Source organism: Enoplosus armatus, chromosome 6 (genome assembly GCF_043641665.1).
Source record: "Enoplosus armatus isolate fEnoArm2 chromosome 6, fEnoArm2.hap1, whole genome shotgun sequence".
In the NCBI taxonomy this organism is placed as follows: domain Eukaryota; kingdom Metazoa; phylum Chordata; class Actinopteri; order Centrarchiformes; family Enoplosidae; genus Enoplosus; species Enoplosus armatus.
The window spans coordinates 19783403-19855028 of NC_092185.1; the positions used below are offsets into that span (position 1 = coordinate 19783403).

General features: G+C 41.0%; 2 protein-coding genes across 5 annotated transcripts; one reads left to right on the forward strand and one right to left on the reverse strand.

Annotated features, from left to right (window-relative positions):
* Positions 1 to 17674: 17674 nt before the first annotated feature.
* LOC139286699 (protein arginine N-methyltransferase 8-B) lies at positions 17675 to 38855 on the forward strand. Of its 4 annotated transcripts, XM_070907593.1 has the most exons (11): positions 17675 to 17743; positions 18843 to 18845; positions 21208 to 21438; positions 22075 to 22230; positions 28631 to 28694; positions 29724 to 29866; positions 30519 to 30606; positions 31907 to 32022; positions 35540 to 35690; positions 38069 to 38190; positions 38772 to 38855. In XM_070907593.1, exons 1-11 carry the CDS (start codon positions 17675 to 17677, stop codon positions 38853 to 38855), a joined length of 1227 nt encoding a protein of 408 aa, XP_070763694.1. The 4 variants fall into 4 exon arrangements, with proteins under 4 accessions (XP_070763694.1, XP_070763692.1, XP_070763693.1 ...); XM_070907591.1 differs by lacking the exon at positions 18843 to 18845 and having other exon boundaries at positions 17675 to 17749; positions 21193 to 21438; XM_070907592.1 differs by lacking the exon at positions 18843 to 18845 and having other exon boundaries at positions 21193 to 21438.
* Positions 38856 to 41830: 2975 nt separating this feature from the next.
* On the reverse strand, positions 41831 to 56475 carry cracr2aa (calcium release activated channel regulator 2Aa). The gene is made up of 18 exons (XM_070907657.1): positions 56411 to 56475; positions 52635 to 53030; positions 50927 to 51038; positions 50645 to 50834; positions 49284 to 49430; positions 48913 to 49003; positions 48696 to 48791; positions 47242 to 47429; positions 46565 to 46636; positions 45910 to 45955; positions 45613 to 45701; positions 45109 to 45460; positions 44760 to 44892; positions 43851 to 43932; positions 43337 to 43451; positions 42895 to 42996; positions 42403 to 42479; positions 41831 to 42014 (listed from the first exon to the last, which is right to left on the reverse strand). Exons 2-18 carry the CDS (start codon positions 52842 to 52844, stop codon positions 41927 to 41929), a joined length of 2190 nt encoding a protein of 729 aa, XP_070763758.1. The 5' UTR covers positions 52845 to 53030; positions 56411 to 56475; the 3' UTR covers positions 41831 to 41926.
* Between the last annotated feature and the right edge of the window lie 15151 nt (positions 56476 to 71626).

Here is a 71626-nt window from a genome sequence, read left to right on the forward strand (position 1 = left end):
AGATGCTTTTTGAATAGAGGGTATTAAAAAGTTAGATGAGAAGATTGATGCCACTCTTATGTTTCTATGCTAAATATGAAGCTACAGCCAGTAGGCAGCTTAGCTTAGCATAAAGACTGGAAACAGGGGGAAACAGCTAGCTTGGCTCTGTCCAAAGATAATAAAATCTGATTACCTGCACCTCTAAAGCTCACTGATGAGCAAATTATATCTGGTTTGTTCAATCGGTACAAAAACCAAAGTATAAAACCGACAAGTTGTATTTTTACAGGGGGTCTAAGCCAAGCTAGCTGTTCTTCCAGTCTTCAGGGAATCTGCAGGTCTTGAAAAATATATATAAAAAAACATGAAATTCAAGTCTTAAAAAGCATGAAATTCAGTTTCCTCAGAAATATTTAATTGGTTTAACCATCTATCCATTGTCTGCTGTTTATCCAAATCACATTTTAATTAATTATATCATTAAGAATGATTGTTGTGTCCTGGGAAATACAAACAAATGTGATATGATAATAAATATTATTACTACTGATTTTCCTTCATACTTTCATACTTTGGCCGGTATGTGACCCCACAAACAGGTATTAATTGCGTTCTATGTGGAATTAAAAAGTCTTGAATTTAAGTCAGAAACCCTGTTCATATTTAACAGACAGACGTGAGACTGTTGTCAAACTTAAAAAGAATACACATATTTTACTAAACGTTAAACAAGATCTTTAAACATGTGTGAAGAGTGTGACATTTAAGTGTGTCTTGCGGATGCCTTACGTCTTCAGGAGTGTACAGTATTAGCTTAACTTTGAGCGATCAGCTCAAACAATGTTACCAGTTTTTTAGGTATTATACCCATTTTCCCAAACACGAAGGTCTACTCCACACCTGGAGTGAGTTAGGATCTATTTCCTCAAACCACAGAATGAATCCGGATGCAGCTTCAAAGCTTTTCCCTGAGCTTTGATCACATTACAAACAAAGTGCATTATCCTCAGCAGGTAGCAGGGGAAGTGGTAGCACTCAGTCTGAACGCTTTGACTGAGAAATCACAAGCTCACTGTGCATCACCCCCCACCCCCACCCCACCCCACCCCCTTACAGTCAGATAGAGTTAACCTTGATTAGAGAAGATTGGTAAGATTGGTTAGGAGCCACTGATGGAGAAAGACCCTCGAAGCTCTTCTCTTCCCCGTCAGCACCGCTTTCTAATTGACTCACGAGAACCTGTGTGTGTGTGTGTGTGTGTGTGTGTGTGTGTGTGTGTAAGACCAGCAGGGTGGGCTTTGAGGCTGTTTTGAGCCTGATTATTCAGTCTAGGCTTTACTGAACCATCCTTAGTGGGAGGGTAAACTCACAAAGTGGGGTTTTGTCTGTTTGTGTTGTCATGCAGATGCAAATCCAGACCCATGCTTGTGTGTCCACATGTGTATGTTTTGGTTCTATCTTGTGTGTCTGACAATAATTCAGACAACAACGGGATACTTCCAGATGGAAAAGAACGGTGGGTGTGTTAATGCACTGCTTTAAAGCCTTAGAAAATCACAGTGCCTTTCATGGTTTAACTTTTCACCATCTCAAATATACAGGCAAGAATGCGATCTAATGCCTGCTATCCGGCTGTCACATGAAAGACTTGGATTAAATAAATCAGTGAGAAGTAGCAGTACTTTACCTGGCCTTTTATATAAAAAAGAGCAAAGGAAGAAATGAATGACGTATTCATCAGAACAAGCCATTTCACAGTTTCGCTATGAATGCCTCTTTTACAATATAAATAGGAGTGTGTGTTGCAGGTTGCATTTGGAGAACAATGAATGTCTGAGGTCGTTGGGACATTAAATGAAGATTCTGCTAAATGCAGAGAGGATGTTGCCATTAACACTTAATAAGATGGATGAGTGTAACAATGATAATAAAATTGATAATTGACCATTCCTTATGCTCCGCCCCCCTCGATTACTGCCAAGCTTTCCATTCTCGCACGACACGTATGCAGTAGTATGTTCCAGAAAGAAAGTAGAACAAGTTAGAACATACAAACAAGATATTATTTCAGAACAACATAATATCTTGTTAGGATGCTTAGCTGAACTTGTGCTTTTTCTAATATAACCTGGACCCCACAAAACAATGCTAGTGTTGCTCTCCGATTGGACAATTGCGGTTTGTGGGAGGTGTTTAGTGAATTTTTATCAAGATGATCACAACTCCGCAACAGAGCTGACTGAAGTTGTGGTGACAATCTGTTTTTTTCTCTTTTGATTTTGGTGACACCATGAGTGACAGCAGAGCAGTTATTGCTTTGGTTTTCTACACTTTTAACGAACAGGTTGGACGCTCAATATCAATTGTTATTGAGTATCAAAATGAAAATATCCATACATTACTGTATGAGCAATTGATATAAGGTTACTGATATGATGCCGTCCTCACTCTTCGTTTTTTGTCAGTTTCTGCTGTATTTTGGAAGACATGTTTAAAATGTAGTTTATGTGGAACAACGCCCCAAATTATGACAATTTTTGAACAAAATCACCAGACAATAATTTATGTCTTTTCTGTCTTGGCTTCTTCTACAAGGTCAAACTGCTGTGAAACGCAACAGAGACAGCGAAGGTAGAAACAGCTTGGTGTTTCTGTCTTTTTAAGTCAGGGAGACTGAATATCCTCAGCATCCTTATCTTTTTAACCTCCCAATTCCCCGTCAAACGATTCTCACTGTTGAGCACCAAGACACTGTAAAACTGTCACCAGAGGAGGAAATATCAACTTATTTTTAGCCGGTTGAGGTCAGGTGTCCTTGGGATTGCAGCCACTGATTCACAGAGTGTGCTCGTCTTTTATGAGCACACTTATCTGGGAGGATTGTGGCCTTTATCACTGAAGCTCACCATGCCAAGATCACATTTAAGAGCCATGGAGTGGCATCTTGATGCCTCAAGATGAATGATCACCTTTCATGTAAACCCTTTATATGTGTCTGAGAGCCCGTACTTTCCACCAGAAAGAGCAATCCTATCCTGCAACTATAAAAAAAAAATCTGCTGACTATGTTGATGCACACATCCAGAAAATAAAAAGCCATAATACTCAAAATAGATTCATTTAGCATTTTTAGAATCAAAAAGTGAGCTTTTGATATGTTTGAGAGCGATTTCTCATTTTCAATCGATACCTAAATCAATGGACTTTATCCGTGTGGGCTTCTATCACAGAAACCTGAATCAATGAAGCCTCAACAAAATGACTGAAGCAAAGCCCCGAGCCTTGCTATACATACAGACAGTCAGGTCCGCAGTCGGCCTTCGTCAATGCCCTCTGAGGCCCCGAGTCTGTACTTCTGATCCCCCTGATCTGAATGTCAAATCCATAATAAGGTTTGCTGTCCATCATCCTCTGTCATCTGCAGGCATCAAAGTCAGGAAGATAGCAGCCAGGTAGCTCTTATCTTGCTGAGCCACAGCTGGGCCCAGATAGACAGCCACCATCTTCGCCCGCTCCACAGGCAAACGGAGAGCCATCAATACACACATCAGTGCTGCTGTCACTAAGCGGGATTCGTAATCTCTACTGTCAAAACACGGATTCAAAGTTTGGAGAGTTTCCGTCAAAGCATGAATTGTGGCAGTAACTCATGTCTGGATTTATTTGATTCATAAAACCCAAATAAAATATAAATATAATTCATGTGTCATTGTTTTTCTTCAGGAAATGAAGCAGAATACGTAACAGAGCTGTTATTCTTCCAATGTTCAGATGCACAGTCTGATACTAAATCAACTTCTTTGCTTTTCCTGTGAACAGTGGTAGACTGGAACTAATTACATAGACTAAAGTATTACAATTGCAGGTACTTGTTCTTAAAGCTACACTACTAAATATTTCATTTTAATAACTAAGGCTCAAATGACGATGTGTAATGTGAGAGCTTTGCTCTTAGTTACAAACTGGGGAAACACACCTGACTGACCTGAAGGTTTTAGCGTCTTTCACTCTTGGCTTTGGTTTCCTGAAACCTGAACATTATAGGCATCATAAAAGTAGACTTTATGGCAGTGCAGTTGTTTTGGATTGCATTAGACTGTATAGGTGTACCTAATAAAGTGGCCACTGAATGTAGGTTACTGTATATAAGGCAATTCAAATGAGTTACACCTCCACCAGCTACAACATTAAAGGGCTACACATTAACACATCAGCAATAATAGTACAATCATTTAATAGTATATTAATATCACGTGACAGGGCCACTCTGTTGCATAATGAGTACTAACATTTTGAATGCAAGACTTTTACATTAAATGGAGTGTTTTTACATTGCTGTATTGCTCATTTTACTTAAGTAGTGGATCTAAATGCTCCCTCCATCACTTAATGTAGTGTGAACCAGTTAGTGGACATTATCCTTTCTTTCTCCTTCAAGGATTTCCTTTTCCAGTCTTGTACTTTACTGTAACCCCCTTCGAGAGCGACCTACTCTCCCTGATGTTCAGCCTCTTCGTTCTCATCCTGTCGTCACCCAGGCCCTCTCCAGTTGGCGCTGTGCTCCAGAGACACTGGCGATAATTAATCAAGTCACACAGGAATGCGGTTATTGCTGATGGAAAGTTGGCTAACGGAGAAACAGTTTGGGTCTGCATTTTCAGGCAGTCTCAATCAATCTGTCATGTTCCACAGATGTGAGAGAGTAATGAATATGAATTGGTGCTCCAGAATGAATGAGTTTTCAGCCTTTATATTGGCAGGATGCCCTCAGGGGGATGTCACCTGCAATGAGCCGTTTTATGGCCCTCCTCGGTCCTGCATACCAAGCAGGGCTGTTAGAGCGTGATAGATTTCCCTTTACATTGTTGGAGGTTTTACACCATATTAACAGGGTGATAATCACAGTCTGAATTAAAGGTGATTAACTTAGCTCTTTTACACCAGCTAAGGCACCAAATGTTAAAAGGGTGACGTGTGCGAAGTGACCTACCAATCTCCCGATCCGATCTCCGAAAAAAGTTAAGTGTAAATGCACCCAAGGAGCATTCAAGACAGATTGAAATCAGATTGCTCAAATCACCTCTGGAGGTGTGTCTTGTATGAGGTGTCTGATTTTCTTAATACATCAAAGGTCTGTCTCCTCTGTGCTTGTGATAACGGAAGATAAAGTTACACTGAAATTAGACATTAAAACAAGGAAAAACATCTCCAGCCATTTCTAGACATATGATCAATGGAAAATGGCTGCTGCAACGTTTATCTGATCAGTTCAACCACTGAATTATCTATGTGGGTGATGGAGCGCTGTGAGTTAGAGCATGTGAAGACAATAAAACTTTTGTCTCGCTTGTAGTTCATAAATTCAGTTCACGCATGCGTTGTGGTTATGGATAGTTGTTAGCTAACGCTAGCTGAACTGTTATTGTTGTAACTTAACTGCTAAAGGGCAGAAGTTATTATTCTTCTGGTGTTTTTGTCAGTTTCCAAACAGTCGACCCTGATTTACATGTAACCTGGGGAAGACAGATTGTTGTCAGGTTTGTGATCTGGCCAGCAGAGACGCATGTGAAGTGTAAATGAAAGTGTCTTAAATGTCATCTGGATTTTATCTGGATATGACACACTTTGAATGACAGGTGTAAAAGTGGCCACTGACTGAAATGTGGCTGTAATGACTTCTGGCTTTCTAAATGTTTATGTTGCTGCATTTAATAAAAGGGCCTGGGGATACAACACTAAGGTTTAAATCACTGCAGCCTGATGCTAAATGAGGAGTCATAACAAACATGGTGAGTGCCTGCAGCTCCGTCAAGCTCTGATGAACACATGAAATGGGTTACAGAGCCTGGCTTTTGGGTTTGGAGGGATTTATGCACAGATAAACACACACACACACACACACACACACACACACACACACACACACACACACACTAACTAAATGGTACCAGATCCAACCTAAAGCCTGAAAACCCTAAACGTCAATTTTCCCAAAATGGTTTATTAGAGGCACTGGGATTCAATTAGTTAAAAAAAGTAAAACAAATACAAGAGTCAAACATTTGACCATGCAGCACAGATCAAGTTGCTCCGTCAATCATTACGCTTGCTGCCTAAATGCTGCTGTCAGGCTCTACAATCAGCACTGCTCCCAGTACACCACACATACCTAAATGGACAATCCACTCTCATGCAATATTTCTGAATGTATAACAAATGGTGCAATATCCACATCTCTCTATGTACAATACAGTAAAATTCCTTTAGGAGTTGTGATATGTCGCCAGGATCATTGTCAAACAACGTTTTCACATTATGTTTTACTGTATTACAGCATGATACAAATTCAAGTTAAAAGGGCGTCATTAATTATTCCAAACTAGCATATGCATATAGTTATTTAGCTCTGAACAAAGCAAGCTGAACTTTCATTCTAGCAGGGTTTTTTAGGTTTAAAACTTCAGTGCAGGCTGTCATATTAACACTAAGAACACCTGTTCAGTGTCTAAATGTTGGCATGGTAGTATTTTGATTGATTCATATTCTGCAAAGATCTTCTGCCTGTCAGTATGATCTAAGCCACCACACTTTTGTTTTACTAGATGAGCTTAAAAAGGTACACTGTACCTCAATCTCTGCGTCTGTCTCTTTATAATGAGATGGAGATCAGTGATGATAGAGCCAGCAAAACAAACAACTTTGACCGAGCCGCACACACACACACACACACACACACGGACAGCTCTTATTGAAAACAAGTGAGCGATAAGAGCTTCATTATGAAGACTCACAATAAATAACAGGTCAGAGTAGAGAGGCAGTTATTCTACCTGAATAGATAAATAAGTATTGAAGAGGCTTTCTGTTTCTGCAGTGTTTCAGATATGAAGACTGATGAACATTCAGTCTTTTGCATCACCTATCCCATTACTTGAAAGGACAACCATTTATCTCCGTTGAACACATTATTGCCTTTAACATTTGAAAGATCCCAGCTAATTCCAATGCATCTGAATTCAGAAAACCATTAGATTTGAGGTCTCACAAAAGAGCAACTCATCTGCAAATAACCAAAAGAGAACAACTGAGCAAAATATGTTGTTTGGTTTGTGAAGAAAAGTTATATTTCAAAGTTGAAAATGGTATGATGCTGCACATCTCAGGGTCTTGTTCAAGAGGGCAAAATCGTAATCTTAATTTACCAGTTTATACTGTCCAGTCCTCACCTACTTTTTGGTCATGAGTTTCATGCATATGATATCTTGAGATCTTAGAGTGGCTCTTGGATTTTATAAGGATCATTGCAGACTTACTGTTCGCTGTACACAAGCCAGAATACTGTGAGAGCGCAGCAACATTCAGTAAGATAACATTGGAGTGGATGACGCCATCCCTTATTCCCACTGGGACAAGGCTGGGAGCACAGTGTGGATCCTGTTCTTTGATTTCTGCAGTGCTCTTAACACCATACAGTCTCTGCTGATGGGAGAGAAGCTCAGGGCCATACAGGTAAACACTCCACTTGTTTTCGTGGATAGCGGATTACCTGACTGGCAGGACACAGTTTGTAAGACTGAGTAAGAATGAGCAACACAGGGGTCCCCCTTCCTGTTCACTCCATAAACACTTCAGCTGGATTGGAGTCATGCCACCTACAGAAGTTCTCTGATGACTCTGCCATTGAGGGGTGTATCAACAGGAGGAGCAATACAGAGGCCTGGTGGATGACTTTGTTGGGTGGTGCAGACTGAACCACCTGCAGCTGAACGTTAGCAAGACGAGGGAGCTGACTGTGGACCTTTGCAGGACTAAGCCTCCTCTGACCCCTGTATCCATCCAGGGGGAGGATGTCAAGGTGGTTCACTCCTATAAATATCTTGGAGTGCACCTGGATGACAGGCTAGAGTGGGCTGGCAACACAGAGGCCTTCTACAAGAAGGGTCAGAGCCAGCTCTACTTCCTGCGGAGGCTCAGAGGCCTCAACATCTGCAACAGGATGCTGCAGATGTTCTATCAGTCTGTGGTTGCCAGCGTTATTTTCTATGCTACTGTGTGCTAGGGATGAAGCGTGAGGGCAAGACGCTCAATAAGCTAGTTAGGAAGGTCAAATCAGTGACTGGAGGAGGAGTTGAGCTGGACTCTCTGGAGACGGTGATGGAGAAGACGATGCTGTACATGTATATTAGCATCCTGAACAATGTCTCCCATCCCCTCCACGACATGCTGTTTGAGAAGAGAAGCGTCCTCAGCCAAAGACTCATACCCCCAAGGTAGGAGAACACTCCTGCCTGTGGGGTCAGTTTTTCTGTATCGCTAGCAAGAAAACAATATGCAAGACGGATTGTTTTGGTCCCTGAGTTTGAAGACTCCCCTTTCACCGTCCTTGGAGGCAGGCCTACAAATTTCTGCAGGTTTGCAGCTGGACGCAGAGGAATATTTTAGCTTAATGTCATTCATATACATGTATTTCCCACACTAGAACTATAGGAATCAAGTTGAAAATCTGTGAAGTTGCCCTTTGATTGATAGTTTTGTGAGGCTAAGTCTACTTTAAGAATATAATGTCAAAAGGATAACGTAAAAAACTTCCCATTTTGTTTACTCCGTAGCTGTTTAGTATTCATGGTCAATGAGGTCAATGACCCATTGAAAAGTTTAGCTAGCACCTTGCGTGCTTGTCCCATTGGGGAATGTTTGCTGTCTTCCTAAAATATCTGTGCAGCATTAAAATGAGCCAGTGGGCCTGTTGCTGGGTTCTACAGTGGCCCATTTCCATGCAGCTACTGCTGGGTCATTAAATATGGATCCTCTCCCCAGAGAGTGTCACAACTGCAGGAACTGGTGGGAGAAAGGGAAACAGTGGGGAGGAAGAAAGAGAGCAAGGGCTGAGTGCAAGAAAACTGCAACAAGGCGCATACATTTAACCCTCTGTTCCCTGGCAACATTTTGATACCAACAATATACTGTAGTCTCCCTAATCACCTGTGTTTGCCTTGAACTTTGCTTTGTGGATTCTATTTACCTCTATCACAAGCACGTATTCTTAAGAAATGCATAAAAAGTCTCACAGTCTGGTGAGGTTACATCACACAGTATTTTTATAAGTGTTGCTCCTCTTCTACCATGCAGTAGTTGTGAGCTTCCTGCAGTATGGCATCTCGGCCTGGTTTGGCAACCTCAGTGTACAGCTGAAAGCCCAGATTACCCAGCCAACACAAAGAGCCATGAAAATCATGGGAGTCAGACAGCACCCCACACCCCAGGCTGTCACGTCCTCCACCCTGAGTACCAGCTTCTTCCCTCAGAGTCCCCCAGCGCAGGCTCAACCGCTTTAAGAACTCCTCTGTCCCCCTGTCCATCAAAGCCCTGAATGGCAAGCTAGCCAGAGCCTCACCCCTGTGACGCTGCTTTTTATCGTAACTGTGCACATGTACATTTTATGATGATTCTATGTTGATGTTGATAAGGCTGCTTCACCATGACTGCACATGTTATATACTGAATGTTTCCAAGACAAACTTCCTTCGGGACAATGAAATCTATCTTATCTTATATATATACACACACACACACACACACACACACAGGAGCTGCCTCAATCATCCAATCAGAGGACTACAGAGATTGGTTGGACTGATGATCACCTTGCACTTACTCAATGCATATACGTCACCAGAAAATAGCATTGAAAAGATTAGAAAGATACAAAATGACTCAATATGACGGTACGACTTAATCTTAAGCAAGGGGTCGCCCTATAGTGGCACAGATACATTTACTACTAGCTCCTAGTGGGTTTCTTTATTAAACTTGTTGTGCACACACTGCTAGCCTATACTCTACTTGCTCTTCTACTTACATTAGATGTGGCTAGTCTCGATGCATGATGCAGGCCTACAGTCATTCAGCTTTTACTTGGAGAACTGAGACTATGCGTAAAATCCCTCTAATCCATTTATCATTGTCTTGGCTACCTTTGTCATGAAGTATAATTATTTCTGTTTGATATTGATGCTGATGCTGCCCATATACCTGATGAAGGTGAGACAGACTGAAACGTTGTAATCAAATAAATATTTCAGCAGTAAGCGAGACAGCGTGTGTGAGTTCTTCTCATTGTTTCCAAGTCGGTAGTGATTAAAAATGACATGAGACACTTGCATCTTTTTCACACTGACAGCCTCAGGATATCACATGAAGATCCTCCCTCCCTCAAAATCTTTCATACCTCGAGACCCTGAAGTTGTTGGATTCCAGGTCAAACGATGTAGGTCATGCCCCTCACACCCTCATACATGTAACGCTCACTCACCTCATCGCTCAGCATGACCTCAATTTCTCACAGTGCGAGTGTGGTTGTGGGCAAGACAGAAACAATGACTGCTGCAGTTTAGTGGAGTGACTTAGCCTTTTGATGATCTATTTCTGGGAAAGTTTGTCTTTTTTCTTGTTGATTTTATTTTAAAGCTCATATTGCCACTTCTGATGTATTTCAAATGTCTCTCGCCACACAACACAACAGATGTTGCAGCGTCTGTGAAAGGTTTGGGGTTATAATTGAAGAGGAGAAGTCAGTAATTTAATAATAGATGTTATCAGACTGTGAGGGAAAGGAGTTAGCACAATACACTACAATTCACAATACAATGTGAAAGTGTGTGTTGACATTAGAATTACTAATCCCAGTAAGGTTTGTCTTGTTTCCTGGTCTTACTGCGAGATCAATTGACAACATCTTTCAAGCAACTTGGCCAGCAGCCAGTGAATTGCAGTTTGCAGCAGCACTGAAATTTCAGGACAGTTGCTTATTTAGATGAAAAAATGAGCTTAGCACAAAGACAGGTCTAGGCTTAAACTTGGGTCTGATGCTCAGTAGTCATTGTAGGTTCTCAATCTCAAATTATGGCACAAATGCAAATTTCTGCATGTGTACCATATGTACTATATGATTGTGTGTGTATGTTTCCATCTGCCTGCAGTACATCCCGTCTTCAAGCGTTGAAAGAGAAACAATACAGTATTGGAGAAAACCAGTGTTGTTATGCAATATTCTTTGTCAAATCAACATCCGCTCCACTGTCTCTGCATTAACTATTATATTTACACATAGCGTCAGTCAGGTGGATGTGACAGCAGCAGGTTTGTCTGTTTAATCTTCAGAGTCCCGTGAAACAAAGAACCTGTCAATTTGCCATGTTTCTTCCAGTCCTATCAATGAGGCAACAACAAAGGATATCAAACAGATACTGGAATGTCAGAAGCCATTTGTGTGTACGTGTGTGAGATGTTGATGGAAAATAAGCAGTATGTGTACTAGCGCGCGAACATGGACATAGCTCCCGTGCGAGTCTACTGAAACTACCTTGCCTCATCAAAGTCAAAACACAAGCGACAGTTCAATTAATTCAGCCGGCTTCATTTGATCCATTTCCAATGCAGAAACCTATCCCACAGAGTGCTCCGCGAAGCAGCTGATAATGAGTTGGAAACACAAGGCTTTGTCTTTGAAACAACACTTCTAATGTGAGCAAAAAGTCTGTGAAAGCATGATACACACAATTTGGCCACGTTTTCTGGCTGCGGCGTATAAAAATACACCAGCATGCAGCTTGTACTCACTGTTCCTCCAGCAAGGATCAATGAATTCTGTATGGAATGATCACTTTTTTTGGTTCCTCACATTTATATGAACCCTGACTTGTTGGATAGGTTTTTGAGAGGTCATCATCAGGTCATGGCTCCCAATATGATGACACACATCTGCATTAATTAGTATTCTGACTGTACAGCAACACTGACCATTCATTTAGGACAATGCAGTGTTTTTCCTCAAATGGCAAAGTCTACATCAAACTGCAAATCTAAAACATCACCACAACGCAAATTCCAGTGTAAACACAGTTAATCATCAGACGCCAATCACTGCCGCTGTCACCAATCCGTGACTGCAGGATGTCTAACCAACCAGCTAAAAACAACCTCATACAATCAGGCAACATTTAACCACAACACACGGAAAGAACTTAATAAGGGTCCCAGTCAACCTTTGATCTGTCAGTCATCTCATGATACACTGTGCTGCAGTAGGCGTGAATGACGGCTACAGCTGTTTTCATCCTTAGCCTCATTTCACAACTGTGAGGTCTAATCAGCACAGAACAAGAAAGAGCCAAACAACACAGTCACCGTGCTAAAAACAGCAAGAGCATTTAACTGGAGCGTGTGTGAGCATTTTTGTATCTTGTAGGCTCACCACTGATGTGGACTTATTCAGTATTTGTTCTAATGCCGCTGTCTCTGGCAAATTTTAATAAGAAGCTATCAGGTCTACTGTTGCTTCGGGTCTTATCAGTGTGCTGGAGAGAGAGCGAGGGGGGAATAAATAAGGCTGGTCTTGCCAACTGTAAGGGAGAGATTGATGAATTGTGGAAAAAAGCTATCAGCAACATAGCCTTAGCCATAGCCATATCAGTTTTTGGATCTAATGGGGGGAAAACAACAAACTGATGACTAGCAGTAATGAGGTCCCAGGCTTACTTGCCTCACTGAGGCCAATGATCCACCTGGGTACCTGTCAGACTGTGAACCCACTGCCCAAGGTCTGACTTTGACTGGATGTAGGTACTGTATGACAGTTATGTGATTCTCTGTCAGCGAATTTTAGTTTTGTACCACCACAAGGTCAAGCGACTTCCTGAAGTCTCAGCTGGTTGCCTGGCAACCTCACGGTGATGACGTTGTCGAAGATTTGAGAGTTATTGCTCCTAGTCATGTATGCATGAAACAAGTGTTATTATTGAGATTTAGAGGTGCTGGTAGGCACACTTTGTTGCTGTTGAACAGAGCCAGGCTAGCTGTTTCCCCCTACTTCCGGTCTTTATGCTAAGCTAAGCTAACGTCTCTTGGCTGTAGCTTCATATTGGCATGAGAGTGGTATTGATCTTCATATCTAACTCTCAGCAAGAAAGTGAATGAGTGTTTTTTCCCAACTATGTTAAACTATTTATTTAATCTTATGACCCCAATTTCCCCACCGCCACTCATCCTCAACCAAAACAACTTGTTTTTTTTGTTGAACCCCCCCAAGTTCTTAAAATAGAACAACAGTGAATAAGCATATTTCCCCAAATGTGAAATTATTACTTTATACATCATATAAATTAATTACAGCATTTACTTTGTGAGCTACTGGGATTTATGATCAAAAAAGCAATTACAGTCTGTACAACTTCACATGCACCACTGTGGCTGACTAAATAAATCGGCAGTTTCAGCTTTATTTACAAGCATTTATATGGGAAACAAGGTACCTTCCTCTGGTGGAAATTTTACAGTAGTGTGGTAAACGTGCAGTGGAAATGGAAATTATTTGTATCTAAATCCCAAACCAAATGTAATCAGCTACATAAGGTGGGAGGAAAGCCACGGGATGGTAAACATAATTGGATGACATATGAGGTACTGCCATATGGTGTTATAATGACTGAGCAGCTGATAATGGTTGGAAAAAACATATCTGCCCTCAGCAGATGACATGGGAATATTCTTGGAACAAATACTTCGACAACTTCAAAAGAGAGATGTTTTTTCTGGGGTTGGGTAAGGTGTCTGTAAGTAACAGTGAAAATGTAATTATTTTGAGGTGAATGAGAAGTAGAAACTGCTGTGACATGCTGTAGGTGGAGATGTAAGACCCACTGCGACGGCTGAAGAATTATTCTGACAGCCTTGTAGACACACAGACAGTCATAAACGAACAGCAGTCATGGTCAGCTTTACAAGTGGCTAATAAAGGGCGCAGCTTTGCTTCTGTTACTTTACCATTTGATTAGATGTTGGCATTACTAATTCAGGTGAGCCTGCAGTGTGGCCACAGACCTGTTTCTGTCACATAGAAACACAGGACACTTCTGTACTGTATGTCATTGGCAGAGTCAAGCATCTCCACCAATGTTTCATTAAGAAATCAACTAGTTTCTAATCTATATTTGTCATAAAGATATATTTCCATTAAATGATTATTGTATAATTCAAACCAGCAGTGGACAACTCAAGTCATTTGTACGATTTGTACAGAGTTGGTCATGTGACAGTTAAAACACAAATGTGTGTTTAATAACCTTGAACGAAGTACTTTGGCTGTCGTGAGTGCTTGGGTTTGCGGACGTCCGTATAATAAATCACCAAGTTGAATATTTCTGAGATTTCAAAATCATAATTACGACCTGGATGAAAATGGTAAATAATATCATTCTGAACGCAATGACATGAACGCAGCATTATTTTGCCAAAGGAAGAGTTTATTGCTATTGAGTTGTGTTGTATTCTATTTTATTTGATCTTTTTATGAAAAGTCAGAGAAGCTCTTAACATGCAACCTGGCATGAAACGTAATAAGACTCTTGCTTTTTTATCTCTTTATCTTATTGCTTTCTTAGTACTTTGCTTGCTGGTGATTTATGTTGTGCTTATGCATTTTAAGGACATCAATAGCTGGATAACGTTGTGCTTTTTATATTTGAATCAGAGGAATAAGGCTGGGAAAGAGATGTTAGGGTTGAATGACAACCCACCCAGTCAGTTTTTGCAAAGTTGGATTTTTCTGCAAAGGTAGGCAAAAGTTGGCACTTTTGTTCTCTACCAAAGCTCCTCGGTTACACTAGAAATATAAGCTTGTACCACAATTCATGTATGAAAAGTCATGTTTGCTCTCCGTGAACTGACGAGAAACTCATATGAATCAGTTGGAACTGTTGCTGCTAAAGATGAACGCACAGTGACGTCTGTGTAAACAGACATGGAGAGAACAAATGCTAAACCAAAATCACACAAGGGCACAGGAGAAAGGGTGGGTGGGCAAATGAAATGCAGTTTGAATATTTATTAAATTTGACTTCCTGTGAACTGAATGAATAAGAACAGCAGCAAATACAAGAGAGCTAATCTTTTTACAGCTGCCCAAGCTGAATAATAAACTGTAAGCACATAATTAAACAACATCTGACAGTTGTTCCTGCAGCTCCTCGCTGTACGTTGAAGTTAATGAAGCCCAAGCCATTTGCTGCTTCTCTTACGTCTGCGCGTTTGTAAGTGTGCAACTACAATTCAGAAAGTTCATGTCAGAATGAAAGAGGCAGTCCTGCCTAATTAAGCTTCACAAGGCTGTAGTGTCCTCTCATGATAATGACTAGCTCCTTATGTGCACACACACACACACACACACACAGTCGACGCACATCCCCTCACTACATCAGAGAGGAGGACGCAATTATTGTAACTCTGGACAATGGACTATTACCATTGATCTTAGCATTGCTCTTTTATCAGAAAAAAAAGGGAAAAGGTATTTTCGGCGGCAATCAGCCGTGCGATGATAAAAGACCAGAAGATACACATCAGAAGGAGGCAAAATGAGGTAATTGAAGTGATTTCAGTGCATCTCGGATTCTGATCCTCGCTCACTGTGAGACGGAAGAGGAGCGACGACCCAGTGAGAAAGCCAAGTCATCCACTGCCATTGTCAGAAATGATACAGCACATTATAGGAGGATAATTAGACTCAGATCAAAGAACTTCGGTAATCTGCTTGACTGCATGATCAATTGCCTGTGTGGTGAAATATTGATCCTCAGGCTCTGGCAAGACCCTGAATTTGTGGGCTTGTCAGGTGTTTTCAGCCATGTTGGCAGCGTGGCTCTATGGATGGTCAGCCCACCACTTTGGTCCAGACTGCATTTTGTACAGACACTCGAGGTCCCCTGAGGATGAATCCTTTGGAACTTGGAATTTGGAACAGACATTCTTGTTGCCCAAAGCATAAATTCACATAACTTCGATCCCCTGACCTTTCAGGTCAACGTGTTCATTTGACCAGTATTCTGGTTTAGGGTTAGGGTGACTAAATACATCAGTCTCAGCTTTATTTTGTGTTTAGTGCTAATTAGCAAATGTTAACATGCTAACACACTAAACTAAGATGGTGAACATTGTACCTGCTAAACATCAACATGTTAGTCATTGTGAGCATGTTAGAATGCTAAAGTTAGCATGTAGCTCAAGTACAGCTGTGTCTAAGAGTAACCTCACAGAGCTGCTAGCTTGGCTGTAGACTATTAGTCTTATTTACTTGACTGCAATACACTGTACACACCTACCTGTGTAGCTGGCATGTTTATTTACCTGAATTTATATCTGTACATATCCATGTTTTCATGCATAATGCACGTGCAAAACAGGTGTATTTCAGTGTTGGCACGAGGTGTGGGCAGCAGAAAGAGGATTCGGACAGTCTTCCATCCCGGCGCCTGCTTACTGCCTGGTGAGTGTCTGCCTACCCTATCTGTTGAATAATGTAACAAGTGGTGAGTGGTGTGGGTGGTAGAGAGGGATGGCCTCTCCTCAAAATAGACTCCAGAGCTAAAGCAGAAGACTTCAAAGACAAGATACAGTAGCGCACGCTTAGTTATGAAACAGTTACGACAGCAATGGCATTCTGCAGTAGTTTACAACACTGTAGCCCCCTGCAGGTTTGGGCAGAACCACCTTTACAAAAGGTGTTATAATTGTTCCAGCAAGATATTCTCAAGCAACCATCCTGGTTAGCTGAAGGTTAAATAACACATTTAATTGTAAGAATAATGCCATGGCAGCACTAACAGCAGTGAACTGCAAGGAGAGAGTGATTGTTAGTGAGAGGTAAGGGTGTCTAACAGCTGAGAGCAGAAAGAGACATCACGGATAAGGGTGTGTGTGTGTGTGTGTGTGTGTTGAGGCTGTCCTGCTTCATCTCTGGAGTGAGCAGAGCAGGTGAAGCACATAACAGGCGTGCAAACAGCAGCCAGCTCTGATATTTCCCCTCCGGCCAGTGAGGCAGGAGTGGTCACTCCCTCCCTCTCTCTCTCTCTCTCTCTCTCTCTCTCTCTCTCTCTGTGTGTGTGTGTGTGTGTGTGTAACCTGAGCACACAGCGTCCTCGCTTTTCAACAGGGAATGAACCAACTCCCAACTTTCTCTGGGCAGCCGGCGTTCAGCACTTTGAGGAGGATGGACAGCGAATACACGGAGCACAGGGCTTTATTCCAGAGGAGCTGATGAGCAGGAGGAGGGGGGTGTCGGGGGGGCATTAACGGTGGCATGTGTTAATAAGAACATTTCTGGGCACGTTTCAAGAGTCATCAGATTTCTGTGCATGTACCCAGCAGCAAGTCTTTCCACTCGGCGAGGCAGCAGCGGACGCGGTACTATTTTTAGAAACAATGTTGCGGTAGAGGAATCAATCAAACTGGGGCTAAAACAGTGAATTCATGACAATCTGCTGCTTTTAGTGCTGCAATCCTCCGAGATCCCCGTCTGCGCTGGTCGGGACGTAGGATAGGACGTTTGCATTTTATACCTTATCTTGTCTCACCTGACGCCAAATGGTGCCTTTTCCTCTTATGCTCTCCAAGAAAACACACCGGCGGACTGCAAACTTTTGCACCACACTTTGTGGCAACAGTGGCCGCAACGATGCTTTTGGGACCTCGTGTAGTTTGTGTGTCTTTTCAGAGTCTCGGGGTTCCTGAAGAACATTGCAGTTTGGGATGTGAATGAGATTTTTTATTCAATGATAAAGCACTGAGGAGACCTGGACGCCGGCTTTTCTCGAACCTCTTCACTTCTGTCAAGTGTGTGCACATCTTTCTGCCGGCTCTTATGGGAATTAAGCACTCGTCCCGCTGCATGCTCCTCAGGAGAAAAATGGCGGAGTCTGAGAGCGGTGAGGTAAGTGTGAGAGACACCTTTGCTTTTCCCCAACTACAACGAGAGTGCTCTGTTTTTTTTTCCCCCCGTCCCGAGTCCTAGATGCGTCCCGCAGCACGCGTAGCCATACCTGTAGTGTAGAAGTTGCACCTCGGACAAATTGCAGCATGCCCGCTGTCCGGACAGCGAGACAGCAGCCGGAGTGATGGGCTCCATCTGTCCGACAGAACAGGCATTTTGTGCGGAGCCGAGCAGCCGGGCAAGTGAGTGTTTCCATCGAGTACACTTAATGCGTCGTCGTACCGATCTCATTTTTATTTTTAACCGTGTACCTCCCAATGTCAGTGTCGTGCAGGGTTTGAGTGTGATTTCACTTTTGTTCGACTCGCAGACAGGGCAGTGACAGGGTGTTGCAGGGAAGCCTCCGTCTTCTCCCTCCCACAGCATGAACAGTTCTCGGACAGGGGTCCCTCGGACAGCCTCTTAAAACAAATCTAAATGTGTTAAAATGTCGTGAATGGAAAGACGCAGCTTTAAGGAAAGGCGTTAAGGCATAAGGAAGTATACTGTGAGCACGGTGAGGTTGCATGGGGGCAGAGTGTGTTGCTGCTTCACGCTGCGCCGGGATCGGAATGACTTGCGCTGTCCAAGGTACTGCAGCACCTTGCAGACGAAAAGGGAGAAAGCTGGGAGTCGATGATGCGTGGAGCAGTTTTCAGGAGAAGTAGGGTGAGCTGATGTATCTCGCCTACATTACTGGCTCCCTGCAGGGCCTCTGGGGATTCCCAGGATGCAGGAAATAGTAAAGAATTTCCCCCCCCCCCCCCCCCCCCCAAATTCCACATAATGTGATCTACATCCTGACACATTTCATTGAAGAGTTCATCTACCCTGGCCTGTTTCTGAGCTATATATCCAGAACAGCACAACAGGAGCCCAATGATTTATTGAGTCCTGTGCCACATCTGTATTCACAATGCGACTGGATGCTGAAGGAGCCGTGGCAGTGCTGATTTATCTGCAAGTAATGCTCAGAAGATCCAGACACCCTGTGCAGTTGGAGACAGCCTCCAGCGACGCTTCGTTTAACATTATTCACCAAAATGAAGTTCCCTCAAAGCGAGTTCGTTCAAGGGAGAAGCCCCTCCTCAAAGTCTCAACATTTTATCAATATGCTCACGTCTGAGGGCAGCATGGCACCTGATACATTATGATAAGAGGACACCGCCTGGACGGATGGAGCTCTGTCTTCCACTGCTCTCCCCTGTTTTTGTGTTCTCAGAGGCGCCTAAGTGTTGTAATGGCAGAAGACCAAAGCGATTCTCTTTCCTGACTGTTAGAGGACTTTTTTTCCCCCATGAAATGATGAATTAAAAACCTCTACAGTAGGCCATTACAGCCTTTAAGTCAACTGTCTGGTACCATTTTCCCCAGATATGCACTGAAACATTAGACTCCCTTCAACAGACATAGAGTTTACCCTGCAAATCCACCTACAGGACATTATCACTGACTTCAGGAGCAACAGTATAGAAACAGGGGTCATCTTCAAAAGTCAAACAGGTACAAAGTGACTGTGTGTGTCCCCTCAAACAGACTGCGTAACGTAAGTACCAATTGGATGTCCTTCTCAAATAGCAATTCTCACCTTCGTGCAGAGATGAGGATCCAGTCTGAAATAGAGCCCCAAATGTGTTTATGTGTCTGGAGGGTCAGAGGCAAGGACGTGTGCCACCCTCTCTTTCCTGTGTCAGGGCATCTCAGTTACACTCACCGCAGCTGCTCTCCTCTGACTGCTTTAATCTAATCCGTAATGACAGCCCCTGGGCGATTTTGTTTTTCTGCATTGCAACTTTTAGAAAGTCCTCATCGAATCTGTATTAAACTTGGCAGCCTTAATCACCTCTTCTGTGGCCCTGTCTCGTAACTATTGACTTTTCAGAGTTGGCTTGGAGCCAGATGTTTATCAAAATCCTTTTTTTTGTTTCGCTTTTGCTGTTGTAATTTTTCTTTTGAGAAGATGTCAAGATTTAATCTGCAGTCTTTACACCTGCGAGCATATTCACATCTGATAACTGAGCTTAGTGTAACTTCAGGTCAGCTGCTAAGTGGAAACATTTGTCATTTTCTGAGCTTCCTGGCCTAACTGCACATTGTAAAAATGAAGTGATACATCAATTAAAACACGTCTTCATGCAGTCAAAGTAAAGTCTCCTTGATGGTCCAAATGATTAATGGGTTATGAGAATATCCATAACAAAATAGCAGGTTAATATGCTGCACTGCCCTCCACTGTGGTTTAAAGGATTAAGAGAAGTTCAACAGTTGGTCTTTCCTTTTAAAAGTCCCTCGCAATGCATGTCATCTTTTATATAACAAACAATCAAACATTCTCTAAATTCTCTTAATCAAGCAGAGACAATGATGTCTCTCAATGTCCTCGCGCTCCCTGATGTAATACTTAATGAAATCCTGGTACATCAATTACATGTTCTAGTTCTAGCTCTAGTTAGACGGCTAGCACTCATAGTAGCAGTGGACTAACTTGGTTAGCTATAAGCTGTCATTCACAAGACAAAAGAGTCTGCAGCCATGCTAGCAGCTCTGTAAATAGTCACAACAGTGCTTTGAGCGAAATGCTAACGCCAGCATGCTAACATGCTCACAATGATGCGTGTGAGCAAGTTTCAATAATAACAGTGGTGGAAAATTATTATTTATTCCTACAATTACAGAGAAAGTGCAACAGACGTGTTTCAGACAGACATTATGCTATACCTCAGACACAAGCCTTTACATTTCCCCCCGCCCAGTTTAAAAATGAAATTTAGTGTTGTAATACTGAAGCATCGCTGTCAGTCATCTAAAAGCACCACCTATTTTAGTCCACCTTGCCAATCGTTTATCATTTATTTTTAGAAGCCTGAAAGTTGGATTGAGAATAAACACCAGAAGGGCTTACTGGCTCAAAACTGAGATGCTGAGATGCTCTCTCTCTCTCTCTCTCTCTCTCTCTCCCCCTCTCTCTCTCTCCCTCTCTCTGTCTCAATCACAATCCAACACACACACACACACACACACACGGCTAGACCTTCCCAGCTGGCCTCAGAGGTGATAATCAGGGCATTATGGTTGTACCTTCTGTGCCATCTCTGCCTTCTGCTGACAGACAGGCTGACTTCATGTGAGTGATCAGAGTATCCTCTAGACCCTGTGAACTCTCTGGACTCTGTGAACTCACCAGACTGACATATGAGCTGAGAGGCATGAGACCAGATGAAATCGTTAAGGGGAATGTCTGATAAGTCCAAGTCAATCACTGTCCATGAATGCAAACCCTGTGATCTCTCCGATGCCAAGCTGCTCTTACATCCTTGTTTTGTTTCTTACTCCATGAGGGATTTGACTTAGAAAGTCCAGAGTCCGCAGCCTTAATGAAGGGTTTTTCTTCTTTGTCTCTCTCTTTCTAGCAACCACAATCACAGCCACAGCCAATCCGCATAATTCCATCCCAGTCTGCGCAGCCCACCGCGCTGCCCAAGCCCGTGCCTTCCATCCAGCACGCCCCACGGCCTCCGCTCCCGCCACACACGCCCCATGCTGCCAGCCTCCCTAGCTGTCCTGGGCGGGGCAAGATGGCCAAGTTCCTTAGCCCAGAGGAGATGACCTCACGGGACTACTACTTTGACTCTTATGCCCACTTTGGTATACATGAGGTATGCCTGTATGACCTATCACAGTGAGAATCACTGGTTCTTGTCAGGGGATAATTAGACAGAAGTGAAACTTGCATGATGACTGTTTTCCTGTCCTTTCTTTAGGTGTCTCATATTTCCACTATTCAAGATGATATCTGAATCTTTCTGCACGTTTACCTTTTCTATCAGCGTTCAGCTGCATTCTAAAGAGCGGAGACAGAAAGTATTAGACGCTGTATAAAAAGAGCACGTTCCTAGTGTGACCTGTGAGATGATTTATTTTATATTTTTGGAATGTAGGTTGGGTGTATTTCTTTCATTTCTGTTTATTCTTCATACTCGCACATGCGTGCACTCTATAAGAGAAGCAGAGTCAGATAAGGGATGCAGACAGGCTGAGGCTGCAGGCTCATGGGGCTTATTCAGAGACACCAACTATGGATTTGAATGTAGAACCGTACGGACGAGACGTAATAGAGAAAGATTAGGTGAAGGCTGCGTGTTATTTGTCACTGCTACACTGCAGATATCACAACAAATCCAGACCCCCATTGTCCAGCCCATGTTTTTAATTCAACAAAACAAATTGTCACTCTCCACAGGGGTTAGCTGTGTCAACATCTTCCTGATATTATTTGTCATATGCTAAACCAGGAGATGCTGAAGGACGAAGTGAGGACGCTCACCTACAGGAACTCCATGTACCACAACAAGCACGTCTTCAAGGACAAAATAGTGTTGGATGTTGGAAGCGGGACCGGAATCCTGTCCATGTTCGCTGCCAAAGCAGGGGCAAAGCATGTGTATGGGGTAAGACGTGTTTCCTTTCAGCGGAGCGTTATCATGCTGAACCACCAGGGTCTAATCACTGCGGAGCCCAGCCCGACAAGCTGCTCACACTGTGATCCTGTACCGTATGCGTATGACTGCTTCTCCGTGTATCTGTACATACATTTTAACCATTTGTCGTCGGGCCTCCCTGTAATCTTCAAGGAATATCTCGTCTGACGGGCGGTTGATAAAAGTGTGTGGCCTCTCAGGCAGGTTGACAGCCTGAGCCGCAGCGTTTCGAGAGCTCTTTCTGTTATCGTGTACTGGAGCAGAAGTAATTGCTAGTCAGGGCATGTCTGAGAATAAATGCTGGATACACACCACTAGCTTGGGATAACCACGTGGAACTTATTTTTGTACGGTGGCTCCAGACAGCGTATATTTGCTTCAGGGGAGGAATGATTAACTAGGAATTGCCAAGAGACTTGTTCTGAGCTACTGGTTGACGTTATGTGTTTATGCGTGTGTGTGTGAGACTTTGCCTCGCGTCTCGTGTTTGTTTTCTTTCCCTCTTCTGCTGTCTCATCTCCAGTTCATCTATCTCTCTCTTTGCACTTTAAACTGAAATATCACTTTAATATTTACTTCACTTGTGTTACTGCTGTCCATCTGGCAGGACTTTATCCACATAAATGGGGCCAAGATTTCAGGGACTTACTTCACCTTTGATTTAGATGCTCTTAGTTTGAGCTCTGCACCAAAGCCCAGTACCTTTATTATACCTAAAGCTGATAAAGCTCCATGTGAATGATGGGCTCGTGAGGTGGAAGGACCAGGCTCTGGGCCAACAAGAACATCACTCTGTCATGTGGACCTCGTTACATAAAAAAGGAAAGTGATAACCTCTGATGTTCTGGATCCACAGAGTACCCATAAGAGACTTTTTGGCGCTGAAAACCATACAGTATGTATCAAAGCCATATAATCATGAGCCCACATTTAATATCCCACATTTCCATGTACATCAATAAATAATTCAAATGGAAATGAAACTCACATTTTAAAACAAACACTCAACAGATGTTAATTATTATTAATTAAATTAATTAATTAAATTAATTAAAAAATTATGTTTGTTCAGTTATTATGCTTGAATATCAGTGTCCAACAGCGTGGAATTGATCCACCAGATGGCGATATATCATACACTTATTCGCACTGAAAAAAATATGAAGCACATGCAAAAGATTACTAAAGCTAATGTTATTGGCAGATGGAGTGTGCGTTAAACTTCACAGACATGTAGCAGTAAGGGAACCAGTTGCCAACAGGAAAGCAGAAGTGGGATTTCAAATATACACCAAAATGATTGGTGTGTTTAGTGTGGTCAGTCCATACAGTTAAATCATTCCAGCTTCCACTAACAAAGCCTTGATATAAAACCATGGGCAGCAACTTCAATCCACCAGGTCTCACATACAGATTGTATGCTAACAGGCCAGCATGAAACCACAGAGAGCCAGTGTAAACTTGATCTGCAAGCTACATATATCAGGGTCCAAATATCCAAAGCAACTCTGAAAGCAAATTATCGCGGAATAGATTTTAAACAGGTGGTTTAATATGTTGCTGTGACCAAACTTGGACCACAAAGGCTCAATAAATCATTTTGCGTCTCATTCACAGTCACAGAATGACTACGTTCAGTGAGTGGGGGAGAGTAGCAGCATGTTGAATCATAAGCCACATAGAAACTGTGTGCTGAGTTGCGAACGTACGCAGCTAACGACCTATCACTGCTCCCCATTGTTTGTCCGGGGAACTCCTTCTCTAAATGATTTAACTTGAGATTATTCTAATGTCTGGATCCTCTCTAATCATGACACTTCCACAGTCCATATACAACAACAACCCCTCATAATACTGATTTAGGTGCGTATTGATGAGATGACAGCCGCTTGATAAAAATAATAATTGCAAATGATGAAGCCAGGTAGAGTCAGTTACGTTGTCTTGCTTAGCTTCAACTGACTGTATGACTCACAGGTTAAGAGCACAGACAGAGGGGGGAGAAGTGCCGTGACACCTGGGCAAAGTTAGAAACCTGTACTTTCTGCTGTCTCCAGAGAGAAGGACGAGCGGGAGCCCACAGGGACGACTGCAATGACAGTGACTCTTCCTGACACTAGTGAGAGGTGTGAGAGGCACCGTGTGAGGATGTGTTGACTCCTAACATGCCTCAAGGCTGCGGTGCTCCCACTGAAAGCATGACTCTGACGGACACATGGCTAATGGCTGTCTCTTCTCACAGCGATTCAGAAACAGATGAGGCATCATGGCCAATTAGAGGGCCAGCATCGGCAGCACCTATTAGCTCACACTACCAGCACAGCAATACACACATGCACCTGAATGCCTGCAAGTGCACATGCATACATACACCGGGTGCGACGTTAGGCATTCCTGTGTGTTTACGCAGTGGATACAGCCTAGGTTTTAATGGGCAGGTGCACCTGTGTTGTTTGTGAGCAGTTGACAGACATACAGACAGAAGGCTGTGGGCACTGCAGCCATCCAGCAGCCCCCTGACCACCTCTCCACTAATAGGCAGCCGAGAATGGGGCCGCTCCAAGGAGGCAGTGCTAATGTCAAGTCCCTGCGTCCTGTGTGCATGCTCAGTGGGAGACATCAGCCAGAAAGCAGAAGCCTAAATGTCATTTCAGCATGTATGTTGAAAAAGAGAAATATCCAAGATGATATTTCCGTATTTGTCCATCTCACAGTTGGTGTGTTGCTTGTAGCGCTTTTCTAATCAGTTCCTAACTCTTTCAATATGAATAAGTCCGCACATTTCTGACAATCAGAGTCCCTGCATGGTAGGTGGAACATAGTGTACACGCTCAGGTGAAAGTCTATACTCTCAGGCTGCCTGATGCTGTATGAGGTTGGTATTGACAAATGCCTCCTGCTGAATTATGCACTTATTTTGTTTGAGAGGTGCTTACGAGAAGTGTCCAGAGTTTATTCTGATAAATGAAGGGCCTTTATTATGTTATAGCTCTGTTATTGCTGCCAGTAAATCAGCCTTGAGTCCAACGTTGGTGGGCAGAAACAGGAAGTATAAAATATGTCAAGCAAGGAGCAGACAGAAAAGAAAAGGTATAAAAGAGAGAGCATGGAGGAAAATGTGACAGAGATGCAGGTATTTCAGGAGGAGAAATTTAAATTAAGGATAATTTAAAAGAATTTAAAATGTCAAAAGAGTAATGAAACTAGAAGTTGAAGGTCCCATCGGGGCTAAATGGCTGGTTGCAGTTGAGCAGTGACTAATCTGCACCTTAATTACTTAAAGTAAGATGCTCTGGCAGCGTTTCAGGAGCTGGCACGGAGGCCGGCCACCTTGTGAATTCCATCCCTTCGTATTCTTTTATCGTCCTCTATTTTCAACATGTCTCCAGGACGCTTCTTGCTGTGCTAAATTAACATCAGTGTACAATGTCAGGTGATAATAATCCCCCCTTGCTGGTTACCTGCTGCTGTCAGGCCTCACAAGTCACAAACATACTGTAAGGGATAAAAACCTACGTATTGCTATCAAAGGCTGCAGACAGGAAGAAAATAAAATCTCATGACAAAATGTCTCCACAAACTCAAAGGTGGTTAGATATTGTATCTCACCTCATACCCTTTCTCTTAAAACTGGCAAAGATCCAGCTGCCCAGTTTTCAATTTTGCAATCTTTAGTATGAATCAGAAACAAATAAATCAGTGATAGGTAGTCATGAGACAACTTCCTGAAATACTCTTTTGTGTTTGCTAACAAGGTGCAGGCCTATGCTGTTTTATTCAGGACAGGAATGGAAGCCATCCACAGAGAGAGACTAAACAAAGATGACCTTGTTTTCTACCCCAGAGAGCACCTTATAAAGTGGCTTCAGTGTTGGACAGACTTTTCTTGCAAGGAGCAATAACAAATAAAAATGTAATTCTGGACTTTATTCCAAATCACACAAGGAATTGGAGCACTGTGATAAATCCCTGGAGAGCGAGATGAGCCATATGACACACATGGGGCATAAATGATTGTCACTCTTCCACTAGCCTTCTGGGGGGGGGGGGGGTAGTATCTCAAAACAGCATCATCTATCTTTAGCAGTGGTGGAAAGTAACTAAATACATATACTCAAGTACTGTACTTAAGTTCAATTTTAGAAGTACTTTCCTATTCCATGAATCATCTTATCTAATGATGTTTGTTCAGTGAAAGCCCTTTAACTCATAGCGTTGGTTTTACTTCTCACAGTAAAGTCTCACAAGGGTTTGGGCTGTGTTCTACAAATCCTACTCCCCATATACATGCCAGTATAACTGTACAAATACCTACTAGAAATAATACCAGGTTATATTCACACCAGTACAACCACACTTTCCAACGCATGTAATCTGATCTGTATGTCATCCAATCATAGGAAAACCATTCTGCATACTCCCCAGACGGCACTTCTTGCAAGAATGGCACTTTTAAATGTCAGATCGCTCTCCAACAAGTCCTTCATTCCATTCGAAATGATTTTATTCTAACCTATAAATTAGATGTTTTTTATTTTTCACTGAAAACTGGCAAAGACTTGGGAGGTTAGCTCGTTTTCTGATTTGTGTCCTCCAAAATACAAATTCCTTAACTCATCGTGGCTTACTGGCCATGGTGGGGGCCTTGTAGTTATCTTTTTACCTGTAAAGCCTTGTCACTGACGAATATGCAACTTTTGAATTACTGCTGTGTAAGATTGAACAGTCAATCCCAGTACTCCACATACATACCGACCCCCTAAATACAATAAGGTTTTTATTGGTGAATTCTCATTTGAATGAAAAGATGAATTATCTGACTTTCTGCCCTTTACTTATGGTTATATGATTTTAACATTCACATTTGCACAGCTCTGGCTCAGGCCACAGAAGAACTGGCCACAATATTCAATATTCTTGACTCAATTGCCCCTTACAAAGTTAGAAAGGCAAAAATCAAAGCTCAGCCATGATTAAACTCCATAACTTTATCAATAATTAATAGCTCTCAAGGTCGATGGCTATGTCCCAATTTGCTTTAAACTTGTCGTCATTCACCCTCTGATCAAAAAACCTTGCTTAGATCTGTCTGTCCCTAATAATTACCGACCAATCTCAAAGTTTTCTTTTTTATCCAAAATTCTTGATAAAGTAGTTTTCTCTCAACTCATCTCCTCCTTTGACGGAGACAAATGATTTGTTCTTTTCTTTATGTTCAGGAAATTACAAGATTTTAATTATTTTAGATCTCTTGGCTGCCTTCTACACAGTCGATCACTCCATCTTCTTGGACTGCCTTAAGCATGTTGTTGGCATTCAGGGACAGGCGCTTCAGTGGTTTGCCTCCTACCTCCAAGACCGATCAGCTTCTGTTTGAATTTATGATGTGTCCTCTTCCTCTGCACCCATCTTCTGTGGAGTACCACAAGGCTCCATATTTGTCCCTATTTTATTTTCTCTATATGCGGTTCCTTTGAGGTATATTTTCAGAAAATATGATATCGCTTACCATTGTTTTGCCGATGACACACAGCTGTACCTACCCCTGAAACCTTGTGATCCATGCATGTTAAATGTTTTCTAAATTGCATTGAGGATGTAAATTGCAAAAAGCTTCCTTCAGTTAAACCAGAATTAAACTGCGGCCCTGAAGACAACTCTGCAATCACAATCAATTCCCTCAGGCCTCTGTCATTGAATGTAAAGTCAATGACAAAATAGGTCATATCTGTTAAAGATTCATGCTTTTATTTCCTCTCACCTCGACTACTGCAGTTCTAGGAATCAGTCAGCCCTATCGCGCCTGCAGCTGATTCAAAATGCAGCAGCAAGACTCCTCACTGGTATCAAGAAGAGAGACCATATCTCCCCTGTTTTCTCTCTTCACTGGTTACCATTGCAGAATTTATTTTACTTGTTTTTAAAGCAGTGCATGGACTGGCACCAGGTTATATCTAAGACTGCTCATCCCTTATTCCACCTCCCGATCCCTCAGATCTGGTGACCAATCACTGCTCTTCAATTATTAATATTCAATCTCTCTGTAAAGCACAACGTTTGTTGTTTTTAAATGTGTTCTATAAATAAACTGACATGACTTGACTTATGACCCCCCAGATTTGTCTTGTGAGCTTTTGAATGGGGCTCCACCCCAAGGTTGGGAACCACTGGAGTGAACTACATACCTGTCTATGAAGAAGTTAAAACTAGCTCCACCTTGACCAACAGCAACTACGCTACTTACAGTATACACTGATGCATCAGTATTTAACAGTTGAATAATGTCATACATAATATAATAATGTATCAGTCAAAGGGACGAAACAAGTTCTTTTACTTTGAGTTTTCTTGTTGTCTTTTTTTCTGCCAGATTGAATGTTCCAGTATATCAGAGTACTCAGAGAGGATCATCAAGTCCAACCATCTCGACAGTGGTAAGAGCTTCAGCTGCTGTCCCTCCTCCTCCCCCTCTCCATTCTGCTGACACTGCACTTCATCTGCAGTGAAGGGAGCAAAAAACTAGAGGGGAACAAGAAGAGGGGTCAAGGGTATCACACTGCTCAGGATTTTGAATGATTGCTCATCTTTGAAGTCTAATTCTGAACCTGTTTTTCATTCCATACTGCACTAGACTGGCTCATTCGTATTCACTTCCACACACATGCTTCCAATTTATGTAACTTCAAAGCATATGTTTTTTTTTTTTTTTTATCATAACACCCCTGTAACTTTGAAAACACGTTTACTGCTAAACTACTGACTGTGCATCTACCAAATAACAGCTCCATAAACCGCCCTGTCAGCCAATGTCCTAGCTATAAACCCATGAATATCAAGTATGCACAAGTCATTGAAAAGAGTTTTAGACAGTGAATAAGCAGCGAGCAATCACCAGTTGGAGTAACGGGGTCCCATATCATTCTGACAGACACTTGTATCACCAGGGGAACTTTTCAATAACTTCTTGCCAAGGCAGAACAAACAAAGCTGAAGTCAGCTAATCTCAGGCAGGGCAGGGACCCACTCCTCCACTGTAAACCCCAGCTGGGCTGATTTCCATAAGAGCACCAAGGCTGCCATGGAAGCACATACTGCAAGGACTGATGTGTCACCAGTCTGTGTCACCAGTTTCTTTCTTTCTTTCTTTCTTTCTTTCTTTCTTTCAAATATTCACAACAGTTACTTTCTTGCACACAGTGATGTAATACAGTACATCCCGTTTTTTATTCATATTCTTATTATATTATTCTTATGACAGTTCCAACTTAAAATATCTGGATATGTATTCCATCAAATAATACTGAAGTCTTATTTGTCACATATTGTATATGTGTAATTGATTGAACATATTCATTTACACATTTTTAAGCATAATCATTCCTAAATTTTAGTGTTATGGGGATTGTAAAGACGCCAGAATACGAGCCTTGATTATGACGTAAAAGATACGTTGTGCGTTGCAGTGATCACCATCTTCAAAGGCAAGGTGGAGGAGGTGGAGCTGCCTGTTGAGAAGGTTGACATCATAATATCTGAGTGGATGGGCTACTGCCTCTTCTATGAGTCCATGCTCAACACCGTCATCTTTGCCAGGGACAAGTGGCTGGTATGATGTGTGGAGTGTGTGTGTGTGTATGTGTGTGTTATCCTGCGATAACAAGCAAATTGTAGCTCACTGTAGATCACTGTAATAACCATGGAATATATAAAACGTAATATTATCAGCAAATAATGTAATAATCTTGCCAACATAACATGTGAGTATGGTTTCTACAGTCGCTACCTGCTTTTTTGGCCCCTTTATTTTAGAAGCCTTAAAATGTGAGTTTATCCAATAATTTACAAGAAAAAACAAACAGTATAAAAGTCTGAAACAAACTTGTGTAGCATAAATATGTTGTTTTCTAATTTGTTTTCTTGTTGATATGGAAGCCCATTACTGCCACTTAAGTGTTTTCTCATAGATAGTTACTCGAGATAGTTATTATGTATTATATTAATAAGAAGAAGGATTGTTACATTATTAACTACTACCTCATATTATCTTTTGTTATTGGAAAATAATTCTAGCCTTATAGTTAGTACATCATGACCAGCTCTGCTATTGCAGTCCGCATGCAGAGGGAACAATAGCACCTCAATAGTTTAAACTTGTAGCTGGCTGAGGAATGAAATGTCACCAACGCTGTAATGTAGACCTTTTATAATGTGTTCAGGATTCTTTGCTGAGTTATTTCCTTGCCTCTACTCTCAAACAGAAACCCGGTGGATTAATGTTTCCTGACCGTGCCTCTCTGTATGTGGTGGCCATAGAGGACAGGCAGTACAAAGACTTCAAAGTACATTGTAAGTTCAGTATGAGAGTGTGTGTGTGTGGGGCTGGGTGTGTGTATAACCTGAACCTGGACTGTGAAATGGCACTAATTTGTACTGTACCTGGTGTACTCTGTGCAGCTCTTGGGTGGCTATAACCAGGATTAGGTTTTTACATTGCAAATGAGCTGTGGATGCAGAACAGCGTCCACACCTCGGCATTGCACTCACACTAAGTGTGGGCGCACTAGTACACAACCTTTTCCAGCTCTGCAAATGATTTTGAACTTTTCCTTAGGCGTAACACTGGGGGCGATAATTGATATTATAAGTCAACAAGCCTCTCCATCTCTGTATCATCCCACTCTAAGCCTGCCAGGAGGACCGTGGGCGATGTTTTTGCTGCTGGACACAAAGCATTAGAACAGCACCACAGTCAGTGTTAAGCCAGTGCACAACCCAGATGACAACAGGCACGCAAACAGAACAATAGCCAATAGGCCTCCTACTCACACTCCCCCCATACATCTGGGAAATTATACAACCACACTGCGCCAGATAATGTCCCAAGAAAGTCATATCACATTGGCTCACTGCATTGTAAAGCTTTCCTATGATGTCTGGATACTTCAATTCAGTCTCAAGTTTACACATACCCAGACTGAGTGTACTTATTGACAGCAAACTTCTTTCTCTCCAGGCAGATGGCCCAAGTTGACCTTTAGACTAAGTTAGAAGTAGCCTTCTGAAGCACACAGTATTCTAAGACCATCCTGCGGTGATTAGCGCTACTCTGGGCAGCACACTGCCTTTGTTAAGTGGCAAGGAAAGCAAGAAATGCAAATACAGTACATCAGAAACGTCCCCAGGGGTTCCTGACCTGTTCATTATCACCAGCTCTCTGACACACACTCAAGTAGCTCTCTCTCCTTTTTTTGGTCATGATAGAGATGCTTGCTCACACGCTATCTTAAGGAGCTTAATGAATAATGTATGAAATGATTTATCCAAAGCAGCAAGGAAATCCGAGGCAAAAGCAGAGGCTGCGTTCAAGGAGGCTCGTGTTTACAAATCATCCCCCGAACACAATGTGACTTTCATCTGTCAACATGATAATTGTTCCAAAATGACAGGAGTTCTAACTCTGGGGTCGTATATCAGACGATTCTGAGAAGCTCTGTGACACCGACCCAACAGTTTACACCTCCTGTGGCTTTGCCCACCATTGAAAACTGAATAAACTGAATCAAAAGTCACGTCATGTGTTTGCAGTTTATGAAGACTAACTGAAAACATGGTGGCAAATTAACTCAATGATGCTGTTATTTACCAGGGTGGGAGAACGTGTATGGCTTTGACATGACCTGTATTCGTAATGTGGCCATGAAGGAGCCATTAGTGGACATAGTGGACCCCAAACAGGTGGTGACCAACTCCTGCCTTGTCAAGGTTAGTAAAATATTGACCATATTTTTGAGGGCAGATGATCAATTTATCACACACCCTGACTAAATGTCAGTTTTCTGTCCGTCAGTCGGTCAGTCCACCACTTTGGCCCAAACTGAAATATCTCAATCACTATTGGATGGATTGCTATGAAATGTGGTGCAGGGGTGCCCAGAGGATGAACATTTTAATAACTTTTGGATATCCCCTAACTTTTCACCTAGCGACATCTTTGATCAAGATTTCAATTTGTCCAATAGTTCAGTTTATGGCCAAATACTAAAACTAAAGACGTTCCCATCAGCCTCAGCTGTACTTTGTGTTTAGCGCTGATTAGATAATGATTATACCTGCTTAGCATCAGCATGTTAGCATTGTCATTGTGAGGATGTTATGTTATGCTGACGTTAGCTGATTTAGCTCAAAGCACCATTAGCTGCCCTGGCACTTTCAATCATATGTCATGATCTTCATCCCAGATGGAGTTTGCAAGTCAGAGACATGATTGGACAATTGCTGCTTGGGGGAGGGGATTTAGTGGACAGTCAAACACAGATGTTCAGATTTCAATTTTTCCTGGGCACTTTAAGAACTTTTCGGAGATGGTGGCTTAAAATCTGAGGTACAAAGTTTATTCTTGACCTTGAAACAACAGTTGATAAACAGTCTTACCACAACATCCACTTAATAAAAAAAAAAAAATGGAAAGCTGAACATGTACATTACCACAGCAACGGGGGACACTCCAACTACTGATGAAGATCATGTGATATAATCAAAAGCCCCAGAACGGCTACTAACCTTGTGGTGAGATTGTTTCTTTAACATTTTTATCAATGTTATTCATGGTACAACGTACCATTACTGCCATCTTCTAATGCTAGTTCACTTGTCAGCTGAAGAAACTGTACTAAAAGTGAATGAGCTGACCATATAGTACATAACAAGGAGTGAGTATACTGTACATTAGCAGTTTGCATAGAGAATGTTAAGTAAAGTGGCTATTATAAACTACAAAGCAGAGATGCTGACATGATTACAGTGGTAAAAGACACATATACATTACCTGTAACTACTCAGTGCCATTGATTGATTAGTAAACATATTGTGTTACATGCTGTGGCTGGCACAGTATGAGCAGGACCTTGATGTGTGTCTGTTAGCCTGTCTGTGCCTCTCTCTGTGTGGATTAGAGTGATCAGGCTGCCATGTCAATAGCAGCCTGTCTAGTTTTCCTGATTGTGCTCCTTGTCATGGTGACCTTCTCATCGCTGGCAGTGATGAGATGGCTCTGCCCTGTCTCACCTCTGTCCTGGTGGAACATTGCTGTATGATCATACCTTGGCTTCAGTAGTACTGTCTTCTTGTTGCTGATCGTCAAGCAGCCAGTTTTTGTTTTCTTTGATATCAGACAGCCTTTCATTTTAAATGCAATGAGATGTTACATAAAACCAGCAAAGAGATCAGTCATGAGAGTTTAATAAAAAATATCTATGAACCTGGTGGGAATACTGCTTGTCTTTGGATCTTGTTTAAAAAAAAGAAGCCTTACAACAATGATACCCCACTGACAAGCTTTATTGTCTTTAAATGGATTACCAAATGACCTCATTAAAGTTGTATGGGCAAGGAGTAGTACACACAGGACCTCGTGTTATTAAGCTGCTGCTTGAAACTTTGGTAGCAATACTCAGTGAGGATAATTACTGAGTGTATTCCTGCAGAATATAATTAATTTAACATTAACAACCTGCATGATAGTGCTCTTAAATTTTTTATTTTGCCTTAAGAGTAATTGCAAGAGGGTAAACATTGCAGTGCATTATATTGCTGTCTTAAACTTTGAAATGTGAGAAGTTTATATTGCATGACCAGAGCGAATATCTGGTAAATGTGTTCAGGGAGTGATTCTTTTCTAAAGACAGTAGGGGGGATCTGACATTAATATCGCATTGTTTTTATTGCCAGCAAACATAAGGCTCATACCGCCAAAGCAAATGTGGCATCTGGTACCAAAGCCAGCAAGCTAGCAGTGAATGTTTATTAGCACGGGTGGTACATGAAACAAGATTATCACACCTCTGCCTGCATGTTTAGTCTACCCTGCAGCGTACTGTAGGTGAGCTGCACTCCCCTCTGTTACTCAGTAATCAAAGCTAACATGATATGTTGGCGCAGTGCCGTTCACACGACAGTAAACCAGGAACAACGTGTTCCTCTCTGAAGTTGGCCTTGTGGGACAGTGAGGTATCAGATATACCCTGTTAAACTGACTGGGACCAGGGGACATTTACAGATTTAGGGTTGCTAGGAACATGCATGAATAACGCCTGGAGCCTGACAACAGTTGAGTTCCCAGTTGAGAGCTCCCAGATGACCCCAGGTCCCCTATCCTTGTCCTACCTACACAAGGGTTACTGGCCTCATTATTGATGGTTATTAGGATCTTGGCACAGTCCCAGTGCGGTCTTGTGAGCCTATATCTTTTTGCAGGTGGAAGCTGTAGTGTACTTCTTGATGTTGTTTTCGTCTCAGTGATGTACAGTATGTCACAAGGCTGACGAACACGGCCAACGCCTTGCACTGATCCCCCCCCCCCAACACAAACACAAGGTACACCGCCCCTGTCCCCCCTGTGTTACATTAATGCACACACACCCTCTACTGGACACTTTATCTGGACACTTTATTTTGGTCACTGCACTGTTTGCTATTTATCTTCTCTTATTCTTTTACCTTTATATTTTTACATGCTTGTCTGTCAGATTATATGTTATATGTTAAAAAAAAAAATGTAGCACCATCAGACCACGGCAAATTCCTTGTAATGTATGTTACTTGGCAATAAACAGTTTCTGATTCTGATTCTGATTCTGATGTCACATTACATATTACATTTTCTGGATTTGTTTCTTTTAGATTGTTGTCAGATTGTAACATCGTTGGTGGTCTGAATAAATAAGGGTCTGGCTGACGTCAGAATAAAACCAACTATATACTAAAGGAATAGTTCGACATTTTGGGAAATATGCTTATTTTCTCTTTTGCCAAGGGTCAAACATTACAATTCATGCTGGTCAGTAGAAATGCCTTCTTATCTACTGAAGTTGGCTTGTCAGTGTCTTTATTGAACACTGCCCCAAAAAAACTGAGAGCCAGGCCTGTGCAGCCACCATGCTGATTATATCTATGTTTGTTTAATCCACAACGTATTGTTTCAAGTTTTTGTGTGGTTTTAAGTTCAGTCTTTGTGCTAAGCTAACCAACTTCTGGCTGTAGTGTCATATTCAACAGACAGGCATTAGAGTGGTACCTTCTTAACTAACTCTTAGCAAGAAAGCAAATAAGCATGTTTCCCCAAATATTCCTTTAAAAGGGAATAAGCGTCCTTGGGTCCCCTGAAAGGCACTATATAAATGCAAGCTATTATTATTATTATTATTATTATTATTAATAAGGGAGATAGGGAGAGCTTAATATGAGAGTTTTGTTTATGTGGTCCATCTATTTACTCCCACAGGAGGTGGACATCTACACAGTGAAGGCCGAGGACCTCTCATTCACCTCAGCGTTCTGCCTGCAGATCCAGAGGAACGACTACATCCATGCACTGGTCACCTACTTCCACATTGAGTTCACGAAGTGTCACAAGAAGACTGGTTTCTCCACCGGTAAGTGGCCTCACACACTGTCTCTTACTTTACATACATGGCAGCAGGGGTCTAGGTGTATGTGTGGGTGTGTTTTACAGAATTTGAGCTACAGTACATGTATCATAGTGACTAATGATAATCTAAAAAAGATATGAATCTCCTTTTTGATTAGCAGCCTCCACAGAGAGCTATAAGCAAAGCTTCAGCAATGACACAGCACCCCCCAGAGGCCAGATGAGTATCTTGAGTATCTCCCTATAGTCTACTTAACACAGCAGAGCGGATACTTCACTGTAGAGATGAAATTTGTTTATGTAGACGAAACAGGCCCCTCTGATTCTCAGCAAGGGAACAGGGGACAGGGGACAGGGATGGCCTGAACTTGAATTGGAACAGCCCTTACAACTATTACATCTATTTAACAGACGAATAATCACATTTTGACTACAACATGTCCAGTATTGGAAAAACAATCAATGAGAGTAGAAGATTCACAAACTTTAGCTTTACATTTTAAATTTAGACATCAACTTTTTGGCAGGTTTCCTTGCCAAAAGGCACCTAGAGTGTCTGACATTACGTATACAAGCTACTACTGCAAGGGAGGAAAAAATGACGTACATTGCTGAACTTCATATAAACTGAAACTGAATTTCACTTTATTGGGTAAAAAAAAAACACATCCACAAGCAACATTTTATGTGGAACTAAATACTCCCAGTGGCCTGAAATCAAGACCATGAGTTGGAGGACAGCTTCACAAGGCACTTGCAGTATTAATGTAGCAGTAAGTAAGTAAGTAAAATGGGAGTAAATGGCTTAAAACATCCCAGGTTATACAGTGGCCCATTTCTCAAGCTCATTGTGTTTCATCCCTGCCCTACAGGAAGTAGTAGCTGGTAATTTTGCCTTGTAGGAAAGTAAATACTTGTCAGGTCACATGGGGTTCCTGTGTGTTCCTCATTGTGCTTAGAAATACCTCTACTCACAGATCAGAGACTGTGTTGAGACATTGAAGGTGTCTATCACAATAGTAAATATCATTGTCACTTTACGTTAGAGCAGTTCAGATCAGGCTGATTAACATGATCCAAACAGTGCTGGATTGGGTGTCAAAATCTGTGTGTGACTGACCTCTAGTGGTGATGGCAAATATCGTACATTGAAATGATATGTAAAGCAGAACGTATCATTGTAAAGGCTGGTAAACAGCTTTTTCTGCCCTGTCCACTTCCCTTCTATTGATTTTCTGTAAGTGTGTCTGTGGAGCAAGTTTTCCACAGTCAGACCTGAAGGCTCCCTGTCTGCCAAAACTTTAAGATACAGATCTAAACTTACACACAAAGAGCCAAAGCTTGTCAGTGATTCTCCATACTGTCCTGAATCAGAGTCGTATCAGACACACACACACAGACTCTCAGCCAAGGAGAAAAACTCAAGCAAGGGTCAAACATTACAATTCATGCTGGTCAGTAGAAATGCCATCTCATCTACTGAATTAGCATAAGAAACGCAGCTGGCTTGCCAGTGTCTTTACTGAACACTGCTCAAAAGAACTGAGAGCCAGGCCTGTGCAGCCGCCATGCTGATTGACAGGCCCTTTTATCTATGGACTCACAAAGAGCTTGTCTATAAAGGCAGAGCTTCCAAGCTGCCCCGGGACAGCTGGCAGAAATTCGATTTAAGCTCAACTGACCTTCTAAATCCTGGCCAAGGGACCGGCGATGTTCAGGGGGGCGTCAGATCTTACCTTACCTGTCTTTCCAATGCACACACAAACATGTACACACAGATGAATTCACATTAGGCAGCACAATGGATACAAAGTGGAACGGTGATGAAAGAAGATTGACTCAAGCAAGTGAAGAGGTCAGGAACGCAGCCATGCATGTCGGGCCTTTTACTTCAGTGCTGTCATCTTGAACTCAAGCGCAGTTACCTGCTCTTTTTGCACCATTGCTTCACAAGAAGAAGGACACAGGACTCAGTTCACTGTCTCTGCTCTCTCTCTGCACAGTTTGTGTTTATTCTCTACCTGACATTCACACAAGTAGATAGGAGACTGTATTACTCTATTAATAAATAATTTACTAATGCTTTGTATGTCAGTTATAAACGATTAATAAGAACAACTTTTGGGTTGCTGGGTTGTGGAAAACCCCAAAACCTGGGCTAAACACCTGGCAACCAGTCAACAGCTCTTAATGGCTCATAACTGATCTATAAAGCATCAATAAATTATTTATTAACCATCACTAAAGTCATTAGGAACAACTTATAAACTCTTTGTAAAGGCTGCCTTATGTGAAAGTGGTACCGCTTCGTTACAAGATTAAAATGGCTGATGTTCACTTTAAAAGTGTGTGTGTGTGTGTGTGTGTGTGTGTGTCTCCCAGCACCAGATGCTCCGTACACCCACTGGAAGCAGACAGTGTTTTACCTGGAGGACTATTTGACGGTGCGGAGGGGAGAGGAGATCACCGGCAGCATTGCTATGAAGCCCAATGAGAAAAACATTGTGAGTATTGTATAGTCTAATGTTTGTATTGTGTCAGTAGTATGTAGAAATGTGTCTGCCTTTAAGTGATATATTACATGTGAAGTTATGTATAGTGGCAATATATTATATAAATATAGAATACAGATATAATCTAAACAGTGTTTCACAGTACGATTTGAGCTCTTGTCTTTATGTCCTACACATCCCAGCTAAGAAGTGACTCACTTCCTGCGCTGCCTGCCCACGGCAGATTGTTTTCCCCTCAGTGTTGGACAGCGGTCAAGTAGGCAGCCGCACTGCAGTGACGTCCAGACAAACAACAACAGATTCTATTGTTGACCTTGTCAGACCTTGCCTCTCCTCCCCCTCTGGGACGGAGAAGCTTGCGCGCTTCCTCCAGTTGTCTGACACAAACAGCCGGTGCTTATTTACCACCATGTTCTGCCGTCTGATAAAAAAAAATAAAATCTGATAGTACAGCGGTATAGTCTCTCATCTCGCGTGTTTTTTTCCCTCAGTTTCTGCTGAGGATTTGATTGATCATTACCTCCCCTCTCTCTGAAAGACATCTTTACTTTTCTCCCTCTCTTGTCCCGCAGCGAGACTTGGACTTCACCTTCGAGCTGGACTTCAAGGGGCAGCTGTGTGAAGCGGCCATAGCCCACGACTACAAGATGCGTTAAGTTTGACTGGGGGACCTTGGTGCCCCACTGAGTACAACCCCTGAGCACCAGAGGGAGACAGAGACACTCCCATGTCCACAGACAGACACATTGTGTGAGACGTAAGAGGGGCACAGAATGAAAGAAAACACCAGGTCAAAGACCAGGAGGAGGTGGCCCCATTGACAATATCACTACTGTCACTGCAGCATATGACGAAGGCGGGAAGTTACTGATGCTGACTGTTAAACAACTCTGAATGTAACACTGATAAAAAACAGAGGCAGGAGGAATATTTTCTAGTCTTGATGAATGTTATTATTGATGTGCATATATGTGAGATGGAGTGATGTACCTGTGTGTCTTGTTCAGTACTTGTTTTCCACAATAACCTGGACCTTACAGAGGGATAGTTTTTAAATCGCACTAGAGCTCATCTAATGAATTACTGTATTGTCCATATTCTGCTATAGGTAGGCAATACATTTAAGGTGTAATTATGTCATATTATGTACTGTAGGGAATGATTATCAGAGAAACACTTTAATTTATAGCTGTCTGTTAGCAATGTTGGAAAACTAATAGCCGAGGACAAACCTGCGTAGGTACGTAGATGTGTAATGTGAAAGGTGACACGTGTTTTCGTAGTCAGTGCACTAGTAGCTTCCTGTGAGTGTGTTAATAGAAGGTGTCGAGGCTCACACTGTTGCACAGCTTGGACGCCACATGTGCCCTGTGTTGTCAGTTTGAGCTGTGATGTTGACATGCCAATAACATACCTTCCCCATCCTAAATGCCTTGACCATGTGCCGAAGTGTACCTAGTTCTGTTCCTCACTGCTGCATTGAGCTTTTTTCTATAGTTTCATATGTATATATATCTATATATCTATATAGATATATAGCTTCTTTAGTTTCTTTAGTCTACATCTGGACAGGATCCACGTCGAGCAGTCTAACCCCACGTATCTTACTAAATCCTAGCTGGCTCTGATCTCAGATAAGTATTTCTAAGAGGAGTCAATGAAATAATCATAATGCTTGATGTCCTGCGGTGTCACTGTACCAATATCTTGGTTTGAACCTAATGACGATTGAGAATCATGCTTCTTGTCGCATGCATACAAGTTTTCTGAGTACTATCACATGATGTGATGCCAGAGTTTACAGACTGTGTCTCAGTCTCAGTTGGACACACTGCAGTGTACTAAAACTGATGAAAAGTATCTTTCCACTTCACCTGTGCTCTTACTAAGGTCATTGCCAAGATATCCACTGAAGCAGTCTTCAGTCGAGACGTGGATCTGGGGAAAGATCACGTTGAAAATATTTATAACCTCATATTAATGTTCCCATTAGCCTCAAACATCAACCAAAATTTCCCAGAACCAGCCTCTATTCCCTCTAGTCTTATATATTGTGCAGAGGCACAAATTAATCTATTCAGGGCTGTAACCAAAATGTACAGTATGAGCACTTGGCAGCAATGGAGGATCATTTATAAAGCATGCAACTAACGCCAGTACAAATCAACAAAAAGTGTAATATCAAACTGAGTGCTGCCTTTCTTTGAGCCACATAAGCAAATAAGCAATACAATGTTATGAGCCGCTAATGCTTACATTCAATTATACATGATACAAGTCATCCTATTTATTTAGAATAATTCTATCTGGCTGCTCAAGTTAAACCTAGTTTGCCATACAGTTTATAAGTCATACAAATTCTAATAAATTGGCATGTTAGTTCCACATGTATTACTATCATTTAAAAAGAATATATTGAATATGTTGTTTCACATATTGTCATGTCAACTTCAAAACTGAATAAACAGCAATGTCCAAACTCGTCCACTGGGTGGTGCTACATGACTTATTTTGATTTCAGGGAACAGCAAGAAATGACGTAGTCAGCAGGACCTTTACAAATGATATTAACATTAACAATTTTTATTTCCTTGTTTGTTTTATGCTATTTACATGTTTATATAAACAATAAAGTGAGATGCAAAACACTGGAAGTAGTGAAGCACTATTAGTGATTGTAGTGCAATATCAAACAGTAAAAATCTGAACATTTTACCAAAACCTCTCAAATTGTAAGCTTAATGTAACAAACACATTACATAACCTACTTAACATGTTAAAGTGACACCATTTTCATAAAATACTTGGCACAGAGGCAGTTTAAGATAATACGAAATAAATATTGTCTGCACTAAACCTCATTTGGTCTATTGGGGGAAAATAACAATCTGCATTATTTTCCAGCTCTTACAATAGAACACAACCATCAGTACTGTTACAACAAAAACAATAACAATGTACAGAGGACATACAAAAAATGCCTGTACAAGCACATTACTTCTGTACTGTGCTGCGTGATAGCAATTTAGTTTTTAACACAACACCACACCTGAACTTGGTCCTCTGACAGTCTCAAACTGAACACCAAAAGCTTCTCTAAGGTAGTGTTCAGTGTAAGATTGTTTGGTAATGCACCACATTTTACAGTTGTTCATGTTATTGTGTCCACGGAATGTATGTGTAGAAAAGGTGAAGAAGCAAAACAGCTAAAAAGTTACATATAACACTACATGAATATATATACAGTAAAAAGCCCACATGTGACAGGTACAGGGCCCCTGGAAGGTAAATAAATATTTGAGTGCTACAGTCAGACTTTGGAGGAATATCCTACATTTAAAAAATGTCTTAGTTTGACTCAAAAGGGACTCAGTTTGACTTAACTTTGTTCAGTTGTTGTATATTCAACCCTCAAAGAGAACCTTTGAGCTTTTCTTACATTATTATTATTTTACTACATTTCATAAAATTGCAATTTGAGGTTATTTTCAAACTGCAAATAACTTGGCTGAAGGTGTAGCGTAAAGCATTTGTGATAGTGCAATAACATCAGTGACACACATAAAGTGTTCATTCCGGTGTTGGGTTTACCCACAGTGGTACGAGGTGGAAGACTGTGTGAGAAACACCGCTGAAACCCAGAACAATGTGTCCTCAGTGGCACACGTGGTCACACTGTCACACTGTGTCTTAGTAAAGGGTAGTGCTCCTGTGTACATGCTGACTGTCAGCAGCAGGATCTCTTCTTCTCTGAGGGGCTGCTGACCAGCTGGACCGTCTTCTCCTTCTCTCTGTCCTCTTGCTCTTTCAGAGTTCTAAGAGGCATAAACAAATAGTTGTTTACATTTTTTTACACACACCTTTAACTGAATTGAAGGAAATCATTCTGACACACAGAGGAGACAAAATATGGTTCAAACAATGACATGAACATTTGATCGTGCACGCCAGATATTTCCTCTTGAGTGACTACTTTCTGTTGTGATCTCCCGAACCAGCTGATAACAAAAAGCCCTTTGTGCCTCCAACACAGAACAAATTAAACATTTGGCTCTCTATGATGTGCCTTGTTTCAGTACAGAAATAATCCCACTTTGAAAGCTGCTCAAGCAGAAAGTCGCTCCATATTTAGTCGAACACAATTATTGCTTCTTTGTTTTCCTGTTGCAAAAACTCACACACAAAGGCCAGTATTTTGCTCACCTGGCTAAATGAACCATGGACTCCACCACATTGTGTCCGGAGCATGCACTGCATTCATAGAAAGTCATTTGGCAGTCCTGAAAGAGAGGCAATGTGGTGATGATGATGATGATGATGATGATGATAGCTGTTATTACCACAAAAGACAAAGGCTCATGTGATTGAAACAAGCTGCGTGTCTGAACATGTTTCAGGGAAGGCTTATCAAGAAAAGTAAATTCTGTACTAATCGTTGCAAAAGCACAACGACAAAAACATTTCTCAAGTAACAATATTAGCTCACACGGTCACCATAGAAACGACAGTACCCACCAGAGACTAGAGGGATAAAACAACTAAGAAAAGACAGATGATAAAACAACCTCAGAATCATACTGGAGTTGCTTCCACATACAAAGCTCCACTTTGTTACTGTGGGCTGACGGGCTAGACACTGACACTGATGTGTCCGCTAAGAACCTTGAGCTTAGCGGAGAAAACAGTCGAACAGACCTTGGCTAGTCTTTCGCCCACTCCTTTCTGAACTTGTCTCTCGATCTCCTTGTCCGTTTTGTTTCCCAAGAGCATGATGGGGATGTCGTCGCCTGCGCCCTCCTGTGAAAGAAGATAATCAAAGAATACAGAAACTGATCTTGAGAGAATCCTTTGCGGTTAAGGACTAGGCCACTGGCCTCCCTGTCTTTATTGGCTCCTCAGTGGGAAACCAGCCAGCAGTGTATCGAAGCACTGCTGTAAACACATTCAGCAACTGACTTATATTTGACCTATATGTTCTACATTATTATACTGTGAAAACAACATATACCTCCATCTCCTTTGGGGAATCAAAATAGAGCAACAACTGCACAGAAACACAAAGTAAAACAACATTTGTTCTGCGTGCTGTATTTCTATAAGAAATGTATGCAGCACAGGGCAACTGTTACCGTCGTACCTTTACACTTGTCAGCCACTGTCTGACAGCTGTGAAGCTCTGCTCGGCTGTGATGTCATACATCACAACCACTCCATCAGCCTTGCGAAAGAATTGTTTGGTGATGCTTCGGTACCTGCAGGAGGAGGAGGAAGTACACAGAAAGAGGAAGTGTTGTGTTTTTACTGGTGCTTCAAAAAACCCTGAAAACTCCCTCTTGGCTTTACCTGCATTTGTACAACAATAGAGGAATGTTTTCAATTGAGTTGACTTGCTGAGGTGAATTCAGTTCAAAACACTAATCAAAACATTTCATTTTACAGTAAATCTGTAAAGGAAAGAATAAAAAATGGGACAAATGGGTTTCAACTTTTACAAAAAAAACAAGAAAACCATTTGATTTAATGGAACAAATACAACAAATAACACTCTTCTGAAATACAGTAGTGGCTGTACAGCTGACAGAAGTAAAGTAGAAGTCGTGTTCCAGTACATTATAGACTCTTTTCCTTCACTTCACATGTCGATGCCTCACCTCTCCTGTCCTGCTGTATCCCACATCTGCAGTGCCATGTGGCTGTTGTCCACAGTTATTGTCTTTACACTGTAATCTATACCTGCACATACAATACAAGGAAATGTTAGTCAGCAGATTCTGTTTCATGTAACACATTTTAAACATGAACATGTTTATAATGGAAAAATAATGCTCAGATCAAAGGAAGAAACTGATAAGCTGAAACCGGACATTTTTGCCTGAGAAAAACCCTGAGCACCAACTCTGCTACTGCCAAACTTTGAAAATAAAAACAGTATTTCAAAGGCTCAACTGAAGCACTTTGACTGTAGTGCTTCTCTTTTATTGCTGTGCCGCACATCAAAATGAAATCCTACAACAGTTGTGTGTTGCAAAGAATTTTGGAGTTTGGAGATTTATATTCTACACAGGTTGAACCAATAAAATCTGATCAAAACTAAATATTTTACTGTGATGACGTTTTGCATTCATTTGTCACGTTGAACTTGAGAGTGTGGCTCGCCTCTTTTTATGAGATTCTGGACAGGCAACAATATATTTGAAGTCAGCTGGTTAGCTCTTCCCCGTGACCCTGCACAGGACAGTATATCTTCTATATACACAGTTATTATCAAACATACAGTTTTATGCTTTTAAGTGTAAAGACATTACATCATGTGCATTATTGTGAGTCATATTGCATACTACAATACGGTAAGGGGACCACAGCATGCATATGCAGTATGCAGTATATGTAGGATAATGAGAATGCACTGCTGACTTTTCAATCCTTTTCTCTTGTGTTAAAACCAACTGCTACATTCAAGTATTTTGCAAGCTAACACATATAAAGTCTGAGGTCAACCATGGGGTGTTTTGTTGCCTTTGCTCACAGGAAGTGACAAGTACGTATTATACAGTACGCACCCACAGTGGCAGAAGTGCCAGGGTGGAAACAGTCATCACAAAATCGTCGAAGGAGGGAGGTCTTTCCCACACTCGAGTTCCCCACCAGAATGATCTTGAAGAGGCGGTCAGGCGGCGAGGGACCACCTTCCTCCTGAAGAAACAGGAATCATGGTAGCAGAGATTAAAGGAAGGTTATGGGATCTCACTTCAAACAATTAGTTCAGGGTCTGACTGTGTGAGGGACGCTACAACATAATGATGCCATCTCACAGGAATTGCATTCCTATAGTCCTTGAATGTTGATCACAGAATTAAAAGGTAAAGCATGCTTTACATAGACTATATCACTGGATGTCCACATGCTTACATTTATGCTGGTCTCCTTGCCAACAGGCTGACCCCTCGGAGACGTGGGGGTTTCCCTTTTCTCCTGAGTTCCCTTCGACTTTTGCTGCTGTGCAGAAGATGCGCACGGGTAAATATCGCTCATCACCAAGTCTATATTCTCCTCTTTATCTGAAGCTTCCTCTCCTTCGCTACACTCGTGAAGTGGGGTTTGAGCCTGACAGTCATTCTGGAGCAAGTGTGGGAGGTGGTCCTCCTCGATGGAGATGATCCTCTGGAGGTGCCCTCTTGTCTCCGATGTGCGAAAGGACTGGTGAGACCCATTGGCTAGGTTCTGCCTCACAGAGCTGGCGGTCAGCTCTTCCTCATCCTCACTGCAGAGGACAACAACAGAACATATACTGTACAAACTGTGGCTTGTGTTCCATTTGACACAGTCTCGACAAAGACTAATGACGTTTGTATTTAAGGTATCACTTCATTATTTGTAATTGAAATAAATCAAAATGTATTATATTATTTATACCTTTTGAAGACATTTGGGGCTGTGTGTTTCACAACATTGATTAGAGGCCTCTGCATCAAACCTGGTGTTTTCTTAGAATTCTTTGGTTTCTGCAGAAATAAAACATGAAGGTTTTGTTGTTACTATTTTACTGCAACATGGTTCAGTGTAAATTTTAGGGCGGATACTCTGGGTTCTAGTGATCATTAACATCTTTTTTCTATTCCTCTAATCTTTAAAAAGAGAACACATAAAGTGCGGACAGTGGAAATTTAAATAATACAGTCAATAAATTACACTATAATAAACAGCACATACCTGATAACACATGTCCTTTTCATCCCGTAAATGTTTATTCATTTCCCTGGATTCAACACAGAAATTAAGGTATTAAAGACACAGTAAGAACCTGAAGTCTTTTACACAACTTTCAAGTCATTAATTTGAATGCCTTGCCTTGTTTGATATGCTGCTATATGCTTTACAATATGCTAGCCATGATGGTTGTGAAACAACCTGCTTTCCCCCAGGTGTGTAGGAAAAGTCTGTCCTTGGCCAATCATGATATGACAGTTGAGTAAAGATGAGTGAAGCAGGCTCTGGCTTGAATCCTCGAACCAAGAGTTTCTATTGTTGGCTAACAGTAGATGTTACTGTAAATTAGTTTTGGCTGAGCAATATTTTTTTGATATTTGTGATAAAAGCACAATCAACCAATGAGCAGCAGTGGTGAACTTTATTTCCACTCAAGTGAAACAACTGGTGTTAAAATAGACAAAGTAATAAACAAAAACAAACACCTTTTTTCACTAAGACTACTTTTTGCAATTCATCAGTTGTGGACTATACGAGGCTACAAGAGTGAACTTTGATCAGTGATTCAGATCATTAGATAAATATCCGTGTGATGTTTCTGTATTGAGGTTATTTTTTCTAAAGTGGGACCAGCACAGCTGTACCTCTAGATCCATACCTCAAAAGGTCCAGTTGTTTGAGGAGGCCCGCTCGTTCTCGATGCAGTCCCTCAGTCAGTCTGTATATTTCCCTGTGTTGAACAGCAATGCATCCTTTATTACAAATACTCTGTGACCAATACAGACACCGTATGTGCTGTGTTTACACTTTATTAAAAACTATGAAAAACATGACCCAGAGCAAAGAAAGGCAAAATTAGTTGTTAGACTGAGTGAGTGTATATGACAAAGACACATGGTCTTTTCTTGTCTACTCTCTTCTAGATACAGTATCACAGCTTTGAAATGTAAGATTTGTCTTTATAACAGAATCTTAGATGTACAGTATATAATATCATGTAGTCATAAAGTCATCTGCTTGATGAGCAAGATACATTGTGGGTTACAGCAACTCGACTACTATTATTACTCCGTCCGTCAGCGTTACCATGTTCATGATCGTAATAGTTTTACAGCTTGATGACAACAGAGACATCAAAATGATTACAGGCTAACAAAAATGTCAGCTCTTGCTCATTGACAGTATAAATTGTGTATAAAGTATGTATCACATTGCTGTGTTTTACTGCCTCTATTTGTTCAAAGTAGAAACATGTGATTGCATCCTGACCAAGGGGCAAGAAATTGAGAGGCCAAATAATCAGGGCTGGAGTTACAAAGAGCAGCTACAACTCACATCTCCTTCTCCTCATGAAGCCGTGTGGACTGCTCCTGCAGCACGCTCAGCTGCTCCTGTGCCAAGATCAGCTCTTGGCTGGTGTGCTCCAGCTCCCGCGCTAACTCGTCATTTGTCTGCTTCAGCTTCACGTTCTCCACCTTGGTCACATGCTGTTCACTGTGAAGCTCCTGGCACTGACTCTCCAACTGGAGACGGACCGGCGGTCAAAAAAGACACTTCTGTATTTCTTTGGTTTAGATGAAAATGTGTGTCATGGTGCCCCACACAAGGATCGGGCCCATTTATTGAGGCAGTAGTGACCTTTCATTAAATATTCTTGAATTATGTGTATTATGTAATAATCAGCCAGACAGTGTTATTCACATGTAACATGTTGGAAGCCCCTCTCTGGTCGCATCAACATAACTACTATCTCTACAAAGATAGAGATATCTGAGTCCGGTGACTCCTAGTGGTACACACTCACACAACCTATTCCAACCATTGTGCTCTCAGCTCTAAAATGCATGACTTAAATGTACAGTGATCTGTTTAACCCATAGTCATAAGATGAATGTGAGGCGATAGCATCATGTGAAGACACAATACCTCCAAACAGCAGGAGTGAATGTTTTATCAGGTATGTGAGTAAGTGCCTCTAAATATTGTCCAACAAACTGCTTTTGTAACATGAATCCCATACACATGTACAATAGTGAGCATAACCAAACTAAATGCTTTTAAAGCTGTGCTAGCCTGTGTACCGTTGGTTGGATGCCAGTTCTCCACAAACAGAAAACTTGGTAAACAGTTGACATATTAATTAGAGGTGCTAAGGAGCTGAGAAGAGTAGAAAAGTCCTTGTTGGCGTGATCAGAATGAACTGCTGTTCACTCATTAGTCTTAAAAGCCAGAGTCTGTAAATGGAGGTGTGACAGAACCTATTAACATCCAACAGTATCTATCAACACAAGCTGCTGCTGCTGAACAAGCATACTGGAAAAGCATTCATTAGATTGTATGTGATAAAACAACAAATCACCAACTCCATATAACCTACTGTGACAAGTAGCGTCATAGTCTGGGAAATAAACCATCTCATCCACTCGGTATCTTTAAATACTTCAAATTCTCATGAATGTTATGTACTGGACACATTGTAGAATTTATATTGTTTGTTGCTTGAACATGTGAGAAATGTAAATTATAGGGCACTGGGCACAGAGGTCTATCACTGTTTTATATGATGATATTTTATTGGGTGTGTTGATGCTACAGTGGTACTAAATCACTTGATTAGCTTTTTTACAGCGTTCTGTTATCTGCCATCTTGTTTAATGTGTCTCACATGTTGCTGCTCTGAATTTACCATTGAGCTAACTAAAGTGAGAGAGAGTGTGTGTAAATTCTTTCTCATAGACTGAATACTGCAGTGCACTCTGGGGGAAATCCTTTTGCCACCTCTTACTCACCCTTCTCTGTTTCTGAAATAGCTGCTCCAGCTCTTTCTCCTTACTGGACAGCTGCAGCTCCATGTCTTGACTGCGAGACAGAAACCGCTCATAGTCCTTTGGTGCAGGGATAAGAAAGGGAGGCACCAGGACAAAGAGGAAGAAGAAGATGGACATTATTTGATAGAATTAGTGATAAAGAGAAAAAAAACTTGTTTGACATGTAGTAGCTTTGTACCTGCAGCACAATCTTGTCTTTTTCTGTTTTTATTTGCTGCTCCATTTCCTCATAAAGGCGTTGGATCTCATCATCGTGTGTTGCTGCTTTTCTGTATGGATACAATTCAGATGTTATGATAATATGCTATATACGGTATGTACCTCAAAACATGTATGTGAAACAAATGCCTATATCAACACACTTTAACTCATATAGTATAAAATAGTTTTGAAAGACCCCATGATATGTCCTAAGACACACTAATTAGGGAGCCACTTCACAGCTCAGCCAAATGCTCCTTAGTGGAGACCTCGAAACATAATAAACCCTTAATAACTTCCTTCCTACTTTCACTGATAAATACATATACAAAGTTGTCCCCTCCTGACCTTTTGAGAGCACTCTCCATCTCCCTTTTCTCCTGGTTGGCCTCTATGATCTGGGATGTCACTCGGGCCAGGAAGTCCTCAAAATTGGATAAAAGGTGGGGTTCATCCCGGCGCAGCTGGGCCCACAAACTGCGCACCTCAGCGGGGCTGATGGGATAGAATGAAGAAGCAGGTGTAACCAAGTGCAGCATCAACATTTGCAGTGCAGGTTTCACGAGAAATTCACTATTCATTTTTAGAAGACACATAGAAATAATGTGGTGAGGACATGGGTGGAAAGTCTCAGCACAGCAACAACCCAACACAATCACATACTTAGAGACAGCGGCTCAGGTAGCAGGTCATAGTGGCTTTTAAAAAGGACATGATGTTCTTTGCCTTGAAAAATCAATGTATTATTACAGCTATCACTTTTGTCACTTTTCTCTGAAATACTACACACTTTTGCCACAAATGCTTATTTGAATGCTTTTGTGTGTTCCAAGGTCTGCAATCAGTGCACCGACAAGACAGCAATATCAAATACACTGAATGAAAAGAAAGAATTCAAGTATTAAAATCTGCATTAAATTCAGTAGGGAGACAATCAAAACTGTGTCATGACGGCAATATAATGATTAAGTAATTATGTTTTCACAAGAAACACATGTAATGTACCTGTAAACTATGATATGGTAGGGAAAGTCAAACAAATCCCTGGAAGACTTTTCAACAGTCAAACTCCAGCCAACATCAATATGAGTTAGTGCTGCACAAACTGATCTCATCTAAAACGTCAACTCCACCTAACCAGGTAGGCGGAAGCCAAAAGGACGTGTAAATCTGGCATCCACCCCCACTACTGTTTACTTTTATTGAGTTGGAGTTGTTTGTTAAAGGTGAGTCTAGTCATGCATTTCCTAAGATCCTGTCATTAAATATCTTTCAGTCCAACGAAGCAATGTCTAAACAGATTTCAACTAGAGTTACTAATGACAAGTGAATACTGCATGAAATACCAATGCAGAGAAAGTTAACATTAATGATTTAGATAAGTTTGTGGAGGCTTGTTTTCTGGAACTGAAGCTTCTTCACAAATATTTATGTTTCAAACAGTCTTATTAGACTTGAATATCAAAGTCATCACACTAATACCGAGGCCGAGCACAGATTGCTCAGAGAGGGAGCGCAGGAACAGCTTTGCTTGAGAGTGGAAACTTCCACCTCTTGTTTAGTTTGCACAGCTGATTATAGTCTCAGGCTAAGTCACTTAAAATATAGTGTAGACTTAAAACAAGGCGTTGACAAAGTGAGCAAAGATATGAAGTAGACCTAACAACGCACGGTGTAATCACAGGCACACACGCACGTAGAGTACTCACTCTTCAAAGACACTGTTGGCTCCGAGGCTCTCCATGAGCATGCAAAAGTGTTTCTCCTCTTCATCCTCATCTCCTCTTGCCCGGCTCTCCTCCCACTGGGTCTGGTACAGGACCTCCGCCGGGCTTTTACAGGGGTTTTTCTCCCCCATGTCTTCCTCTATGGAAATCTTCCGGCCGAATAAAAACTCACCTAGAAAAATCAAGAGCTTGAGAGCGCAATCGAAACATCACACTGATCATACAAGCAGCATTATTTTAAGTACAAACAGACTGAAAACGTACTAAAGCCGGAGGAGAACTCATTGAGGGTGAGGTATCCATTGCCGTCGGAATCAAGGGTATCAAATACGCTCTCCAACTCCTCCGCACTGAGAGGGAGCCCGCTGTTCAGCCTCTATTTAACAGGACACAAAACACAGCTGCTATTGGCAAGAACAAAGCCTCAAGGACATTAACTACACTGTAGCTATAACAACTGCTACTCAATACTTAGAAGGACAGCCATTTCTGCAGTGGCACTGGCTATCATGTGCAACAGTTGGTGGTTCTTTCCCAGATACTTTTACCAGTCATAATTCGACTAAATTAGCCCTAAAACACATTTATAATCCAAATAACCTCTTTCTCATTCTTATCTGAAGCAGAAAATGGTTAATGGACAGGCGTCATCTTCAGCAACACAGTGCTTCACACTCATACTGTTAAACACATCAATTATCTGGGATCTTCCCAGTGCAGCTGCAGTCTCCAATGACTGATCACTGGGCAGCTCCACTAGAACAGATATTGATTACGATATTATTTGAGAGGGGAGGAGTGACAGCTGCTCCTTAACTAAAGGGTTAATCCAAAAAGGGACATGACAGAGTGCGAACCACCCAAAAAGCCTTCTGACCATGACAGACATTGCTGGTTCATTTACAAGAGCCAACACAGCCACACCTCTGTAAGCAGCTTGGTTTTTATGCGTGTTTACACTGCTGCAAATGTTGACTGAGGCCACCCATACAATCCGGGGGAGGTGACAGGGAAAGGGTGGCATCTGTGTGACATTATCAGCTGTACTTGTAAAGTGCGTTATCTGGGCAGAACATATCCCTTATGTCAGCAAAGAGTAGGACTGTGAAGCTAGCGTGTTGGTGGTCATGGTGCGAAACGCACTTTTAAACTGTGAAAATCCAGTGAAAATATTGTGACTGAAAATACTGTGTCAAGAGCAGTACCACTCATTTAGCTTGTTGCATCATCTACACCCTTTAACAGATGTATGGAAAGTGTAAAACAAACATATCTACCAGTATCAAGTGCTGCTTTTAAGTACAGAGTGTACTCTTTAGTACAGATGGTCATATAATAAATAGAAGTGACAAGGACTGGACTGCCGTCCTGCTCGCCATCTAATTTCCAATCTATTAGCATAAACACCGGATCAAAGCTTCCCCTCTATGTATTTACGCTGCTCGGAGCGAGAGCCTACAAGTGCTTCATCAAAGGATTAGCCACGGCACGGATGAATATCCAAGGGGCAAGTGAATCTGCACAATAATGTGAGAGGAGGAGTTGCATTACAAAGCTTCCGCATGGCTCTCTGTTTCTCAGTCTCTTTTATGCTGCTTTGAATAAGGTGCGCATGTCCTATCTGTGTCCTGTTCAGCATCATTAATGAGTGCACGGACCGTCCCTGCATCTTTATGCTCATTCAGGATGAATAAGGAGTTGTTATGTCTAAAAATGGTGAAAATGTGAATGTGATTCCTTGTACACTGTGGCTGCTAAAAATTGGTCCAAATAGCGCTGATACTTGGACGATTAGGCGTCCCCACAAGTAGTAAAAGTTAGTAACAATATGTTTCTCTTATTTTCTGTAGCACCTAAACATAATCCATGCTAACATTAAATTTTATTACATTCATGCAACAAATGTTAGTCTTTACACTACCTGAAAACATTAGTTCATTCATGGCAATCACCCTTGTATCAGCTACCTCACCTGCATGTCACGCCGGCTGATGAAGCCCTTGTTCTCGATGTCACACATCTGGAAGAACTCGTGGGTTTTCTCCAGGATAGTGTTTTGTCCCACGTCCCCATTCTCGCATTTACCCTCCTCTTCGCTGCCTCCTTGCCTTTGCCATGCAGTTCGGGCCACCGTGGTGGTCGTGGTGTTGGTGGTGGCACAAGAAGCAGTAAACGCTGCCATGGTATCTGGGAGTCTGTTGATACGAGAGCGTTTCCCGCGTCCTTCGCATGAGCCAGGTACAGACAGAAGTGTGGAGGAAAGAGATCCTGGAGAAGTCGAGCTTCACGCTGCTCTACATCAGAGGCTCTTGCCAATGTCACCGATTGTCATCTCTTAGCAACCACCTCTTTAATAAGTCGATAAAACCTGGGAGAGAGACAGGAAGAGAGTCTTCAATTTAAATAAGTACAGCCCCTTACCCAATGAAAATATTATTCAAAATGTATGTACTGCATCAAAAACATGTATACATTATACAATATATAATGTCTATTAAAGGGAGAGCTGTTTGAACCTAATAAATAAGAGACTTGAGGAAAGGATATTTTGTCTTGACCACATTAATAAGTAAATAACACATATGCATTAAAAGAATGGACTTAAGACAATTTAAGAAATTTGTAAATTGGGAGGGCACCTTAATTCAGTTTTCAATTAGTTATACTGGTAATTATACATTCACAGTAAAAACCAGTCACTATGTACAGCCGTTATGTAAAACCGTATGTTCATTAACGCTCTTTCTCTATCTTTCACTTTCAATTCTCACACACACATTTTCGGTCTGATTTAAATATAGTTGTGCAATGTTAAACATGGCCTACTGTGGGCTGCACACCTAAAACAACTGCTGCTCTTCTCCTTTACTTCAGGGACGATGGCCCCTGCTGAGACTAATGTCGTCTGACAGTAAACCCAGAAGTGAAAAGAAAGTTGTGGCATGACGAGGAGGGTTTTGTCTGCCTGGAAATATTGACTGACATAACTCACTTAGTGGTGGGTTTCATGCACACTGCAGTTCTATGTGCACTGGTTTGGAAGACTGCCTTCTGAAGTTGGCTCAGTCGATTCATGAACAAGAGCATCAGACAGTGTGTGTGTGTGTGTGTGTGTGTGTGTGTGTTGACCCACACAAATGTAGATATGTGGGACTGGTATAAGACAGACAGGAAAAAAATAGACATGTATGTAGGCAGGTAGGAGGACAGAAGAGAATACAGGGTCAGAGACATAATACACACACACACACAGACTATAGACCCTTCTAACTTTAGTACTGGTATGAGCATAATCTATACTATCTATATAATCTAAATTGATTTTATTGTCTGTATCTCCCATATGAAGCTATATCGGACCTAAATAATAAAATAAACGTTTAAATTATTAATTATTTATGTTTATTAAAATATTTGGTTTTCAGAGAAAACTTGAAAATGAGTGTAAATATTTTCTTCGTTTCAACATTACCACAAAGCCACATGTTCTTTATGAAACATTTGCTAGTTCTGAACATGTCATGCTTGGAGGTTTGAGCCTAAACATTAAGCAACATACTGTCAGCATGACAAACCTCACAAGGAAAGTCACCAGCCCACAGGGAGCCACAGACAAGGCCCAAGCATGAGAGAGGAAATAAGAAAGGGAACTAAGGTGAATTGCTGTTTGGAAAGAGTGATCAAGTGTTTTTGTCCTCAAACACATAATGTTGTCTAATCTTTACAGACTGGCTACAAGCCACAGAAAGGTTCATGGCTCATTTGTTCAAACTTGGCAAGTGTGTTGAGACAGGTGGCCAGTGAAATAGGACTAGAGCAGAAGGGTATCAGACAAGAAAAACACACTTAGCCAGAATACTTGCTTCTACACAGCTACTTATTATGCAAGAGAGAGACATTTTGTTCAATGACCACATCTGGCACAGGATTTAACACTAAATTGTCTCATTCCAACATCACTAAATTGCAATCAATCATAGGTTTAGGGAATAAAATAATATTTGTGCTGAAACTAAACTATTTGTCATTTTCCTAAGATCCAGCTCTGAAATGCTGGAGCTCACTGCTTTGCATACAGTTACCTTATCTGTTTCTGTGTTTGACATGTAACAGCTGTTAGAGCTGCAGCACTTACCGGCGAAAAAAAATAAGCTCAAGCTGAAACTAAAACTAAAAGTGTTTAAAGCAACACAAATTAGGATAACTAAAATTAATGGAACAGTCCATCAGTTTAAATGAATGGTCAGGCTGACAGACGATTGTGCACCTAGAGTCTTAAATAGTCACTACATTAAACAGGATATGTGCAAATGAGAAACAATGTGGTCAGCAGACATGAGTTTCTCTCGTCTACCTGCATACAAACATCGCACAGTGCTCACAAGCCACATTTTAAGCACACACTAAGGTTCTGGTCAGGACTACAGAGAGACAAATTTAGTTTGTGGTGTATAGTTATGACCACCACAGGTTTCTACAAAATGAGCTTCCTTTGTTTCTTTTGCACCAAATTCATAAAAAATAATAAAAAATAAAAAAGGTCACTCTTGTCACTATTAACAACAATCGTATGATTTTAAAAAACCCACAATCAACAACTTTCTATGACACAATGTGGCCCGGATCAGGTCCTTCTGCAGTTCAATATAAAGTTGGTTTATAGTGTACCTGACAAAAACTACAAAACTACGGAGTAAAATCTGGCTGTAATGACTCACTGGGCTATACAGCATGATTTATATCCTGTGTGCAGATGTGCCCAGATGAAAAGAAAGCTGGTTTAGACGAATGTAAGGGAGAGGAAGAAACACAGTGGAGGGTTTTGCAGCATGTCTGTTTGTTTTTTCCTCCTAAAAGTAATATTTCAAAAACTGGAATAAATGATGGAGCTGCTGTAGCAACTGTCTCTTGAACCCACCTTTAGTGAAAACGTCATATTTTGTGTTCATGCTGTGGCACAGTTTTTAATTACATTGTTTTGCTTTTTTTTTTGACGATCCCTGACGTCAATGGCTCATCCTCCAGCCCAGTCTGTATACTGTCAAATCGCGCAAGGGTCAATGACAGATTGTGAAGTAAGAAATACCCGGCACAGCACAACAAATCTGGCCAGAGATGCTAAAGAGGTATTGAGCATTAACCACATTTTTACGTTGAAGGTATTTCAGGTATAACAAGTCCCCAAATGAAAATTCACTCCACTTCCTGGAGAGAGGTCATGGCCATGTCCACATAGCGTTACTCACCAGTCATCTGCAGCTGCCAGCTACTGAGGGTAGCCTTGGAAGAACTGCAATTTACCTAGCAAATACCAGCTACGAAGCCTAATTGTTAAATTACAAATGTCATAAAAAAAAATAGGCCACCAGACGCTTGCCATATGTAAACAGAAGAGGGGGGGGGGCTTGTGATAAGCGAAACAATAGTCAGCTAAAGGCAAACAGCAGGCTCCAGTCTCAGAAAACACGTGTGACACTTCCTTCTCGATAGGCACACTTTCTTTTATTGTGAAACTTCCTGCGGCAGATAAAGCCTCCTTGACACTAGTGTTGTGTAAATAAACCTTTTAACGTTACATAAACTTAGCTAGAAAGGCATTCCCTACAACATGCAGTCAGTAGATAGTAGCTGTGGTTAACGTAAGGCTAACAGCAACAGCAAGGAGCAGAATGTCAGGTTAATTAAGCTAAGGTGCTTGCTGGTGTAGGCAGTTAGCGGCCCGCTGGGGAACAAAAGTTAGGTACGTACCGGTGAATGAAAAGTGGAAGAGTTCAGGTTGGAGACATTCATCGACTTGGTCTGCATCAGCCTTGTCCGCTTTTAGTGAACCTCACTGTTTACAAGTGAACTGGTGTGAGTGCAGGAATGTGACTGAGCGCTGACGGGGCAAACTTGGAGGGAGGGACTTCAACAAAGTCATCGTTGGTAACCATAGCAACGCTTACAAGGAAGTCCACGCGCACTAAGAAGCAAGAGCAAGGTATTAATCTCAGAAGTCAAAATGAATGTGGCATTTATTTCAGAGAAACTTGTTGAACTGTCTGTCTTCCATATTTATCTTTGTTAGCAACATATGAGGAAACAACAAATGTTGTGATTAAGTTGCTGCAGTGTCAGACAACAGGAAATACAACATATGAAGGATCACAGTATTGACGATGCCTCTGCTCCATTTAGTTGTTACAGCAAACCATATCAGTGAGCTTAGCTTGTCCAGTGCCAGGTCCCTAAAGCTGACAGCCGTTATCGAATCCATCAGATACACCTCTGCCTATTCTGCAATGACACTAAGTATTATCGGACAAATGTACTTAATGTACAGGCCTTTTACACGGAGGACATTTTGAGATGTCACAGTAGGTAAAGCGCAGTTGTATATAATACAATCAATGGCTGAATTCCATTTAGCTGCTTCAGTTTCAGGGTCCTGGTACTGTGCATGCTGCCTCGCTGTCACACTACCATGGCTTATTGGGACACTTGAATAGAACAGAGCCTTTGTTAATGTAATTAGTAACACCTGTGCTTCTCCTACTAAGACAAGTCCAAATATCTGATGTGAAAGTAGGGGCTATTATGCCGGTAGAATGACACTATTTCTTATTGTTATATTGTATTATATTATATTATGATATTGTATTATTACTATTAATTAGAGAATGGCACAATTAGTTTCACTATCAATAACTAATGATGATTTTTTAGTTCAATAATAATAATGATTAATAATAATAATAATAATAATAATAATAATAATAATAATCAGTTAAGAAAAGACTTCAAATACTGTAAGACATCATGTGTAGATAATTAGGGGGCATTAAATTGTTGTGCAGCTGTAATACCAATGATCCTCAGATGAGGGCAGTATAGGACATGTTATGGAATCATTGAAATTCAATGAATAGCATTTCAATACCAGTTTTTTTCCACTATAATCCAGGAAACTCATGTTAAATCAGCTGTTTTTTAAGTCAATATTATACTTATTGACCTTCCAACATACTGTAGCAGGTTTTATCCTGTCCATCTGGACAGATATAGTCTAATAAATGGCACAGATGAGCGTGGACCCAGCCTCATAACAAGTGAGTCTAATCTACAGGGGGAACAGTCTTATAATACCATAAAATTGTGTCTGCTCCATTGCACAGTAGCCAAGCAGGTGTAAAAACTCTCCCAGGCCACGTCTGTTGCAGTCTCCCACTTCACGGACTGGAACTACATGGATGTTCCACATGTGTGGCGGTGATGAGGACCCTTGAGCTTTGACTGTCTCCTCTTCAAGTTGTTTTTTAAAAGGCTGATTTGCGGCAAACAGATGCATGCGAGGCGATGCTCCAGTGCAGATTTCAGAGCCAGATGTGTTTATACTGCGAGACACGGAGTAATGATCTTTGGAAAAGCATCCATTTCTTGCATGAGTAAAAGCAGACAGCAGCAAGAAAATGGTTGTGATAATTCTTCATTTGATCTCACTGGTTCTAAATTCTACATTCAGTGATTGTGATATTTACACACACAGTATATGTTTACACTATCGCTACACAATATAGAAAACTACAATAGAAGACTGCAGCCACACTCTGGAGTCGAGCAGAGATCCACTACAACAAGACCTCTGGGATCTGTTCCAACCAGCGGAGAGGAGAACCAGAGCAGAGTGGCAAGCAGGAGAGGAGAGGGAGAGGCGAGGGTTATGCAGCCAGTGTCACCACACTGCTCTGGTTTAAGACCTTGGAAGGACTGACATCACACTTGGAGAGATTCATTCTCCTCTGCATCTCAGAGTACGGGAGGGTGTGTGGTTGGGGGCTTGGAGTCATCTGTGGCACTGCTTTAGTGGTCTCTCAGTGCCTCTAGGATCACGCTATGTGGCTGCGATCAGAGATATGCCAGTGGCTGGGGATGTGGCTATGCATGTGGACAGTTCTTCCATTCAAAGCCATGGCCTTTGCTGTATCATTGTGTATCTTTGTGGCTACGGGTTTGGGTTTGGGTTGTCTATATGTGCTCTTTTGTGCTTTCAGTCTCGGAGTTTGTGCCAGGGAAAACTGAAGAACTCATTCACATTTTTGTGCCGCAGCAGAAAGACTGTAAAACTTTATGAAGAGCACTTGATCTTTTGTCATTGCACTTCTGCAGTCTGGGTAAACAATTGAAAACTTTCATGTAGGTCAGACCTACTTTGAAGGGTTGTTGTCACCTACAAGGCCTCCAAATTTAGACCATTTCTGACAGCTATGATACAGTGAGGCTGCTCTTATTTTTACCTAGAGGTTCCCAACTGGCACTCATGCTTCATTTGCTTCAGTGCCCCTTTTCTTTAGGTTCACTGGCAATTGTTCTGTCGCAGCCTCTAGACGCCTTTAACCAAGCCATTGTCTTCACTTCAAATTCAATGCAAAAACAAATGCCTTTTTTGCATATACCCTTATAGTAAATGCATCAGACATAATTTAAATAAGAACTTAACAAAATTAACCTAATGAAAGAACCATTTTCTGTAATTTATGAGTTTTTTCATCACTAATTTATAACTTCCTTGAATGGGAGCCTCCACTAGGGTTTCACTTTCTCACTAGAACCCCTAGGTGGCACAGTAGGGAGGGTTAATGCTGTGAAAGAATCCAGCTCAGCACCTGTGGACTTCATTTGCAGCCAAAACGCTCACACTAATGAGCTCTGGATATGGAGATCGAGTAGGTCATGGTTGATTAATCATCAAGTTGTAGAAATTATGTCACGAATGGATAGTCTAAGTTCTTTCATTTTATTATCTGCAAATTTTCGGCGAGAGAAAGAAAAGACTGTGCTGTTTATTCACGGTATCTTGTGTGAAAAGGAATTGTTTTTTGACAGAAATGCAAATGCTTCCTACAGAGTAAATATGAAGTGGAAAATGTTGATTTGTTTTTAAGCTGACGTTGCCTGGGAGCTATGGTTAATTTGCTGTTACAGCAAAATACCACAAGTGGCATACTTCTGTCACAAACAACTCCATCCTTCATGTTGTCCCTCTGTATTCAGCTACAGTATTTTTTACATTACAGTCATGAGAGATCTGACCAATCTGACTTAGTTTCCAAGGATGTGGTGGAGCTTGGCGTGCACTCATGTGGCAACCTGGACCCTGACTGTTGCCAAGTTGGAAACATGGGGTAGTGTGCATGTAAAGCAAGCATGCTGCTGCCATCACCTCTTATCACACAAAGTCTCATTACGCAAGACAAGCTATTACACGCTCCATTTACAGGATGGCGGCTGATACACGGAGGGCCCGGTTATTAGCCTGATGTGTGACATAATAACAGACTTCCAAAGCAGCCATTGTTGTGTCACCAATCCATCCCAGTCAGCCTGTGAGGATTCCGTGACGATAAACATATTACCTCCAATTGATTGGAGAAGCTGTTATGGTCACTAGTGTTGAATATCTGCACTCATCCTTACTGTACATTTGCTTCTGGGATTTCCACTCCCTCTTGAATCTGAATTCATGCCATTAGACATGATTGCATGTAAGTACCACTTGCCCTAGGCCCCTCCCAAAGGGAATATGGGAACATGTGTTTCGCATTGTTTCATGGGTTTCTTCATGTGTTCACACTGACCACACTGACTTCACCATTATCTCATTGCGCTTGTGTACCTCAACAGACTCATTGTCTTTGCAGTTTGCCAGATGTCACCTGAAGGAGCTACACCAGTGAAGCAAAGAAGTAAGTTATTGTTTAAGTAACTGTATAGCTGGAGTGGTATGGTTATATTACACCCCTAAAAAGATTTAGTTTGACATTTTGGGAAATACACATAAGAGAGTTAGACTTCAGAGAGTCATGTCTGCACAGACTGGAAGCCAGGGGAAAACGGCTTTGGTGTTTGTACAATAACATGTTAATTGGTAAAACTTTGATGTGCTGGTAGGCGCATTTTAAAACAGTTTGACAGAAACAGACTAGCTGTTTACAGTCTTTATGCTAAGCTAAGCTAATCGCCTGCCAGCACTAGCTTAATATCTATTGAATACATATGAAGGTAGCGTTGATCGTCTCTTGGCAAGAAAGCAAATAAGAGTGTTCCTTTATTCTCAAGATCTTTTCACTTTCTATCCCTTAACTGATAGCGTCCTTTGACCGACAAAGCTGTTTCCAGCCTGATGAACTGTAATCTGAAGGAGCAAATTGACTTTTAGACCTACTATAAAATACTTCTTATTTCATAAAAGAACAGTTGAGCTTTGCAGAATCATTTCCCCAGTTACTGACCAAATGTGGTGTTTGAAACATGTGTCCCAGCTGCTTCATTTTCAGTCACTTCCATAACCTGCGCAAGTGAAAACATTATCTTTTTATCTTTTATTTGGCTCAGACTTTCACAAGTCCCTTTTTACAACCCACAGGAGTCAAATTTTGCACTCAAAGGAAGAAAAAGACCAAAGTTCTGGCCTACACAGCTTCAAGATAATTGCTGCTTGCAGAAATGAATTGCGGGTGTTATTTCAATCAAGCCGTAGCTCTGTTTTAGGATACATTTTCTGAAACTGTTGTTAAGGTAAGATTTTGTTTTTGCTGTCTAACCACAGAAGAAACCAGAATAAAACTCAATCTCCATTCGTCATATAGTAAAAGGTCATAGTTCACACTCTACCTGGAAATACACCCTTCCTGAGCAATGAACTGGAAATCCCCACTTTTCGCAGAAAGAAGCTGGATTTGCTATTTATACTTTACATTTTTGATATCTAGAATGAACATTTCAGATATCTACAATCCAATTGTTACTAGTCATAATTTTTATTTCAGATATAAAATGAAAAACCATTCCAGATATCCATAACATAATTTTTCATTTTCAAAATACATTGTGACTTGTAAATATGGCATTATGGATGAGTTTGAGTCAAATTAGTTGATGACTGGCAAAAGAGAGAGAGAGTCATTTGTCCTAGGAAGAATGACGTTCTGGATATCTGAAATGTTCTTTTTGCCAAGGAAGAATTGAATTACAAGTATTTGCATTACATCTTAGGAGAAATAAAGCTGTAGATATCTTGAAATACAATTTCTACTAGGAAGAATGTCATTGTCATTCTGACTAAGAATATAATTTTGACTAGGAGAAAAGCTATGATGGATGTCTAAAATGTAATTGTGGATCTGTAATTCAATTCTTCCTAGTAAAAAAAGAACATTTCAGATATCCACAATGACATTCTACCTATCAATAGTGTAAGTAATCAATCACAATCGATATCCACATTGCTTTTTAGATATACAGTATATTTCACACAGCAGTTTCACAGAGCTTCTCATTTTTGTCAAGTTGTCAGAATAGAATACGTTTTTCTGTATGGTAGAAATGTAGTACAGAAAAGAAGAAACAGGTTGGTGGTACTGTTTGTTATCGCTCTCATCAACCTGGTTACCCCCCATGAAATCAATTATCCAGTCTTCACGGACTCATCTGCCACAATCACTTATGTCCAGTATGTTTCCAACTATTTCCCCCTCATCTCTGGTCCATTGCCCAGCTGTGAATGGAAAGGTGATGGTTTGGGGCCAGAGAGTAAGATGACATCAGAGGTTTTCCTTTGTATAATGGAAATCTGACAGTTGTCTATATGTTCTGGTGACTGATCAAATAAAACAGGCAGTAGGTGGATAAGTGAAATGAAACCTGCTCTGGCAGAACTAGCCAACAATGCACCACATTTTATAACTTAACTGGAATACAATGTCGTAATAAAGCAATTAAACACCTTTCAGCAAGTATAATGACACTTGAATTTATGTGTATCCGGTAATAAAACTGAAATCTATGTCTTGCACCATGTTAGCAGCCACTTATTTTTTTTTATCAATCTAACCTCAACCTTCGATCTCTTAGAATAGCAGACCTCCCCAGTGTCTCCTAAACTTCTCAAACCAGCATAAAATCAGTGTTATACAGAGCAATATGCACGCTGGTACATATGTAAAAATACGTTTCCACTCCATCATATTCTTTACAGCCCTGACCATGAATACATGATTGATTTATGGAGCTGATAGCCGGCTAGACGAAATAAACCCACTTCTGTCTCTCAATTCATGCAGTCTCTAATGCCTTCGTCTCATTCCTCTGTTGTCTGTTTCAAAGTGTACTTACAATACTTGCAGTAGTAAAGTAGTTATCTTGGGGTCTATCAAGGACAAACAGTCAAAGCATTGGATGTGGATGACCAGATTAAAATCACATTGGCGCAAGATAAAGTATGTGTTAAAAGGAAACACTTGAAGAGGTGAATAAGATGAAGTAAAGTACATGTCAATATAGCATGCAGAGTATACCTCAGACTGCACTGCACATCTTGAGATGGTTATGAAGTTCCCCTATAGTCAGCAGTGTGTCTGATGTGTCTGTGTGCAACAGAACACATTATTTGGTCAACAAACCCAGGATGTGACAGCCATCTCTTTAAAATAGGGTGTTTGTGAGTACAGTGTTAAAACTCTGTGTTGTGAGAAAAATGAAAGTGACAGGCTGCTCAGAAGTTCTGCATATGTCCCAGTGATTTTTACGGATACATTTCTTGGCAACTTTTTGCCAAAATAAATAGTTTATAAGCTGTTCCAACACCGGGAGTGAAAGACCAAACTTACCTCACTGTTGCTGTCGAGCATAAAAGCATTTGGAGGAATTAGTGACGACAAACAAGTTAAATAATTAATTAATAAAGCCATTTTGCAACCATTTGATGCCTTTGTTGACAAACATCTGACATTAAAGACAATAATATTTTTTTCATTAACAACGAAAATAACAAAATGACTACTTACCTGAGGTTTAATCTCCCTGCTCTCAGCTCTATCTCAGCTGTATCCAGCGATAAACCTGCCCAGCGCCAAACAGCAGAAAGACAACAAAGCAACAAAGAAAGAGGCCTCTACAGAGCCAGATCTTGTCATCATGAGTTAGTGGAGACCAACACCAGAACAAAAAGGAGAGTGAAAATTGGACTTACATTGGACAGGTGGCCAGAAACACAACTCCAAATGAATGCTGGGTGTGTAAATAGGGAACTTTTTGCTAACACGTTAGCTATAGCAATTTAAAAGATGATAATATGTCGATGTTGCTTCTTTCCGCTGATCCCAAGAAGCAAAAAACTAAATCAAAATGAGTTATAGCAGGTTTAACTTCCTATAAAATCAAGGTAAAAGGAAAAAACGTGCCTTTAGGCTTCTTTTCTGCAAAGTCAGTGTTTTGATTGTTTTCAACAGTATACAAAAAAATGAATGTGATCATTTGCATCTGTATTCTGTGTAGATTCAGCTGTAAAAACACAAGGAAACAGTGGAAAGCTTTATGTTTTATGGTCAGAAGAAAAAGTTTTTCCTCTCTGGTGTGTGTTGGTTATAGGGATATAACATTATCATCTATAAATGACGCCTTTATCAATCTTGCTCCTTTCTGGAACGGTAAATACTTCCTCTTGTGGCCGACGCCAGCTGTGGTTTCCAAACACTAAAATGAGAAAGCCAGTTTGTTCACCTATTCCAAGATTTTCAGTCTTTTATAGTCATTTTCATCAATCATTCATCATTAGATAAAGCTGCCTGAATGACTGGAGGAACTAATGCAGTAGTAAAGTTGAACAAACAGTTATGACAGTGCCACAAACAAAGATGCATCAAAGATGCATGTCATTTCTATGTTGAGGGGAGTTGTCAGTCCTTCAATATATTGATGCCCATATTTCACATAATACAGAGCCATGACACATTTTATTTTGGGTTTTATCTTGTTGACATGGAAGTGCATGTTTTCCTACTTAGGTGAAGCCACCTTGTATAGAATACTAAAGAAACGTTTTACCTTGAGCAGAGAGTGTAGAAAGGGATCGTTCACTTACAAACATAATGTCATTTCATATTATAAGTTTCTGGAAGTGAATTTCATTTCATCTAGTTACAGGTTTTTTTGTAATAGCCACGGAAAAACATCACATTTACTTGCTCCTGTGAGAAATGCCATTAATGTAAATGGTTTCAAAGCTCCCTCAATAAGTTTAATATCACCCTGAAGCTCCGCAGAGTAAGAGTGTGGTGAGAACTGTATCCTCCTCAAGGGATCAGGGGGCTTCAGTTTAGAGCTACAGCTTCTTTTCCACAGCCTGGCTCCTACTGATAATTTCCATATTGGCCCTCCGTCAGCACTCCTGCCAAGACGCAATCTTTTTCACATAGCGAGAGTCTGTAAACCGGAGAGCACAGCACACATAGTTCAGCAGCCTCAGAGACTTTCGGCTGTCCGCAGGGGTGTAAAACAGTTCTGACTTCTAAAGGTGGGAGATTGGTTTTAGGGTGAGTTACTGAGTGCATAGGCCGTGTATTGTGGTTACACCTGATCTGCTAGACTCAGCGGCATCATTATGTCTTGTACATGTTAACATGGAGTCGTAAGGAAAGTATCAGACACTGTCAGATAAGACATGCAATGAGAGAGACAAAGAAATAGAAAGAGAGGGAGACGCTGGACCTCCCACTGATAATCACTGTGATGAATGGGCACTGCCTTCTCACTGGGTGGCACGTCTTGTAAATGTCTGCTCCGGCCAGACGGTAAATACCACAGAAGTACCAGTCACGTGTTTGGCCAGGCCCTCTGAAGGCCGTGGCATCAGTCAGCCTGAGCAGCCAGGCCAGAGAACAAAGGTTTCACAACCTCGCCTGTACAGCAGGTTGTTATTTTAACCTTGCTGTGGGAGGGTTGAATACTTGGATTTCTGGGTGCAGGATGACTTTCGTCTGTCAGACATGAATTAACACACGAATGACACTAGGATTTAGTCAATATTGATGTTAAATGTTGATTTAAAGCTGATGAAATGGTCTCTTTCAAATTGTAACTCATGGATATGATTCTAACTCGAGGTGAATCTCATTGACGTTATCCATTTTATGTCCCGCTCCGGCACTAGATTTGAAAGATTTCCCAACTCATATATCTATCATAAATTGCATCAAGGCATTCTATGAAGTCAGTCTATTTTCCAGAGAGCTCTTATACACCAGAAACATTCTGTTACTCGTGCGAGTCATGATTTAGGATAGTGTCCTTTGGTCCAACTGAGAACCGAAAAGATAATTTAAAACAATTGGATAAAACTTTTGGCTTAGGATGATAACTGTAAACGTCAACCAGTGAGCCATAACTCAAAAATGTTTTGTGGAGGAGCTTAGCACAAGTGGTATGTACAGTATTTTATAGATGAGCATTGCTATTAATCCTGGTTAATGTTTCTGCTTTTTTGGTTGCTATCAGAAGCCCTGAAGAGGTCTTGTTCTTGTCCTGTTGAATATTTAGTGAGCCGGTCTCCTGCCAACTCTACAAAATGTTACCGAGGAGCTTTTAGGGTTGGCAGATGGTGGCACACTTTCAGATTTAAGTGGGTCACTGATTTTGCTTGGATTGGGACCTGAGGATAGATATGTTTCAGAATTTTTATTGGAAATAAAGTTATGGGAATTTCATTTTTAACTTTTTCTCTTTTTTTTTTAACTAATTTCTCATCTCCACTGTTGGGCAAGTATGTAAAAGAAGGCACAACATGTAATTTTGGGGTTACTGGAGTTGCATTTCTCATCTTTTGGTAGAGACCACCCACCTCCCCACACCTCCAGCTAAGGTAAGACTGCGAGCAAGCTGACCTCCAAATTGTCACTTGATAACTGTAATGCAATTACTAGATTTCAAATTGTAATCCCTTTCACAACTTGTTACTGAAAAAAGTAATTACTTTACTGTAGCGTGTTACTAAGTAACACTGGTCATCTCTATCAATGTCTTTAGAAGAAGTGTAAATATATTTTACATCTTTATCCTTTACAGCTGGCTAGTTAGCTACCTACGTTAACATAACGTCAGGGATCCTTTGGGAAGGTGTTGAAAAGTTTCTGTCGGCTTCAGAGGCCGGTGGTTGGCAGGACAAAGTATTCTAAGAATAAAAATGTCTACATTCATGCCATGGAAGAGGCTCATCCAAGTACTGGCTCACTGAGGGATTTGGTGCTCCATGAGTGGCTTGTTTACTTCAGTTAAAGCAATTTTCACAACATAAGGCTTATATGGTTTGACCTTCCAGCCTCAGGGGCTCTGGACTGTCTCAGAGTATTATATTCAAAGCAAAAAGGAATATATTGTGAACAATATAATTCCTGGTCAACATTATACAGTAAATTCAGAGCCCATCTGAAGCTGAATGTTTGATGTGTTTTACGCCTGTCAAAGTGTGAGGTGAAATGGGAGCTGTCACAACTCTCTATCTCAAACCCAAGCCACTTAGCTGCAATTCCAGTCTGCCCTGAGATAAATCTAACTATAGTGCCTTTTTCTTGCCCACATCCTGAAACTGTTGCAGATGTTCCCAAGAATAGACTGCATGTGAAGTACTCTTGTACTTGTTATGGATTATTTGAATAGATTACCATGTAGACGTCTGCACCGATTTACAGAGCTGCACGTTTTACACGAGTTTCTGCTCACTTCTTACAGTTCGCTCATGAGAATGTGTGTGAGTCATGAATGTGAACTCATTTATTCTGGAGGGAAATACTAGACTAAGAGGTGTTCTGTGCACAAATACTGAGTCATTCTCAAAACAATTACAAAGCACCCACCATCATGATGTATTATCAAGAGAAATGCACCCGCTTTACAATTCATGAGTCTTTCAGACTTATTAGATAAGAATCATAGAGGTTTTTTTCCCCCTACATTAGAGTGTAATGTGAAGAGAATCAAATGCAATAAAACCTGCAGCCAATAGAAAAAAAGACTACATTAAATGACTTGGGTTGATGTATAACTGTATAACAGAAATCGCCTGTTGCTAATTTGACGTTCATGATTTTCCCCGCTTCAGGTTTCACCCTCCATAAACCTGCTACATTCCTCATACTTTCTTTCACACTGGTCTGAAATATCAAATGACATAATTCTAAACATACCGTACATCTGACCTTGAAATAAAACAATTGAAATGAATGTAATAAATGTCTGCGGGGGAGAAATACGTCCAGCGATGCGCAGCACATACACACGACACCCTTCCAAGTAATCACCTAAAATGAAGTCATTTTTAATCCATGATGGATGGCATGTTCTTGACTTCAGTTTCTGCTCCTTTAGTTTTGTTAATGGCCGAGTTGTGCTGGCCCCTCTCAGCATATTAATCATTTTTGAGTGTTGCTAGTACAGGGAGCACTTTGGAACTGGCTTTAAACAAGCTCTAGTTCTGGCAGAGGAAGTGCAAACGCTGTGAGGAAATAAGCTGCAAGGAATGATAATCTGATGGTGGTGGAGGAGTCTGTTTCTATCAGCAGAAATCTTCTATTTCACTGGAATCTGGCTGCACCAAAGAAACATCTATGAGCAAAGCAAAAGACTAAAATCTGAGAATCCACCATGATGCCTCCCCAGAAAATCCAGATTTACAGATGTCTCTTGTTTAATGGGAAGTTTCTGAACTGCCATTAGTCTACTCTGCTCTGGACATTTCACTCTGTTGCATAATGTGATGATTATTGTCTAATTCACTTCTATCTCTTTTTCCCCCCTTCAACAGCTAGGTCCCATAAACACCTACAGACAATGGGAAAATTAACATAGTGTGTCTGAATGTTGAGATGTCAAACAGATATTTTCTCATTCCTGTTTCCTGAAACCATTTTACATGTTGAGGCACACGTTTTCCACAATGCAGCTCTGATTGTGATCAATCACCCTTCTCTTGAGCTACATCTTAACAAAACATCCAAGAAGCGCTAATGGTTTATTATTGAAATAATATTTTTGAACAGTTGGACGTTTTCTTCTGGAATTGATTATTTCTAAACCTTCGGCAAGAATTAACCATTTCTCCATTTTTGTTCAATATTTCAACAGCGAACATAAGGATAAATGAGTGACTATGGTGATTGCAGAGAAAGTGGGGGCAGTCCTAGATTAAGTGTACTGTATACAGATGATTCGAGGGCATCGGGCACTTGCAAATCAAAAGTTGTTTTCCCTAAATTGGCACAACTTAATTCCCCAATGGGCTAAAATAAATCACTAATCTTTTTGTCAAATTCCTCCATCAATGACCACTACTTCACCGTCAATACTGGGTTGTTGGACGTCATGCCATCTGTCTTTAGCTGAAGATTACCTCATCCTCCTCGCCTCCATCATATGCTGAACACACTGATTCAATAAATAAATAAAGAAGGCATTTGAAAACAAATGCTCTTTCGCGGCTAAGAGATGAGAGCACAGCAGGTCGTTTTGGTTTCGTTCCATCTCGCCATATGTTTCCAGTTTTTATTGTTTTGGTTTTGAAAAGCAAAGACTGCTGTCAAAAAAAAAAGATAAGAGCCGTCAAGCTGAGCAAGACACCATGAATCAAACCTCCTCTTTTCCAGCGTGTGATGAAGCGTTGTATGAATCTGCACACCACATGGTCGATAAATTCTCCTGGACTGTACCTGGATGAACGGGCTCGGCTGCGTTCTGCATGTGACCCCTGTTTCTTTCTGGATGGAGAGGGGTCAACTAGATGAGGCTGTAGAACAAGATATTAATATACAAACAACATAGAAAAAGACTAATGCTCGCATAATTGTTCAATAGGCAGTTCCTCTTCTGCTCTGCATCATACACATTTGTGTTTGGTGATTTGTTCCAGGCTCCCTGTTGTTTTGGAGGCCTAAAATGTCTTCTGGATAGCTTGTTTCTCAGATGTGATGAGTTGTGCACATGGGTCACTGTTCTCAAAGAACAATAACATAAAATGTGAGCTAATTATCCCCCCGAGGATGCTGCATTGTTAGGAAAGCCAGTATTCTGCATCAGAGCAGATAAAAGTACAAATGTCTGTTTATCACATACGAAAGTCCTGAAGCAGTGCCAGATTGAAAACATCCATCATTATGGATATCAAGGTTGGGGGGAAGGTATGTACAGTATTTGCCATACTCTAACTGACCTAAACATGTTCAGCTTTTCTTTTTTTTTTTTTGGCTCTGCATGCTGAGTTTTATGTTGTCAAGCAGTGACGAAGTATATTTGAAAGCCAGACATCAATCACATTGGAAGACCACTTGTGTTCTCTTAGCAGAGATGCCTACAGCGTCACAGTTACAGAGTTTATATTGATTTTTTCCATGCCAACCATCCTTACAGAAGCATAATTAGAGGCCTAACCTTGGTTAGTGGGAGCTTTGAATTAAGGAAAATGTTCAAAAAGACTCTCCACTGCCCTAATAGACGCATTAACTCTTGTTTCGGGAACATACTCTTAAAGTTCTTTGTAAATCATTACTTACCAAAGCAGGATATTGTGTTGCAGCTATCATGCATGAGTTGATTGTTTAAAAAAAAAAAAAATAGTTTGAGGGCTTTTAAGATGTCAGTCACTAAAAGCAAAACCTCTGTCAGTTTGAAGCCAAAGAGTTTCAGATGGAAACACTAAAACGATGTGGCTTTTCATGAAGTCCCCGGAGAAGAGAATGTTTTGGCTCGTGTGGGCTCACCATACATATTACAAACAATTGTTGTCTCACTCGAGGCTGTCATTACCATCTGGGTAGATCATTTTTGGTCTGAATGTACTTTGTTATGACAGACTGTAAATGTGTCAGAGTTTAATGCTCCATATATGGAGATTAGAAAGATCTTGTTCATTAGAAATACAAATACTGTTCCATAAATCCATTAGCGGAAAGGGAACAGACAGAATAGTGAAAATATCTGACCAACACGCAATTTCAATTGAATATGTTTTTAGTAAGGAATACTAATAATACTAATACTAATAGTAATTGGGGTTTTTTGTTACTTGGCAGAAGAAATAAGAACATTTTTGCTTATTATAACTGGATGGTTTGAGATAGTTGTTATTGCCACTGTGACATAGTGTGGACATCACTTTAACAGTGTAATACACTATCTGTAACCTTAGACACTTTGCAACCAGTGCTTTGCTTGAAGTTAGATCAAAGAAAAACACATGTCCATTATGAAATGTGCATCTTATTTTTAAAACACAAGTTACAATGAGAAATGTCTTTCACTTCACTTATAATGTATTGAATTCTTGTTTTTGTGAAAAGCAGGCATTTTAGAGTAGATTCATTGTGCTCTGACTGCAGCATTTGAAGATGCAAGTGAGTTGCATCTTTTTTAATTGTATTTTTAAATGTTCTGCTATAGTAATGAGGGTGGAATGCATTGGTATCAAAGCAAAGGGGGAAATATGGGTTCTCTCAAGTTTCCGTTGTCTGTCATCTGTTCAAAATGCAAAGCCAAAGTCCAATGTAATAATGGATCACATGTGAACAGTTTCTCTATGGTTTATGGCCAAAATTTATGAGAGGACTGTTACGTGTAAACACCAAGATAAATGATGAGAGTGTCTGATATGTGTTACATCTGGGTGTGTAGTAAAATAAAACTTGGCTCGTGAGAAGCTCATCTGCTGAACTCTCAGACAAACAGAGACAAAGGGTGAGAACGTGGATCAGGTCTGGGTGTCGCTTTTGCTTTTCAAATAATTTACATGAATACAGTGTTGCAGGCCTCACAATGGAGCTTTACACTAAAGACACCCAGCACAGTCTAGCTAAATTGTCTCAAAAACTTTCTTGGATTTTTTTCTTCACATTAGTCTGCTTTTTCACTAAACATATGGATGATTTCCTGGACGCTCCATAGAAAATAGTCCAACGTGTGTTTGGAAGCTTTTCTGTGCCTTCAGCCAGGCTCTGCACCAAAAAGCTAACCATTGTTAACACATCCACTCCCACAGAGGAGCTCTATAGGAAAACATAAAAGAGAAGAAACTCACATAGAAACAATACAAACTCCCAAAGCTGTTACTTTGCAAAGGTTTAGTGTGAAGTTAAGTTCTCCTAAACACAGGAAATTGCACCATTTGAG

Coding starts and splice junctions, on each gene's coding strand:
- cracr2aa (XM_070907657.1), bottom strand. CDS start 52,844: ATGGCAGCGTTTACTGCTTCTTGTGCCACCACCAACACCACGACCACC. Junction 50,835..50,926: donor TGAGTTCTCCTCCGGCTTTA/GTACGTTTTCAG, acceptor TGATTTTTCTAG/GTGAGTTTTTATTCGGCCGG. Junction 44,893..45,108: donor GCAAGGAGACCAGCATAAAT/GTAAGCATGTGG, acceptor CTGTTTCTTCAG/GAGGAAGGTGGTCCCTCGCC.
- LOC139286699 (XM_070907591.1), top strand. CDS start 17,675: ATGGGAATTAAGCACTCGTCCCGCTGCATGCTCCTCAGGAGAAAAATG. Junction 29,867..30,518: donor TTGCCAGGGACAAGTGGCTG/GTATGATGTGTG, acceptor ACTCTCAAACAG/AAACCCGGTGGATTAATGTT. Junction 38,191..38,771: donor AGCCCAATGAGAAAAACATT/GTGAGTATTGTA, acceptor CTTGTCCCGCAG/CGAGACTTGGACTTCACCTT.